The 72,089-nt window shown below is 34.7% G+C and overlaps 1 pseudogene; it reads right to left on the bottom strand.

Annotated features, from left to right (window-relative positions):
- Nucleotides 1–42,788: 42,788 nt before the first annotated feature.
- On the bottom strand, nt 42,789–52,251 carry LOC106970359 (ATP synthase subunit d, mitochondrial-like; annotated as a pseudogene).
- Between the last annotated feature and the right edge of the window lie 19,838 nt (nt 52,252–72,089).

Genomic DNA, 72,089 nt, shown 5'->3' with positions numbered 1-72,089 from the left:
TTGGGGGGTGCCTTGGTGGTTCAGTTGAGTGTCTGACTCTTTGGTTTCAGCTTAGTTACAGTCTCATGGTTCGTGAGTTCGAGCCCTGCCTTGGGTTCTGTGCTGATAGCACAGAGCCTGCTTGGAATTCTCTCTATCCCCTCTCTGTCTGTCACACTTGTGCGCCCTCTCTCTCTCTCTCTCTCGCTCTCTCTCTCTCTCTCTCTATCAAAATAAATAAATAAATATATATTAAAAAAATTTTTTTTCCTAATTGTTTTGTTAACAAGAGATAGAAATGACACAGAAAAAAAGAACAGAGTAGACATTGTATGTGTGCCAAGGGTGTTGGAGGAGACATGTGATTTACCTTCTTGGACATACAGATATAACTGGGAAACATTTGCAGAAAGATTTAGACCTGGCCATTCTAAAAGTAATGACTTATCTCCCTGCTACTTGGGCAATAGAGAAAGAGAGAGAGAGAGAGAGAGAGAGAGAGAGAGAGAGAGAGAGAGAGAATGAGATATTAAAGAACTCAAGTTATAGAATCATGTGATTAGCTGAAATTCCATCTGTACTATTTGCTGGGTGAGTGAAGTTGGGCAAGATTCTTAGCCACTTGAGCTTTGGTTTTGCTCAGCTCTAACATAGGAAATATAATAGTCCCAATTTCATAGGAATCTTGTAGAACTTAAGCAACATGAGTATGAAAATACCTTGGGCTATGGAAAGGATTTACTATTTCTAGTAATTACCATTATTATTAACATATATTTTGTGTGTTTGTTGGATGATTATGTCAATATAAACAGCAAGTAAGGAAGAGTCAGTAAGAAAATTGAAAAACTTTATTCACTTTGTACAAGTCATCCATGTGATTATTTTACTGCTCAAAATATGTATGAAATAAGGTGAATTTCAACATCAGTTTTGGTATGTGTGAATAAAAGTTAAACACATACTTTACAAACAAGGCATAAAGATGTGATTATAATATCTATTTCAAATAAGAATGAACATACCATACTCGACAGTGAAAAATTAGAGTAATCTTAATTAAAATCAGAAGCAAAACACATATGCTCTTAATTGCTGTATCTATGAAACAGTGTTCTGAAGTTTTAATTATTTCAATATCCAGGACAAAGAAATAAGACCTGAGAATTGGAAGAAAGAAGATTATTGTTTGGATATTATGTAATTGCTTGCCTGGGAAACTTAAGGAATTTGACAAGAAAACTGTTAGAAGAATTTAGGAAGGTTGCTAATTGTGCATTCATTTTCTATACATCAGAAATAACCAGTTTGAAAATGGAATTTTAAAAAGTCTGATAATTTTTCAAAATGGCAACAAAAATTAAAACTACCTGGGAACCAATGTAAAAGATGAAATATAATGGCATTAATTATAAGATTAAATATAAAGATTAAATATAAAGTCATTAATTATAAGAATTTGATATCATACAGACATGGATTTGAATCTCGAATATACCACTATAACTAACATTTATTGATACTTTCTAGAGGCAGATATTATTATAAGCACTTATGTAAATGGTTTAATCTTCTCAACAAGTCTTTGAATTAATAGAGTACTCATTTTACAAATGAGGAAAAATGAAGTACAGAAGAATTAAAAATAATATGCCTAATAAGATCATAGCTAATAAATTGTGGAGGTTAGATCCAAGGAAAAACATGGTTGCAAAGCTTATGCTTTTAGAACTCTCAGAACTCTGTCATCTTTTAGATTTATCTGTAAAATGGGAATAATTATAGCATTATTATATGGGTTGCATATATTATCTTTAGCAGACTGCCTGGTATACCTGATATATGAAGAACATAAAATGGCAACTATTAAATATATATATATGCTTAATTTTTTCTGGATAGGAAGATTTATCATGTGATAGCTCTTAATTTTATCTCCTAAGTTAAGGTGCAATACCTAGTGCAGTTCAAATTAGAAAATATATTTGATATTTATTTAGAAGTATAAATGCCTTTTGCTTCTGGCAAGGAGAGAGTAATTGCTACTGACTAGCCATTTCAATGTAAAGAACCATAAAACTGATACAATGTATGAGCCACTAGTTTTCAGGTTTTGAACTACACTCCCTGCATGCAGTCTATGAGAAAGGAGGATCTTACGTAGTGAGCACTGTAGTGACCATAGCTTTTTTTTCCTGAGGACAGTATCTTGACCATGAAACAGCAGGCTGGAACCTAAGCATATCACAGCCACCCCGCTCAACTGAGGACATAGACATGGCATCCAGGACAGTGGAGACAAGCTGGAATCTATGGAATGGGGCAGGATATTGGAAGAAGGTGTGCATGCGGAGGGAGGCCAGAAGTTTCTGTAAGGGTCTTCTGTAAGACTGGCTTGGGATGAGCTATATAATACGCTTAGGATAAAACTATCACGTGTTTATAGAGAATGAATGCTGTGGGAGTGAAAGTTGAACTGGACTTCAGATAGTTCTGGAAGACGTAGAATTCTGGCCCAACAAGCCAGGGAAAGTTAGAGATTTATGATTCACAAAGTCAGCAGCCAGTGTCTCGTCTCCATCCCTTGTCTCAGTATCCCACTATTCCCCTAGAAGAGCCTGATGTTGACAGAATAGACCTGTTAAGGGGCCTGCATATTAACTTTCCCTTGTAGTTTTGCCACCTTTATAATAAGATCCTACTTCTATCAACTGTCAGCCCTGGAATCTCATGTAAACTGTATTTTAATCTACACTAGTCCACCCCACCACCTTTATCTGTTGATTTGCCTTCTGTGTTTCAGTTGGAAACAGATGATTCTCCTTCTGATATATCATCAGAAGGTCAGTAGTAGTTGGGACATCTGGGTGGCTCAGTCAGTTAAGCATCCTTCTCTTGACTTTAGCTCAGGTCATGATCTCACTGTTTGTGAGTTAGAGGCCCGCATTGGGCTCTGCTCTGACAGTGCAGAGCCTGCTTGGGAGTCTGTCTCCTTTTCTCTCTTTGCACCTACCCTGCTTCCTCTCTATATCCCTCTCTCAAATAAATAAAAATAAACTTAAAAAAAAAAAGAAGGTCGGTAGTAACTTCAAATGCTATAGCATGATGCCTACACAATTCACTTCATTTCATCTTATCAGGTAGACATGTCATCATGTAGACATTGTCACAGGAAGAAAAAGGGTGAATACAGTATAATAAGATATTTTGAGAGAGAAAACACATTTATGTAATCTTTGTAAAAGTATATTGTTATAATTGTTCTATCTTATTAGTTGTTGTTACTGTCTTACTATGCCTAATTCATAAATTACACTTTATCACAGGTGTGTATGTATAAGAAAAAATACAGTATATATAGGGTTCAGTACTATGCACACTTTCAGTTGTTAATTGACAGTTTTGGAATGTATCCCCACAGATAAGAGGGGATAACTGTAATTTTTTTTCTGTTAAACTAATCTGTATTGACTAGGGAGTTTAGTACATTAGAGTTTATTTCAGTGATAATATATCATAGTTTATTTCTGTCATTTATGCTTTGTGTCTTATTTTCTATCTTCCTTTGGATTGAATGAGCTATTTTTTCAAATTGCATTTTTCTCTTATTCTTATCCTTCCCTTCTCTTTTTACATGGCATTTTGTTTAGCATGTTAATGCAATCTTGATTTGTTTTAATTCTACAGTAATTGATTTTGATAATAGTTGATTTCATATTGGTTCATACTGAGCTACATGTATGCCAGTATCTTTGTTCATAATTGCTTTTTGTATACCTACTTACTCCTTTCGGTGTCAGTGTTCTACCTAAATATATCTTTTAGAATTTCTTTAGTGGGATTTAACTGGTGATAGACTCCTTCAGTTTTTATTTGTCTGAAATGGCTTTGATTTTGCTTTTTAAAGAGTTGACTGGACATAAAATTCTAATGTTGGGAGTTATTTTCTCTCTTCACTTTTAAGATATTCTTCAATTATCTTATGTGTACACCTTGACTGTTGAGAAATCTATTCATTGTGTATTTCTCAATTCATTAAGAAGTTCATTTTTCTCTCTGGATTCTTTTACGATTTCCTCTTTATTTTTGTTTTTCTCATAGTGGTACTGTGTTGTTTCCTTGTGTTTGTTACTTTCAAACTTTCTTGATCGCTTGCATTTTGAAAGTAAGGATATTTATGTATTTTATTAATTATGAGGTTTCTCATTCGCTATACCTATAAATAATGATTGTTTCATTATCTAATTATATGCATGTTAGACCACCTTAATCTTTTCCTTCTCTTATTTTCCACCTCTTTTCTTTGTAATTTCTTTTTTTTTTTTAAGTTTGTTTTGAGAGAGAGAGAGAGAGAAGGCACAAGCGTGCACACATGAGCAGGGGAGGGACAGAGAGAGAGAGAGGGAGAGGGAGAGAATCCCAAACAGACTTGTGCTGTCAGCATGGAGCCACATGAGGGGCTCAGACTCAGGAACTTTGAGATCATGACCTAAGCTGAAATCAAGAGTCGACACTTAACCAACTGAGCCACTCAGGCACCCCCTTTGTAATTACTTTATGTTTATTTTCTTGTTTGTTCATTCTCTCTTCAAGTGTGTATCATTTCTTCAGTCTTTAGTAGTAGGTCTGAACAACTATTGCTCTCTCCATAATCTAAGTGTAATTAATATTTTCAGTTGTATTTTAAGCATTATTTCTTCTGAAACTTCTTATGCCTCCTCTGGATGATCATATCCTTTGTGTATACCTCTGTATAAATTTAGGTACTAACTAATGAAATAAGGAAGGAATGACTTTCTCTCCTGTCATCTCTAATTTTTATAATACCTTAGCAAAAATTTTAACCACTTAGTATTTGCTGCTTTGCTTCTTTATAAAGGGAAAGTTTAATATTAATATTCTATAAATTGTGATTAATTTGTTAAAATCTTATAATACAATGAAATGTTCTGGTTATATGTGGTTGGGTAATAGACCTATTCTAAATTCAGTAATTTAAAATAATTTATTGTTATATCTCAAAGTTCTATGTGTAGCCTTGACTTAATTGGTAAGTTCTCAGTGTCTTTCATGTGCTTGTAGCTAGTGGCTGGGGCTAGAGTCATTAAAGTCTTGATTAATCTGGACATCCATGATGGCTCACTTATTTGGCTTACATTTGATGGATAACATCAAATATTTATGTTAACCAGAGGACCTATAATGGCCTCTCTATGTGCCATAGATTCTTCACAGTATGGTTTTGGGTTCTGAGAGAAATCATCCCAAGAACAAACATTCTAGGAGAACCAAGCAGAAGCTGTAAAACTTCTTATAAAAATTACCCAGCTTAACTTCCACTGTATCTGTTTAGTCATAAAGAGTCACACTCAGGTCAGACTCAAGAGGAGTGGACTACACAAAGACACAAATATCAGAAATTGTGATTTACTGAAGTCATCTTTGGAGAACAAGTACGACTGTTTTCCCCAGATAATATCCATTCTATGTATAATGTACTCTCCTCCTCTTCCCAAGATACCCAGAAAGTGATTCCATTATAGCATTAGTTTCAAGCAGGATATAATTTAGATGATTATATCTAAATAATATTCAGATGCTAATAATGCAGTTCCTTAGAGTAGGAGGATCGGTTTCTTATTGCTGCTGTAACAAATTACTACACATTTAGTGGCTTAAAACAATATAAATTTCTTCTCTTACGGTTATGATGGCCAGAAATCTGCAGTCAAGGTTTTGGAAGGGCTGCATGCTGCCCTTTGTTTCCTTGAATTTGTTACCTTGCCTTTTCCAGCATCTAGAGACCACTTGCATTCCTTTGTTTGTGGGTTCCTTGGTCCATCTTTAAAGTCAGCAGCATAATGTCTTCTCTTTTCTCTGACTTCCAACCTTCCTCTTATAGGAACTCTTGTGATTACTTTGGGCTCAATTTGATAATTCACGATAATTTCTCCATGTCAGAATTCTTACGCTCATTTGTGAAATTGCTTTTGTCATGCGAGGTAACATATTCACAGGTTCTGGGAATTAGGGCATAGTCATCTTTGCGAGACATTATTCAGCCTAATGCAAATGGTTTCTGATATGTTATTTCTAGAATAGTATTTCTATGAATCTTAATTCGTCTCAGTGAAGAGACATACCCCAACAAACAATGGTGGTTTGGAGATAGGATGAATGCAGTAATCATTGTTATTCATGAGTGGTAGAATGAGAGCACATAGCAGATAACCTGTGCATGCAATTCTTAAATCAAGCCAGGCATGTTACTATTTTCCTTGAGTATATCTCAGTATTCTTTCCTGGAAGTTATTCTCCATGGCTCTTAGCTAGGTGTTATCTATATGTAGGCTCTTAATATTACTGTCTGGACTCCTGACTCTACTTTCTCAATCAACCTTTATTTTTTACAAGAAATTTTCAGTTTTATGGCTTCCTCAGTCTGATTCCTTTCTATAAATGGGTCAGGGCCCAAAGGATTTATTTTATTTTTAATTATCTCTGTCTATTTTAGTGTAAGCTAACATTGTTTCCTCAAATACTATGTTCTTAAAACCTTTGTGATTTTCCTATGAATATCATAGATTCACTCCTTAGACAAAAGCCATGGCTAACAAGCTCTATAAGACAGATCCTTTCCCTGCCAGAATGTGTTGGAGCAGTTCTTTTAAAATTTTTAGAAGCATTTTTTTCCTGCTTTCCTAAAAAAGTTAATTCAATATAAGTGCAGGAATCACATTTGCTAATGAGTTGTGCCACTGATTAGCAGGCTCACCTTTGCAAGGAGATTGGGGAAAATGAAGGCTGTTAAGGCTGTTATGGAAGAAGCCCATTCAGTCTTTAAAAAAAAAGCTTTATTAAAATATCACTGACATAAAGATCATATATATTTAAAGTATACAACTTGATGTTTTGATATATGCATATACTGTGAAATGATCACCAACCACATCAGGCTAATTGACACATCCATTACCTCTTCAGTTACCATTGTATGTATGTTGAGAAGATTTAAGATCTTTCCTGCTAATAAATTACAGGCATACAATATAATATTGTTAATTTTGTCATCATGCTGTACTTTAGAATTCCAGAATAGGTTAATCTTATATAACTGAAGCTTTATACCCTTTAATCAACATCACCCCATTCCCCCCCACCCTCCAGCCATGGCAGCTATCATCCTACACTCTATTTCTGATGAATTTGACTATTTTAGATTATACATATAGGTGAGATCATACAGTATGTCTCTTACTGTGTCTTGCTTATTTCCCTTAGTATAATGTCCTCTAGGTCCATCCATATTGTTGCAAATGACAAGATTTTCTTCTTTTTTAAAGCTGAATAATATTCCAATGTGTGTGTATGTGCATGTGTGTGTGTGTGTGTGTGTGTGTGTGTGTGTGTGTGTTTGTGTGTGTGTGTGTATTAGAAGCACTTGTGACTACTTGAGAGGGTCTATGGGATGGTCCTTAAATGTTTTTAAAGTCATAATAAGTTTTTTTTTTAGCCACACTGTTAAAATGGTCTTTATCCCAAGGACATTTCTTACTGAAAACACCTTTTCATTTAGAGAAGCTGAGAATATGATGTCTTTTAAAAAAAAACCCAGATGGGGCGCCTGGGTGGCTCAGTCGGTTAAGCGTCCGACTTTGGCTCAGGTCATGATCTCGCGGTCTGTGGGTTCGGGCCCCGCGACGGGCTCTGTGCTGACAGCTCAGAGCCTAGAGCCTGTTTCAGATTCTGTGTCTCCCTCTTTCTCTGACCCTTCCCTGTTCATGCTCTCTGTCTCAAAAATAAATAAATGTTAAAAAAAATTTTTAATAAAAAAAAATAAATAAAATAAAAATAAATAAAACCCCAGAAATTCCTAACTTCTTTTTATTTTTTCTAAATTTTGATTGAAAATGAAGCAATTTATTATTATCTTATTCTTCTCTATCCATGCCTTATCCTATAAAGCTATGTAAAACCAGGTGGTTCTTGGAACAAATCTTGGAACAAATCTCTAAACTGGCCAAATGTACCAGTTTATTTAGTACATTTTTTGTTTTCCTTGTTATCGTAGGCAATGGTTTTACTAAACTTTTAACTATTATATAATGTAGGTCATCTTTCCTCCAGATTCCAAGAAAAATTTTTCTCACTCTCCTTGTATCTTCTATTAATAATCTTCTTGCTGCCTAAAAGGCCTCCATTAGCCACCGATCCTAAAGCTAATGTCATATAGTTTAAGTTTTTTTCTGTTGTAGTACCCCATTCTATGGTATTACAATAGTGGAATTTCTCTTCCACTTATTTCTGCCTCATAACAAATAATCTGAAACTTAAATTGCCAAAAAAATATATTAAGAAAACAATTACCCATCATGACTGTATGGCCTGACTGCTTTAAGCTAAGTAAGCCCTTGGGTTCTCTTATACATTTGCCATTAAATAATAGTTGGAGATATGAAAGGCTTAATTAAGCTGACTGTCCCAAGGCACATCACTCACATAGCCACTATTGGTTGTTGGCTCTGATCTTATCCCAGCGATTCTTTTGGACTGTGATCTCTCTATGTCACCTGAGCTTTGCAGAGAATTATGGTTGGGATCCTAGAGGGTTCATCACAACAAATGTTCCAAGAGACCCAGTTAGAAATTGTGTCATCTCATGACCTTGCTTCACTGTGATCTGTTGGTCGAGACCAAGTCATCAGTCCATTCCAAATTATAGTGAAGAATACTATTCTAGGACATGATCACTAGCAGATGTGATCAATAGGAAGATCATATTGGGAGACTAGCTACCACATGAAAATTATTATTATCTTATGTTGTTTATTGCAAATAAGCTTTATTGAGTGAATTATAATTCTCCAAAGATAGATGTATAAATTTTGGTGTAGTTTTATTGGTTTGTTTTTAGGTTTCCAGAATAAAGAAAAGAAATTGTGTGATAATTTTTATGTGAATATTGTTGATATTTTCTTTGTTTAGAAGTTCATGTCAACATTGCCTTTTTATTTTCCATTATAGCTTTAAAAATTGTAAGAATTATTATCAATTCAAGAGTATCCTTAGAATAATATTATCAGTTTTCTTAAGTTTCCCTCAGGTAATATTTGTGGTTATATCTTATTAAATAAAAAAAAGTATGAAAAGGAAATAACATATATGAAAACATGTACATGCTTAGACACATAGTAAGAACCAATAATTTTTAGCTTAAGTATATGATCTTTTTTCCCTCTTTTAAATGTTTTAAAATCTTTTCCAATTTTACTGCAACATTCACTATTACTTCCTAAATATGTTGCAAAGATTAATAACTTAATTAACAGGCATATGGAGGGCATTTTTAAATTCTCAAAGAAATGTGCTCTAACTGATAATGATAATGGTGTAATGATTATTTTCAAAAGGAATTGATCTTTTTTGAGGTAACTGATTAATTGTGCCTAAATTTAGTCAATTATACTTAATTCTGAAAAGGTAATTCTATTCTTAATAGTATTAAGGTCTATCTTATTCATACCTTCTTAGCAATTTTTACCTTACTGTTTCTTTTTGTTTGCTTTGGTTTGTTTTGATGAATCTGGGTGGTTTGCAAATCTTACTTTTCTGAGGTCCAAACTAGCAGAGAAGTAAGTAGAGGAATAATGTAAATGGAAAGCAACATATCTGCTGTATTAGGCCACAGATTGTTTTTTATTCTTCATTTATAAGTTGAAGTTATCCACCCTATCCTGCGTGCTGTTCACCTTGCAGATGAAGGGTCTCTCACAGACCAAATGGAGGAGCAAAAGTGCTGATGTTCTGTGCCCTGACTACAGATTCTCTAAAAGAAAGAGAAAAGGCTAGACCATACGTACTCAGTTTTTACCCTAAATCAATAGTTAAGTCACTAATCTTTCCAATAATTGTAAGTCAATGAGAAGGAGGAGAGAGGTTGGAGGTTATTCTTTTCAGTCCTTACAAAATGTCCAGATATAATAGACAGAGTAGGAATACTCCAAGAAAATTATTTCCTCTACCAGAATTATTTAAAGGATTCCATTATTATCTGTTTAGATTTCCTAGATATTTAATTGTAAATAATTTATTAGTTGTTAATAAAAACCCAAAGGGAAGGCAAAAACTGTGAAAATAAAATACATATTTACATATACAAATTAATAGGCTAAAGGTTATCCATGAAAAGAAAAATTACATGTAATACATAAATTAGAATGTTTAATGCTAGTCTAAGAAAGTAAACATTTAAGAAATCCCTGAATATCGAAAATTTCTCTTTTTAGATGCAGATTGTCTTCATATTCTATAGTATAAAGAATTAAAATATCCTTGACTATAGAGTCAATTCATAATTTGAAAAAACAAAATTAGATAAATTTCTCTTATAATTGCATCCAAAGTAGTTACTTTGGGCTTCCTAAACATTTTTCCTATACAGGTATTACTTATCAGTATAACCTGCTTTTGCTGTAAGGATGTCAAAACATAAAGTGAATATATGCAGAAGAATTCTCCATCTGTTATCATTAAAACTATTTTATAACAATCTAAACCTGTTTTACATTATTTGTGTCATGATTCAAGGAAACAATTCAGCAAATAGCCAAAAACTAAGAGAATCAAAGGAAATTTCATCATCCTTGAGTACTCTTTTCCTTGAGAATGGATTTTTTTCTTCAATAATTTTTTAAATAAAAAATTCAAATATTCTGAATAAGGATTTTTTGACCATAGGCATACTTTCTTATAGATAGTGTTTCATTATTTGCTTTTCTTACTCCTTTAAATAAAAGAGTTTTATTTAAAAGTCTATGGCAGATGATCTTAATTCAGTCCTGGGTCAAAGTATACCTATTGTTTGAGCAAATTTCTGCCCAAAGCATTTGGATGCAGTATATTTCTCTACTTGGTTTATATCACAAAGTATACAGAATTTTAGACATGTGAATCTAATGGTCAGATATTAATTTTGTGAGGATTTACCAATCATTTGGATTTAGATCTTAGAATTATCTCATTTGACAAGATAAATATAATATTTTGACATCACAAATAAGGGTTTAAATCACAATATCTTTATATATTAAATGCATCTTTTAAATCATTTAGAATACTCCCTTTACTTTGTAAAACTTAAATGACTTTTCCAAAATCCATGAGTATTTGTTAAGAGAATAAGTGTTCAAAATGTTTAACTCCAGAGTATTTTTCCCACTCTGTACAATGCTCTTTTGAGAAGGCACCCAGTTTTAGGGACTTATCAAGTATTTTAAATGTTCATTGCAAGGGAAGAGGTGTGAAAATCAAGCTGAAATGCAGAATAAGCATAGAGAAGATGGATTACTCATCTATGATTTAAAAAATAGAGGCTCATCCAGCTTCTCATGAATCATGGATGTTAATAGTTTCCAAAAGATTAATGTTAGGTTTTCATTAAGAACTTCAGCATATTCTTGATTATTTGGACTTTGAAATTTAATGATATGATTGAGAAAGAAAATCAGCTAAATTTCGGTTTAAATGTCCTTTTCTCTAATTTGACCTCCATCACAAATATAAAGGCTCATGATGCTTTGAGAATCTGGAAACCTGTACCTATGAGGGCAGATTTCAATTTAAAAGGATTATGCTCCCAAATGCCAGAGCTGCCAGCAGCTATGTATGGGAAGCTGTTTTGGGACATTGTTCCTAAAATTATTGCTTCTAGCAGATGGCTTATCCACAAGTGAGGATGATTCAATACTTAAAATGATGAAAAAGATGGGACTTTTGGGGTTGAAAGACACTTACAACATCCAGCTTGTTGAACACCTTACATTGATATAAAATCTCAACAGTTAAGACACTAATGGGAAAATACTTCCTCTACCTCTTCTCAATGCTTTTTTTTTTAACAAATATATATTAAAAATCATTGAGGGTATTGTGAACCATCATTGAAATAATTTTCTAATATTTCAAATACTAGACTTTCTGTTCTCATATGGGCACTAATTTATTAATTTGAGATTGTAATATATTTCTGACAAATGCTTTCGAGATAATGGTTTGTTCTCTGCTGAATTCTGGGTAGCTTATTGAGATGGTATCATGCTAATTAAAATGCACCTAGGAAAGTATCACTGTGGTCAGGACTTCAAAGATGGTTAAGACAAATTAATATTGTTGAACCCAAGAGATATATTATAAATTCCTCTTTATGCTTCCTTTATTTCTTTCAAGGACAATTTACCCCCTGCAGACATAACTGATCTTTTAAGTTTCTTATTGTCTCCTCCTGAAGAGTAGTTTAATTCTCTGCCTAACAGCTACAGACTTATTTTTTGCTGCATTTTAATTTTTTGAACTGAAACATAACATACCCCAATTTAAAAAATTGTGTTGGGAATTAGAAGTTAAGAAGAATTTAAAAAGTGGTAAGTTGTATTTTAGGCAAGTGTGTCAGGCAAACTAAAACTATGACTCAATCATTACATTTACCAAATGAATTTAAAACATATAAATACAATTACTTATGTTAGAAATACTCATCAGAAGAAATAGTTAACTTCTTAAGAGGGCAATTCAAGGTTAACTTTACTATTCCTTGTTTTTAAATTAGAATTCGTTAATATAGGTAATAAGCATGGCTATAAAATTATGAATATATAATATTCTTGGGAAAAACTATACCTGATGACAAATAAATGTTTCTCACTCTCATGACTTGTCAAGTAGAATAGCTCATATTCCCAGATTTGAGTAGAGCCTGAAGAAAGTATATAAATGGGAAAGAAAAGATAGTAAGAATTGAGCTATAGAAGGATATGTTTGTGTAATTAATTCAAACAAGTGAGGCAGTGTGGTTATATGCTTGGTATCTGGAATCAAACTGCTTTCTCTACCCTCTCTAGTTAGATAACTGTAATCATATGTGTTAATTCCTTAAGCCTCATTTCCCCACTAGTGAAATGGAGAAAATAGTAATAACTGGTTTGCAGGATTATATGGGGATTAAGTAAAATAAATGACATAAAGGGTTTAGTTTAATTTCAGTAACTGGCACAAAGTATAGGCTTAGTAAATATTTGCTTTATTATAAATAATGAAGTCATTTTTATTGAGATATAATTGACATATAACATGTTATTAGTTTCATGTGTACAACATAATTTTTTTCATGTAATATGAGAACTTTTAAGATCTTGTTCTCAACAACTTTTAAATATACCATATAGTATTGTTAACTATAGTTACCATGATGTGTATTATGTACCCAGGACTTTATTTATTTCATAAGTAAAAGCTTGTACCTTTTAACCACCTTTACCCAGTTTGCTCACCCCGCCCCCTACTTCCTTCTTTGGCAACAGCCAACTTGTTTTCTGTATCTGTGAGCGTTCTTTTTGTTTTTTAAATTTTACGTATAAGTGAGATCATACTGTTTTTGTCTTTGTCTGGCTTACTTCACTTAGCATAATGCCCTCAAGATCCATTGATGCTGTTGTAAATGGCAGGATTTACTTTGTTTATGGCTGGATAATATCCCTTTGTATATATATGCCACATTTCTACTTATCCGTTCATCCATCTTTGGACACTTACGTTGTTTTCATGTCTTAGCTGTTTTTAATAATGCTGCAGTGAACATGGGATATAGATACCTTTTTGAGTTAGTGTTTTCATTTCCTGTGGATGAATACCCAGAGGTGGAATTGCTGGATCATATTGTGGTTCCCTGCTGTTTTTCATAGTGACTGCCCCATTTTGCATTCTTTACATGCTGTTTTCCACCCTGACTGTCCAGGCTGTTTTCCATTGTGACTGCCCCAATTTGCATTCCCACCAACAGTGCACAAGGGTTTCCTTTTCTTCATATTCTCAACAACACTTGTTATTTCCTGTCTTTTTGATAATAGACATCATAACAGGTGTGTGGTGATAATCTCATTTGGTTTTGATTTGCATTTCCCTGATGATTAGTGATTTTGAGCACCTTTTCATGTATCTACCTATTAGCCATCTCTATGCCTTTTTTGAAAAAATGTCTATTCAGATCCTTTGTCCACTTTTTAATTGGATTGTGACTTTTTTTCTTTTCTTTTCTTTTCTTTTCTTTTCTTTTCTTTTCTTTTCTTTTCTTTTCTTTTTTTTTTGCTGTTGAGTTGTATGATCATGAGTTATTTTATATTCTTACTTTTGGCCCTGATAAGTTTTCCTGAAAGATGCATCTGTTTTACTGTTCTCTCCAGAACATTAATTTTCAAGGCTTTTCCTTAAGAAAATTGAAGGTCAAAATCATGTAAATGTTAATAACTTGAAGACTGTTTTATTTTCTTTTTCATATATAATGTACTACAGATCTATAGGAGTGTAACACTATGGGACAGGGTGATTTTTGTAACAACCAGTACCTTAGCAGGTGTGCGGAGAGGAGCTAACTTAGGACTGATTATCAGAAGAGTCCGCTTGCCCGGCTGACCCTTGGCTGGCTTTTGTAACGATCTCTGATTGATAGGTTGTTCTGTGTGCCTGGCACAGTGGATTCTGTTGTCCGACTTGTCTGGGCTATATACCAACAGTGTGATCAATAGTGAGCTCTTACTTTTCTTTTAACAGTCTGAGATTTCAGTGATTGTGGCTGATCATAAAGGCAGAGTGTCTGTCTTACCGGCTCACAATAAAAAACCTTGGAGTTTTAAGGGGCCTTACTTGAGCAGGAAAACTGCATAAGTGCTGTTACATTTTGCTATTGGAATAAGGAGACTGTAGGAAGCCTGTGCATGAGTTCCTCTAGATTCCACCTGATGTGTCTTTTTCCCTTGCAGACTGCTGTAATAAACTATAGCTGCGAATACAGCTGCATTTGAGCCCTGTGAATCTTTCTAGAGAATTGCTGAAATTGTGTTTGTGAGGACCTCAGAATAGAGGTCCTCAGTTACCTGTTATAGAATATCATGCAGTCAGGGATTATGTTAGGAAAGGTTATCAGAATTTATCTAGGGCAGGATCATAAATAATAGCTGGTTTAGAGTGTGAGAAGATAGCAGTTCCTCTGGGCTTCGCCCTAAAGGAGTTAGTGATGAAGTGAAATCCAGTAAAGGCACATTTTTTTATTGTTTTCTTCTTTTGTGTTGACAGTATGATAACCCATATGCATGTGTGGCTAGTGGATACCTTACTGAACAACGCCAATCTAGAAGTTTCAGATTTTTCCTGGCAGACACGTAAGGTGACAATGCTTGTTAGTTCTTAACATGGAATGAGATGGTCCTTTATTCTGGTGGAAGACATCATATGCCTACATTTGTTTCTCAAGCTGAAAGCATCTCTCCTGTACTCAAAGGCAGCGTTCTATAAAAATCTTTAGTTAAGTACTTAAATCAGTAAATTTTTTAGCATTTCTCCCAATATATGCTTTGTTTGTTCTTTATATGCATGCATCATTGTATTAATAATATATTATACATATTAGAAAATACACTAGAAATTTTTAAAGAATAAGCTACAGTAAATATAAAGTCTAATATTATTCTCCCACTTAATAATGGTTGCTTTGAGTACCTGTGAAGTATGTGCACTTGCATTTGGAGACCTCACCCTTATTTCTAAATTCCATTCTTCCAGAACGTACTGTAGTTCATTGAAGAAATGTGTGACTGTGTTGCTGGTGCAAGGAAAATGCACCATAACCTTAGAACATGTTTTGGTACCAGAAAGTAAGAAAGTGCTCAAAGAGTGATGGAGACATATCCAAATGATAATTGGGGCAAATTGAAAATCAAAATAAAATGTTAGCCCTCAATTTTAAACACTTTAAGCAAATTAGGAAACCATGGACCCATATTTATGTAAATAAATAATGAATACCTAAATAAATTCAGTAGAAAGGAAGCTCTACCATACAGTATCTCCGCTTAAAATAATCATTCATTGATTAATGAATGTAAAATACTATAAATTAACTTTTCAGTGGAGATTTTGGCAGATACGATCTTAAGCAAGTGATAAAACTAACATCATTGATAATGAGAGGTAGAAACATCATGTAACCTGTGATGTTATGCACTGAGCAGAAAACATTCAATGTATCTTTGAATTCTAAACAAAGGAACAATTTATGTGGAAAATCAGAAAAACCCCAAATGAGAGACTTTTTTAATGAAATTACTGACCTGTATGTCAAAGTTATGAAAGACAAGGAAACAATGAGAAGCTGTTCCAGTTTACAGTAGGGTGAAGAAACATGACAACTAAATTCAACATGTGATCCTGGATGTATTAAAGACTTTACTGGGATAATTGGCAAAGTTGAGTGAGTTCTGTGAATTAAATGATAATCTAGTGCATAATGCTAATTTTGTGATTTTGATGGTTATAATTTGGTTTTGTAGGAAAAAGTTGTTATTTTTAGTGTATGCAAACTGAAGTATCAAGGAGTAATAGGATCATTTTGATTTTAATTTATTAAGCGGTAAAGTGTATTGTATATATATGTACCTGTATATATGCATACATATATTTATATAGACAGGTGTATTATATACACAAACATACAAAAAAAGCAAATAATAAAGCCAAATGCGAAATGCAGATGACGTATATACTGAGATTCTTCTCTTTTTTTTAAATATATTTTTTAGAGCAGTTTTAAGTTCACAGCAACACAGAAATTTTTCATATACCCCATGTCCACACATGCATAGCCTGCCCCCCCCACTATCAACCATCCCCCACCAAAATGGGACCTTTTTATTACAAATTGATGAAGCTACATTGACACATCATAATCGCCAAAAATCTATAGTTTACATTATGGCTCACTCTTGTTGATTCTGTAGTTTTGGACAAAGGTTTCACGACATGTATTCATTATAATGAGTTGGGTTTCTTTTACTAGTTTTGCAACATATCTGAAAGTTTTAAATCATGTCTGAGGTTTTAAAAAGTTCAAAACACTGAAGATATTATCTTAGAATTAGGAAACATGACATTTGCATCAGTAAAAACTTTTGCTTGGCCAGGAGGCCATAATAATTGGCCTCTACCTTGGTAGAGGCCTTGAGAGAAAGAGAATAGAGGGTCCAGATAAGCTACACCCAGGGTTCCCCACCCACAAGAACTGTAAGATAATAAATGTTGCCTTAAGCCACTAAATTTTTGGTTAATTTGTTATTCCACACAAGGTAACTAACATAGGTAATAGGCACTGTTATGATTCTCACTTTTGAAAGTGAGGACTCTGAAATTCGTTTCTGGAGTAACTGCTGGGATGTTCTTTGGTTTAAACACTCAGTGAGTATACTGGTACTGCCAGTTAGTTATCTGCCTGACTCATAAAGATATTTGTCTTATTGTCATCCCCCAAAATGTCTTTTGCTTATGACAAAGCCCAATAACTAAGGTTTTCAGGGATTGTATTCTGAGAATACACTGACCAAATGCTTTAGCCAAATCTGTGTAGAACCCATTTGTGTGCTAGTTGAGCATATTATACTTTCAATAAATGTTTCAAACTCAGACTTTCTAGTTGAACTCTGGAACATTTCCCAGATTTCATAGATTTTTAATAATCCCCTGGTGAAACTATACTAGTTTATATTATTTTAACTGGATCTAGAGTCCTCTGAATCCTTTATATTGTATACTTTAGGTTAGGGATTCTGATGGGAGCAGCCTTAAGTATTAAAGGTCAAAAGAGTGTGCTTAATTCTAATCTCTTTATTTACATAAATATCAATAAAATGGTCTCTCTGGAGTGTGTGTGTGTGTGTGTGTGTGTGTGTGTGTGTGTGTGTCTTTTTAACCAAATGCTTTTTATAGTTACTTTCCAATATTTTCATAGTTAAGTCTATTTAAATTTTATATAAATGTATTTTACAGAATTTATTTTTCATTATTCAACAAGCAAAAATAAGAGAATAAAGGATAAAATTGCAAGAATGTGTTCTCAGTTAAAGGTTACAGAGGCATTGAGTTATTTGTCTCCTCAACCCTTATGTAAAGTGTATGGACTCCCCAGACCTGTCCCTGGCAGATATGAGCGGCCTTACCTTAAGTCCCAGTCTGAAATACAAATTTTAACATTTTATGGGGTCATGCCAAAAGAAAGAGCAGGATACAGCTTAGTAAAATCTTTGATAATGTACTTTTTCCCTCAATCCTGCCCTTTTATTCAGTCACAAATATATTGGGCAGGGCTCTTAATAACAGAAATCCACTGTAGCTAATATGGGCAGAAAAGCAGTTTAAAGAGATGTCATGAAAGAATTCTTACGGAGATTGGGAAAGCTGGAATTTAAGGCTAATCAGCAAGAAATCATTTCCAGTTTGATTATGCTCTTGGATCTTGAAACTGGATTCAGACACCACAGCCTATACCAATAATACCCCAATACCTCCAGTGACATTTGCCTCTGGATTCTAGGTGGTATACAGATAACTGCTATACTCTTACAATGAGCAAAGAGGAAGCACCTGCCACTGTCACTGTCTCTCCAAGAATGGATGCTGTGTGACTCTCACTTCTTCACCGGCTTCCAATTAAAGCTCAGAAGCAAGTGTTTGAATCCAGGCTTCCAAAAGGGGAAAGGTTATTTGACTTCTGCATGGGAGGGGCGTTTGCCTCCTAAGTTGAAAGAGTCCTTACACATAGGACTTTTGTTAAATGCAAGTAATGTGAAACAATGGCAAATGTACATGCAACCAACCATTATCATAAATCCATTAGAGATGATAGCTAAAATGGATCATTTAAGAATGGTGAAAGTTTAAATGATTATAAAACTAAGGAAATCTCTGTAAAGGTTGTTTCTGAAGATGTTAATGCACTGCTTAAATATTTAAGAAAAAATTAGTCTGTTTCAAAGCCAATTTTCTGAGCTAAGTTCTGTTGGTTTTAAATTTGGAATGAAAAGTATGATTATTGGCCTAATAATGATTTGGAGGCTCATTTACTATCGTGGGTTACTGCTAAGCAATGTTTCAGATTCATTCATGATGGTAGGAAAAAAGTCAAAGTGAATAAAATGAGGCACGTTAACTCTTTTTCTTCCCTTACATTAGACATTCTTCAGAAATAAACGTGTTTATTAATTGATATTTTATTACCATCATAAGTTTACAGGAATCTTATTTTAGTTATTATGATACTTATATAAATACAGGTCATCTAAAGGAATGTGGTGATGAAATTATGAAATTTGGTATGTAATAACTGAAATGCTTGTGCTCTAAAACAGTTACCATTCTCACACTTTGAAAGCAATGTATGGTTTAGATTAAAAACATTTATTCGGGACCAATATAGATTATGGGACAGCATTTAAAGAAATTCTCAACTCCTGGGATCTGTGAGCTTTCTAAACTGGATGACTCAGTCAACAAGTCATGGAAATTCCCTGTAACATGGACTGTAAAGTGTGACTCAATATAACCCTGTTCTAACATATTAGACTGTCAAAATCTTCTAAAGAAAGCTGTCTTGTATTCAGTAATTTATTTGCACAATTATAGAATATTTTAAGCTTTAACTTTGTTCTCCTACCCACCTGTATGCACATGTGCGCGCGCGCACACACACACACACACACACACACACACACCAACACACAGATAGACAATTAGACACACATACTCAACTGGGACGCAGAATAGTCAAACCTGTATTTTACTATCAGTTCTCCCACATTTAATTCTTTGAAGAACCAGACTTCAAATAATAGTAAGTCCAATTACAGCTTGACTTTATAGCCAAACTCAAGTCTTGAGTAGTAGATAGGTGAGTTGTAATAACCGTTAATCAGTTTTTATAACTAGTGAATCTAGTTATAAGAAAAGCCATGTGTGGCAAAGAGGTAATGGAAGGAGGGTGGGAGTGGCAAGTAAAAGCAATAAACTTGTTCAATGGTATAATTTCCTTTTTTTATTTGGCTTTAAGAAACCAATTTGGGATCTGTTTTCACAAGTAAGTTCTTAACTCTGGCCCTATGACATTGTGATTGTAAGAAATATGTATTTAGTCATTCAGATGGCCAAAATATATTTCTCATATATATTTGGTCTTTGTTCACAGTTCCTGGCTCACAGCTCCCAAAACCATAGCAATTTTTAAGTGTGGAAAGTGTTAAAAGTGTCTTTTGTTATGTTAACAGGGTATCATTTGGAAAGCACTTAAAGATGGAGCCTGGTTGCCAAGAGAGCCAACCATGTGATTAGAAGGTTAGAATTTTAAGTCTCACCCTCTGATCTCTTGGGAGGGGAGAAGAGGTGGAAATTGAGTTTATTTGCGAAGGCTGATGATTTAATCAATGGTACTTAGGTCATAAAGCTTTTTTAAAACCTAAAAGAATGGATTTGGAGAGTTTCTGGCTTGGTGAACACATAGCTATTCAGTGAGAGAGGTGCCCTGGAGAGGGCATGGAGGCTCTGTGCCCTTTCTCCATACCTTGTCCTATGTATCTTTTCCATCTGGCTATTCCTGAGTCATACCCATTTGTAATAAACTGGTAATCTAGAAATTAAAATGTTTTTCTTAGTTGTGTGAGCCACTCCAGCAAGTTAATTGAACCCAAGGTGGAAATCCTGGGCACCTTTCATTTATAGCCACTCTTTCAGAAGTATGGGTAACAACCAGGCCTTGCAACTGGTATCTGAAGAGTGTGTGTGTATGTGTGTGTGGGTGTTGGTGTGTGGGTGTTGGTGCGTGGGTGGGTGTGTGCGCATGCACGTGTTGGAGCTGGGGTATCAGTCTTGTAGGACTGAACTCCTAACCTGTGGATTCTGATGCTATCTCTGGGTAGCTAGTGTAAGAATTGAGTCGATTTCTCCAACCCCCTGCTGGTGTCTGAGAATTATTAGTCAATGTGAGGGAATCCCCCTTTCCACATTGGAAATTGAGTCTCAGACTACCAAAAGAAGCCCTTTTAAATTTACTGTGAACATTTTAATTGTATTTGTACTGGTACTGCTTTTGCCTTTAAGGCATGTATAATCTGAAACAATATAATTGTATACTTCTAAGATATAGAAATAATAGAATAAAAACTGAATTAATAAAAAAAGTAATTAGCACATTGTACTCATTATGGCAAAAACAACATTACTCTTTCCTAACATAAAATCTTCTTTCTATGACCTGGATATTATTGTAGAGAAATGGAATATTATAGTAATTAGAACTGTCAATTTTAACAAAGAAAACCTAGATTATCAGATAACCAAAGGAACTATCTTCTTTCTATACTCTGAAAAAAATATTCTATAAACCTGATAGAATCTTCATAATTTTCAGACTTTTTTGGATCATGCTGATAAGACATTCTCTTATGAATGTATGTGATGTAAAATCAGTGGCTGTTCACCACACAGTGACAGGAAGGTTAGGGTGATTAATGTGGAATGGGGGTAGGAGGCACTGGCAGAATGTAGCATTTTCATAAATTGTATGTTCCCCAAGGAGCTGCTTATTATGGCGCCTTCAGCACCAATCCCATCATTTCTTGTGGAACATGCCATATTCCAAATTAGTGCTCCATTCCCAAGACAACTTTCCTCGAGAAGCAATCCTTTCCTGTACCGTGGATTCTTTTGACAAACTATTTCAGCAAGTGACACTTGTCCTCTACTTTCTCCTTCACGTCTTCCTCATCTGGCTCATGAATTTTCAATTCATGTTCTCGTACATTTGGGGGAAATTCTAGAACACTACCAACTGGACAAGTACTTAATTTCAACTCTGGCCATCAAATAAGTCTTTCAGGGTTTTAACACTTTTTCCACTTCTACCTTTCCTCATATTCTTATACTCAAACCTATGTTATTTCTATGCTTTTACTAAGCCCTGTGAAAATAGTAATAAAATTGATAAAGCTAATCTCAATACCTTTGTGGACAGAGATGGCATATAAATTAACATCTGAGCTGTGCTTCCATAGGCGTGGTGTTCCAGGAGCTTGGTCTGGGGAGAGCAGCAGGGAGAGTTAACTTATGGGCTGTGGTACACGTTAATAAAGGGAGGAAAAGGGATATCATCTTGTGAAGAAACCAAAATTGAATGCCAAGCAGAACAAATAACTGAGAAAAAAATCCAAATACTATCAAGGAAGTAAATGTATAATTTTGATGAGAACTCTTACCCAAGGAAAGAATAATCTGGAAGAATTCTCTGTGCCAGAAGAATTTTGTCAGAGATTCTCTTGACAGCCTCCCGTGCTTTCTGCCTTTGGTAAAAAGTACATTCTTAAGGGCAGTAAGTTTTCTTGAAATTCTACCCCTTCTTCAGAAATCCCTAATCTCAAGTAGGGTGGAGATTTTTTTTTCAGGTTTTCTTAGTGGGTGGTTTAAATATGCCTTTATATATTCCACTGTAGAGAAATTAGTTCTGACCATGGCCCTACAGGGATGGACTTTCCAACTAACAAGGGTGCAGTTGCCAAGGCATTAATGAGAGCCTCTCTCTCCACTCACTTTGTTTACCACTTTATTCAATTAAAAATAAGAGTTTATCAAATGCCAAGGGCTGTACAAGATGTTGAGGGCAAGTCAAAATAGAAATTGTCCATGTCATCATAGAGCTCACAGGTTGGACAATTTATAAGCTCACTCCCCTCCAGCCTGGGTCGGTCATCAATTTAGAACTTGAGGTGCTGGGTGGGCAGTTAGTATTCATTTTCTGCATAAGAGCAGAGTAAGGTGGGATATTCATTGGTAGAATTTCATGAAACAGAGGTTTTTCTAGAGATCTTCAGGGAACTTACAAGGATTGTGTGTTTTTTCAGATGTATGCCAAGAGTAGGAAAGGAATCCATTGTTACTATGAAAAAGGATATTTTTGATGAGGGACAGCAACAAATCAGTATAGATGGACATGGGGAGCAATCATGTTGTTGGTTAGGCATAACAACAGTTTAGTATTCATTTGACCAATATGTACCTACTACCTATTCTCTGAAAAGCATTGGAGATACAGCCTGCAAGAAGCAAATGTTTTTCTTTCTCTCATGAATCCCACATATTAACTGGAGAGACAAATTTAAAGAATGTAATTACACAATTTATTAATGAATGTAATTGCCAAGATTAAAGAGAAATTTCAGAATGTAAAGAGAGCACATCAGGAGGGTATATAACTTAGTTTAGGGCATTTGTAAATGTGTCTTTGAGTAAATTATACAAAGGGTAAGAAGTTTCTATAAAATGTGTGCAGGAAGGATACATAAATACTATCGTCACAAGGAGCAGTCTTTGTGCACTCTGGAAGAATGATTAAGTATGATGAGTGTGAGTAACTAAATTTGGAATGAGAGCTTTTGGGGAGCACGTGGTTGTCTCTGCTCTGTGGAGCAGGCAATTCTTAATCTTATGGTTGTGATTTCAGGCCCCACGTTGGATATAGAGATTACTTACATAAATAAAATTTTTATTAAAAAGGAAAAAAGAAAGGGAGCCTTTGGGAGTGAAAGGCAGAGAATGGTAGCCAAGGGTTAATTTCTGTGATTCCTAATTGACCACATTAAAGATTTCATGTTTTATCCTACTTGAGCAGGCATCTATCTAAGTTCTTGGGTCAGTGAAATGTCACAAATAGATTTGTCTCTAAAAAGTACTAGGAAGAATGTGTTGGGTTGAGGACAAGAATGAATTTAAAGAAAGCAGTGAGGAGACTACTTCAGTATCCAAGAAAGTGGTGGTATAGATATAGAATATGGTGATGGCAGGATTTGTTCTTGGGATGGATCTAAGGAGTAAGCAAGAAGGAAGAATCAAGTTTCTCTCTTATATAACTGCATAATAATTGTGCCAGTCACTGAAATAGAGGATATAAAAGTATTAATCCTTTTTGGAAGAAATAATCTATATTTTATAGAGAGAGATAGAAGTGCTTCTACAAATAGCAATGTCAAATAGGGAGATGGTTCTGAGGTTCTGCAACTCAAAGGTGAAGTCAAGGCTAAAGGCATCAATGTGTGAGTCATTGTATGTCAGAGTGTAATTGAAGTTAGGAAAGTGGATAAGCTTGCCTGGGAAAAAGTGTAGAGTGAACAGAGACTAGCACATAGGGTCAAACCTAGAAGAACTACAGCATTTTAAAGATTAGAGGAATAAAAGAGTCTACAAAGGAGGCTGAGAACTGACCAGAAGTATAGAAGGAAAAGAAAGACTATCTTGGGGTATATGTCTTTTAAGTATATCACTGGTCTTCAGGAATCACATTTATAATCAGGATACCACTATTATGAACCCTCTGTGCCTCAATTTGCTCATCTATAAAGTAGAGGGTAAGAACACTTACCTGCCTATCTCAGGGGAATTTGAAGATCAAATATGATAATGTCCAAAAATAAATTCAAAATGGATTAGAGACCTAAATATGAGACTTGAAACCATAAAACTCCTATAAGAAAATATAGGTAGTAATCTCTTTGATATAAGCCATAGAAACACTTTTGTAGTTCTGTTTCCTATGGCAAGGGAAACAAAAGCAAAATTAAACTATTGAGACTACATCAAATAAAAAACTTTTGCACAGCAAAGTAAACCATCAAGAAAACAAAAAGAACCTACTGAATGGGAGAAGATATTTGCAAATGGTATATCCAATGAGGGGTTAGTATCCAAAATACATAAAGAACTTAAGCAACTCAACACCAAAAAACACAATTCAATTAAAAATGAGAAGACATGAATAGACATTTTTTCAAAGAGACACATGAAAAGATGCTCAACATCACTACTAATCAGGAAAATGCAAATTAAAACCACAATGATATACCACCTCACACGTGTCAGAATGGCTACAATTAACAACATAAGAAACAACAGGTGTTAGCAAGGATGTGGAGAAAAAGGAACCCTTGTGCATTGTTGCTGGGAATGCAAACTAGTGCAGCCACTGTGAAAAACACTATGGAAGTTTCTCAAAAAATTAAAAATGGAATTACCATATGATCCTGTAATTCTACTACTAGGTAATATATGAAAACAAATAATAAGTTTGAATATGAAAACACTAACTTGAAAAGATATTTGTACCCTAATTTTATTGTAGCATTTACAATAGCCAAGATATGGAAGGAACCCAAGTGTCTATTCATAGATGAATGGACAAAGAAAGTGTGGTGTGTGTGTGTGTGTGTGTGTGTGTATGCGTGCACACATATGCATGAGCATACACACACATATAGAAATATTCAGCCATAAAAAATGAAATCTTGCCACTTGCAATAACATGAATGGAACTAGAAGGTATAATGCTAAGTGAAATAAGAGAAAGACAAATACCACATGATTTCATTCGTGTGGAATTTAAGAAACCGGACAAAATTAAAAAGAAACAAAAAACAGACTCTTACCTATGGAGAACAAACTGATGGTTACCAGAGGGAAGATGAGTAGGATGGGTGAAATAGGTAAAGGGGATTAAGCGTACATTTACTGTGGTGAATATTGAATAATGTGTAGATAGTTGAGTCATTTTATTGTACACCAGAAACTAATATAACACTATGTTAATTATACTTGAATAAAAAAATACATGATAATGTCTGAAAGGTCCCTGAGTACAAAAAAAAACTCTATGACAGCTTAAATTATAATTATGCATCATCATTTTCCCTCTTAAGTGTTTTATTATCTCTGTGTTCCTGAGGGTAAATGTACATGAAAATAAGACTCTGCCAAAAGCTTTTACTCAGCATGCTATCTCCTAACCTCTTTAGGTAAAGTTTTGTTCATTTTTCATCTCAGCTCAAGACTTACTTCTTTAGGAATGCTTGGCCTCAACTTCCAACATAGGCAAGACTCCATTGTTATAGAACTGAGTTCCTTTGCTTTAGAGGACTTAACTTGGATTTTTAATTAAACAGAATTTTGTGATTATCTGCTTACACTAGAATACATGCTTCATGAGAGCATGGACCATGTCTTTATTGATCTTTGCTTGATTACTATTTCTTAGAATACTCTTTGTGAAAGGTAGGTATTTAAAAATATTAGTAGAGGGGAGCCTAGGTGAGTCAGTCAGTCGAGCTTCCGACTCTTGATTTTGGCTTAGGTCATGATTCCAGGGTCATACAATTGAGCCCGTGCCTCATTGAGCATGGAGCCTGCTTAAGATTCTCTCTCTGTTTCTCTCTCTCCCTCTCTCCCTGTCCCTCTCCCCCACTTGTGCTCTTTATCTCTCTCTCTCTCTCTCAAAAAAAAATATTAGTAAAATAAACTGAATAAATGGATTAATAAATGTTTTCTTCAAAAGTCAAGAAAGAGGAATTGAAAATAGAAAAATATTTAATTTACCAACATGTAACTCATGTGTGAAATTAGGAAGACCTAGCTCAGTAAAGCATTTGTGATGCAAAAATGAAGGGCATTGGAGAACAAATAGAAAATAAAATGCAATGATAGAGAACAGACAACTTGTTCAAGAGGATTGGCTATGATAAAGATGGGGGTGTGTGCCTGGGTAGCTCAGTCAGTTAAGTGTCTGACTTTGGCTCAGGTCATGATCTCATGGCTCATGAGTTTGAGCCTGCATAAGGCCTTTTGCTACCATCACAGAGTCTGCTTCGGATCCTTGGTCTCCTTCTCTCTCTGCCCCTACCCTGCTTGCTCTCGCTCTCAAAAACAAACAAAACTTAAAAGAGAGATGGGAGAAAGCAGTGGAAGTATTCTTCCACACCTAGTGAATATACCTTATTTCATGAACACTAGATAAGTGGAATCAACATTAGAGGACTACAAAGAGCATACTTTACAACCTGAAAACAATTCAGAGACTGAAGTTAGACCTGAGTAGCATGGCATCCCACAGAGACATCATTGTTTATGGATACATGGGCAGTTGCATGTATAAAAAGGGGACCAGCACAGAAGATGAAGATGAAGTATATCATTTTTTGGAGGCTGTCTTCTTCATGTTAGGGTATCATTGTAGTGGGCCTGCCTGAACATGATTCTGTAGTACAGAAAGGAAGGTGTCCCTCAGTAAGCCTGCCATGGGAGTAGGCCTGTTGATGTCAGAAGGTGCGGGCTCAGAAGAAGGTATGTTGGTCCTTCAGGCTGTTTAGTACAGGTGAAGCAAGTACTCATATAGCACATATCCCACATCCCTGAGGATCCTGTGCAGTGCTTTGACCAGGCTGCATTAACACATGGTGGTAGTAGTACCTCATCACACTGGATGAACTGTTTCCCACGTTCATATCCCAGGTCTTAACGAACACCTCAGAGGCTCACTTTGATCATCTGAGTCAGTTTCTAACTAGATGGTATCACTGCACATTTCCCCATAAGAAGTAATTCCCAAAGGTGATGTCCCATGATACTTTAGACTCTAGGTTAAAACATCTTGAATATTTTCCTGACAGATACATAAGAAATAGACCTGTAAAAGTCCTCAAAAGGGCTGCTTCTCTCTATAGACAATAGCCAAAGTATGGAAGGAGCCCAAATGCCCATCCACGGGTGAATGGATAAAGATGTGGTGTGTATATATATATATATATATATATATATATATATACATATACATATATATATATATACTTGGTATATATATATATATGTATATGTATATATATATATACACATACACTTGGTGATCAGAAAGAATGAAATCTTGACATTTGCAACTCATGGATGGAACTAGAGGGTATTATGCTAAGTGAAATTAGTCAGAGAAAGATAAATATCATATGACTTCACTCATATGTAGAATTTAAGATACAAAACAGATGAACATAAGGGAAGGGAAGCAAAAATAATATCAAAACAGGGAGGGGACAAAACATAAGAGGCTCTTAAATATAGAGAACAAACAGGGTTACTGGAGGGGTTGTGGGAGTGGGGATGGGCTTGGCTATTTCCAGCTAGGCTAGAATGAAATTCTCATGTTTTTCTTTAGACTGCTGTTGCCTGTTGGCAGACAACTGACCTCTTCGATAAAGTCTCCAAGGCTTGGAGGAAATTTGATGGTTAGAAATTTCCTTTCCCAAAGAAAGAAGTTGGTCTTTAGCTTTCAGGAGAAGGCCCACGGGAGGCAGCCATTGGGGATGGAGTAATTTTAGGCTCAATGACCCATACTAATTGCCAGAGGCTTTGGTCATAGTATAAAGGAAATGAGAGGCATTTTTAAAGGTGAAGTTCCATCTCAGTGCTAGTTATAAGTCTCCTATAATCAAAATAAAGTCAATCTCCACGTGACCCAGTCTTCACCCAGTGTTGTAGTTTAATAAATTTCTGTATCTAAAAGTAATTTTAAAACATATAGAGATTAAATTGAGAAAACAACAAAAGAACATTATTTTCCAAATACAAAGAAGAGTTCCTAAAAATTCTATGTCCTCAACTATTTCTCTCAGAATCTGATAGCTACTTCTTTGAATCCTGTCTTCTTTTGGTAAAATTCCAGAAAATTCTCCATCTTCTTAGCTTGAGTCAAATCTCCTCTCCTTTTTCCAGTCTCCTTTTGGGCACCAGACCCATCAGTGGCTTTCCATATTTTGCAAAAACAAAAACAAAACAAACAAAAACCAAAATGAAGTTGATTTTGTGCCTCTAAAATTTCCTAATCATCACCCTGCTTCTAAACAATGGAGAAACAGAAATTGTGTAGGGATTCAGAATTCTCCTTAGTAGACAAAGAGAAGGGTGAATTCTTTATTTTCTTGTCACACAAGCTAAACCCCAGATTTCTCATTTCTTGAGCAAATGAATATATTGTGTACCTATTGACTCTAAAGTTGCACCAGCCTCATTTGAATTCAGAGCTGCTAATACTGGATATTTGACTTTGGGCAAGTCAGGTAATTTTCTCCTGTCTCAGTGGAGTTATTAATAGCTGCCACACAGGGATGTTGAGAGGATTACATGGAAAATATAGGAAACGATTCTGTTGTAAATGGCACATAGTTAGCTTGCAACAAGAGCTGGTTCCCTTGGAATAGAGTTCTCTGCTTGTGACAGTTGTAACTGGCACAGTAATAATTACTGTGAGGATTAATTTTAACCTAAGTTTGTTTCAGCATATAAGGCAAGTTCAAAAATTTGACCAAAGACATTTCACTTTTACATTTGACCTTGAATTGTATAACGCTTATGCTGTAAATAATTTTAAAATTATTAGTATTCAAATACCAGTGGGAAAAACATGGAGAGAATAGATTCCAACATGGTTTTTGGCAAATTGTTTACCATATGTGAAGTTGGATATTTTAATGAGGTGTTTTCTCTTGTTTCATCACACTTACTTGTGTTGACAACAATCCCTTGAACATGATCAATGCTAAAATCTCACTTTGGATATTAGTTAATATTCTCATGTTCTAAAATTAAAAAATACCTCTATTTCTACTGACATTCATTTGCCTTTGCTTCTTTTTGTAGTTGATTGTAAAAGAGTTACTGTCATAAATGTGTCATTACCATTAAGATTATTTGAAAACATTTTTATCAGTGTTTATCTTTGCTTCAAAGGATATAGTCAACTAATTTTCATGTCAGCCTTATCCTCAAGTAGAGTAGTTCCAGGGAACTTTTAACTGAACTTATTTATGTCTAAAAAACAACAACGTGCTGAATCAGTAACAAGAGAAGGAATCCAAAGCTTTTGGAAGTCTTTTTACTGAATTGAAAAATTTACTTTCATTGCATCAGTGTTTTATTAGAATAACTAATCAAATATATAATGCCCAAATTCTTTTATTTATCTATTTATTTATTTATCTACTTATTTCTAAAAATGTTTTATTATTATTATTTTTTTCTTGAGAAAGAGCATGAGCAAGGGAGGGGAAGAGAGAGAGAGGGAGAAAGAGAATCCTAAGCAGGCTCCATTCTCAGTGTAGAGTCCGATGCAGTGCTCTGTCTCACAACTGTGAGATCATGGCCTGAGCCGAAATAGAGTCGGATGCTTACCTGACTGAGCCACCCAAGCACCCCAGGAAATTCTTTTAAATCAACGTGTTTGTGTTTTTCTTAAAAAATCATAGTTTGTGTCAAGGTAATTCTAAATTACATTGGATAACCAATTGGGATCAGATGGTTTGAATCAGTTTTAGTGTATGTTTCATTCACAAGAACCAATAGCATTCTTCTACTCAGGAATTTAGGGAATGAAGTCATTTGTTTATTAAAACAAAAATAGCAAAAAAATTTCTCAGAGTAAATACAAACCAAACATAAAACAATTTGGAATTGAAAGTGGAAAGTCACTAATAACTTCTTCTTTCCTTCCTTCCTTCCTTACTGCCTGCATTCTTTTCTCTCTTTTTTTCTGTCTTCCTTCTTTTCCTTACTTCCTCCTTCCTTCTTTCCTTCCTTCCTTCCTTCCTTCCTTCCTTCCTTCCTTCCTTCCTTCCTTCCTTCCTTCCTTCCTTCCTTTTTCTTTCTGTCTTTCTTTGTTCTTTCTTTCCCTTTATCCCTTCCTTCCTCCTTCCTTCCTTCCTTCCTTCCTTCCTTCCTTCCTTCCTTCCTTCCTTCCTTCCTTCCTTTTCCTGCTTTAATATCTTCCTTCAACTCATGTGAGAGACCCTATCCACAGGGATTTGAGATGGGGAGGTGAGCGGAGAGAGGAAATACATGTAGGCATCTCTTTGCAAATTGTTCTCAATGGTAGCTTCAGGAGGGGCAGACATGGGCCAAGAAGATTATATTAGAATGTACTAGAATATGTTTGTAGGCTACAAGGAAGAAAGAAAAATTAATATTTGTTGATTCACCTAGATTAAACACTTGTCTGACATTTGACATTTAACTGAGGGCAGTATTTCCCTTTGACTGCAGAACTACATGGTAATCTACCCTGCACAAACTCCTGTCCTGCCCATAGGTGAAGGAGTGAGAGGAGAGAAAACAGGGGAAATTAGAGTAGCACCTGCAGAACAGTCTGGTGCCTGAATTAGGTATAACTGTTAGTCCTAAAGGGATATACCATCATGTAGCCTGTGTCAGGACTGCTTTCCTTTTTATGGGTGAATAATATTCCATTTTCTGGATGGACCACATTTAAAAATTTTTATTGATGCAAAGCTTTTTAAAAATTTTAAATTGAAGTTAATATACAGTGTAGTATTGGTTTTATTTGGGAATGTGTGACTACATAGATCAATTTCAGAAGAATTGACTTGTTAAAAATATTGAGTCTTTAATCCATTACCACAAAATATCTCTTCATTTATTTATGTTGTCTTTGTTTTTTTCCACTTTTTTGAGGTTTTCTGCATATAGATTCTGCATATATTTTGTTAGATTTATACTTAAGTATTTTATTTTTTGAATTGTTATAATGTACATATATTATATTACACAACATATTGTATACTAGATTGTATACTATAATAATATACAATATAATATAACCATAATTTGCACCTTTGATATGCTTGCTTTTTTACACAGATTTCTGGGAAGCTTTTTTTGGTGAGAGGAATAAATTCTGTAGAATTTTCTTTATAGCCAATTGTATTGTCTCTGAGACAGTTTTTTCTTTTTCAATCTATTTATCTTTTATTTCTTTTTTTGTCTTCTTATATTATTCTTTTACTTGTATTATTGTCTTTTTACTTCCAGCACAATGTTGAATATGAATGGAGAGAAAGAACATTCTTTTGTTCCTGATCCTAGAAGTAATGTGTTCAGCTTCTCATGATTTAGTATGGTGTTAGCTGTAGGTTTTATGTAGATGTTCTTTATCAAATTGAAGAATTTTTCTTGATTCCTAGTTTTATGTGGGTTTTTACCATGAGTGGATATTGGATTTTATTAAATGCTTTTCTGAATCAGTTAATATGATCGTAGGATTTTTCTGTTTATGTTAATTATATTGATTAATTCTCAAATGTGAGTTAGCCTTGCACTCTTGGAATAAGTTTCACTTGGTTATGGTGTATGACACTTTTTATACATTTATGCATTCAAGTTGATGATATTTTTGAGGTTTTTTGTGTCTTTGTTCATGAGAGACATTGGTTTATAGCGTTCCTTTCTTGTAAAGTCTTTATTTGTTTTGATGTTGGGGCACTGATATCTCAGAGAAAGAGTTGGGAAGTATCTCCTCTGCATCTTTTTTCTGGAAGAGATGTTAGAGAATTGGTGCCATTTTTTCCTTAAATGTTTGTTAGAATTTACCAATGAAATGATCTGGGTCTGGTGATTTATTGGTTTGGAAGCCTATTGCTTATGATTCAACTTCTTTCATAGATATAGAATCATTCAAGTTTTTGTGTGAATTTTGGTAGTTTGTGTCTTTCAAGGAATTAGTCCATTTTATTTAAATTATCATATTTGTGGCCATAGAACTGTTCATATTATTCCTTTATCATTTTAATCCATGGAATCAGCAGTCATGAGTCCCTTTCAACTCCCATATTAATAATTGTGTTTTCTTTCTTTTTTGTATGGTTAGCCTGGATAGAAGTTTATAAATTTTATGGCTGTTTTCAAAGAACTACCTTTTAGTTTTATGTATTTTTTCTATTGTTTTCTTGTTCTGAATTTTATGCTTAGTGCTCTAACTGCATTTTTTCCTTTTTCTTGCTTTAGAATTAAACTGATAATCTTTTTATAGTCTTTTAAAGTTGAAGCTGAAGTTAATTGATTTTAGATATTTCTTTTATATCATAAGTGGTAAATGTTACTCATTTCCCTTTAGACACTGCACTGTTTTCACAGCATGACAGTAACTTCGATAAGTTGTATTTTTATTTTCATTTAGTTCAAAATATGTTTTAATTCCTCTTGAGACTCTTATTTAACCCATGTGTTATTTAGAAATGTTCCATTTGATTTCCAAATACTTGGTGATTTTCTAGCTAAGTTTCTGTTATTGACTTCTAGTTTAATCTCATTGTAGTTGGAGAACATACTTTGTAGTATTTATATACCTTTAAATTTGTTAAGGATGTTTTATGGCCCAGAATGTGGCCTCTTTTGGTTGGTGTTCCATATCAACTTGAGAAGAATGAATATTCAGCTGTTAATGAAGAGAGTATTCTAAAATTATCAATTAGACCAAGATGATTGATATTGCTGTTCGAGTCTACTCTCTCATTGATTTTCTACCTACTTGAACTATCAGTTACTAAAGAGGAAGATGTTTTAATATCCAGCTATAATAGAGGGTTTGCCTATTTCTCTTTTCATTTCTATTTGTTTTTGCCTCACATATTTTGATGCTCTAGCACTAGGTCATACCCTCTTTGGATTGTTTTGCCTTCTTGGAGAATTAACCCCTTCATCATTGTGTAATGTTCCTCTTTATCACTGGTAATTCTCTTTGTTCTGAGTTTGTCTTGTTGGAAACTAATATTATTCTTCCAGCTTTCTTTTGATGAGTCTTAGTATAATTAGTCTTATCCCTTCCTTTGCATTTATCCTATCAGACTCTTTATATTTGAAATGATTTTGTTTTAGACAAAAATAAGTTGTGTTTTGTTTTTTATCCAGTCTGAAAATTTTTATTTTTAATTGCTATATTTAGGACATTTTATTTTATTTTATTTTAAGATTTTATTTTTTTAAGTAACCTCTATACCCAACATGGGCTCGAATTCACAACTCTGATATCAAGAGTGGTACATTCCACCAACTGAGCCAGCCAGGTGCTCCTTAGAGTATTTTAATTTAAAGTGATTATTGATATGTTTGGATTAATATATTTTTTTAACATTTATTTATTTTTGAGGCAGAGAGAGAGCATGAACAGGGGAGGGTCAGAAAAAGAGGGAGACACAGAATCTGAAACATGCTCCAGGCTCTGAGCTGTCAGAACATAGCCTGACGCGGGGCTCGAACTCACAGACCACGAGATCATGACCTGAGCTGAAGTCGGACGCTTAACTGACTGAGCCACCCAGGCACCCCATGTTTGGATTAGTATTAACCATGTTTGTAAATATTTTTTATTTCTTGTCAGAGATTTCTTTTTCAGACTTCTTTCATTTTAATTAAGCATATTACACAGTTTCATTTTATGTATCCTCCTAAAATATCAAGGATACATTTTTACAAATATGTTATTGGTTACCTCAGAGTTTACAATACACTTTTTGACTAACGTAAGTCTACCTTCAAATAACACTGTTCTCCTTCTCTTGTAGTGCAAGTATCTTAAGTCCAAGCATTCCCAATCTCTTGCTCCTGCTCCTTATACCATTGGTGTCATTTTACTTTGCTTATGTGTATGCTATCACCCAATGCCTTGTTGCTATTATTACTTTAAATACAATTAACTTCTAGATCAATTAAGAAGAAGAAAAGGCCCCTACCTTACAACACTCACAGAAATTAGCTGAAAATGGATTAAAGATTAAGTTAAGATCTGAAACTGTGAAACTCCTACAAGAAAACATAGAAGGAGGGAAAGCTCCTTGTCATTGGCCATCAGCAAGTCAGACTATATGTAACTAAAAAGTTTCTGCACAACAAAAGAGAAAAGGAAGCCTACAAAATGGGAGAAAATATTCTCAAAACATAAATGTGATAAGAGGTTAATATGCAAAATATATAAGGAACCCATATACGTCAATAGCCAAAAGACAAATAATACAGTTAAAAATGTGCAAAGGGGCAACTGGGTGGCTCAGTTGGTTGTGTCTGACTCTTGATTTCAGCTCAGGTCATGATCTCACAGTTTCTGGGTTCGAACCCTGCATCAGGCCCTGTGCTGATGGTGTGGAACCTGCTTGGTATTTTCTTTATTCCCTTTTCTCTCTGCCCCTTGTGTTCTCTCTCTGTCTCTGTCTCTCTCAGAAACAAATATATATTAAAAAGAAGAAAATAAAAACAAAAATGGGCAAGGGATCTAAATAGACTTTCCCAGAGAACATATACAAATGGTCAGTGGTACATGAAAAGGTGCTCAGTATAGCTAATGATCAGGGAAATGCAAATTGAAACCACAATAAGATATCATCTCACACCTGTTAGAATGGCCATCAGTGCTGATGAGGATGTGGAGAAAAAATAATGCTGTGTGCTGTTCATGGAAATGTAAATTTGTATAGCCACTATGGAAATCAGTATGGAGGTTTCTCAAAATATTATAAATATCATATGATTCAGGATTCCACTTCTGGGTATTATCTGAGGGAAATGAAATCGCTATCTTGAAGAGATATCTATACCCCTAGTTCACTGCAGTATTGTTATAATAGCCAAGACATAGAAACAGGTGTTCATCAGTGGATTAATAGATGAAAAAAATGTGATACATATACATGTGTGCGCGCGCGCGCGCGCACACACACACACACACACACACACACACACACACACACAATGGATGATTATTCCACCATTAAAAAGAAATCCTGCCAGGGGCGCCTGGGTGGTTCAGTCGGTTAAGCGTGTGACTTCAGCTCAGGTCATGATCTCATGGTTCATGAGTTCGAGCCCCTCGTCGGGCTCTGTGCTGACAGCTCAGAGCCTGGAGCCTGCTTCGGATTCTGTGTGTGTGTCTCTCTCTCTGTCCTTCCCCTGTTCACACTCTGTCTCTCTCTCTCTCAAAAGTGAATAAACTTTAATAAAAAAAAAAAAAGAAAAGAAATCCTGCCACTTATGACAACATGGATCAAGCTTGAGGGCATTAAGTTAATTAAAAGAAATCAGACAAATACTGTGTGATCTTACTTATATGTGGAATCTAATAAAACCAAACATGTAGAAACAGAGAGTAAGTTAGTGCTGGCCAGGATCAGGCAGATGGGGGAAATGGGTGAGAGAAGTCAAAGGATACAAACTGCTAGTTATAAGATAAGTAAGTTGCGGGATAATGTACAAAATAATGGCTATAGTTAACAATACTATATGATACACTTGAAAAGTTGCTAAGAGTGTAGATCTCAGAAGTTCTCACCACATACAAACACACAAAAATGGTAACTATTAGGTGGTGGATGTGTTAACTAACCTTATTATGGCAATCCTTTCATAGTATTCTAATATCAAATCATCCCATTATACACCTTAAACCAATCCAATGGTACATGTCAATTATATCCCAATAAAGCTGTAGAAAAAGAAATAAGAAAAATATTTTATTTTATTTTCATTTATTCCTTTCCCACTGTTCTTTTTTTTTCTTTACATATATCTGTGTTTCTGACTTAATTTTACTTCTCTCTGAATTAACTTCTTTGGGTAGATTTTACAGGGCAGGTCAGCTAGTGATAAATTAATTCTCTGCTTTTTTTTTTTTTTTTTTTTGTCTGAGAATCTATTTTCCTTCACTTTGGGGATAATTTTGCTAAGTGCAGATTTATAAACTGATTTTTTTCCTTTTAACACTTAAAATATTTTGCTTCACTGTCCTCATGCTTGTACGTTTTCAGAGAAGTCTGCTGTAATTCTTCAAGTTATTTTCCTGTAGGTAATCCCTCCACCCCTACTTCTTTTAATGTGGCCCCATAGCCTTTGGTGTTCTGTTGTTTGAATAGGATATACCTCATGTTTTGCTTTTGGTGGGTATTTTTGCTGTTTCTCTGCTGGGTGTTCTCTGGTTTTCCTGTATCTGTGGTTTGATGAGCATCATTAATTTTAGAAAGCTCTTAGCCATTGCTGATTCAAATATTTCTTCTCTGTATATTCTGTCTTCTCTTTCTGGTTTTCCAAATGTTTATATATTAGGTCTTTTGAAATTGCCCTCGAAGTTCTTGGATTTTTTTTTTCAGGATTTTTTTTTCTATATTTCCATTTCACTTTTGGAAATTTTTATTGCTATGTATTTAAGCTCACTAATTCTTTCCTTAGCCAATTCAAGTTTATTGATGAACCCATTAAAGATTTCTTTATTTCTGTATCATGTTTAAAAAAAATTTGGTTTCAGCATTTTCTTTTGATTCTAAATTCAAATTCTCATGCCTCTGCTTACAAAATCCATCTGTTATTGTATATGTATCTGTTTTTTTCCATTAGAGCCTTTTAACACATTTATTATAATTACTTTATATTCCTTGTTGGTAATTCCCACATTTTGTCATATCTGAATCTGGCCATGATGTTTGCTTTTTTTCCCCATGGTCCATGTTTTTTCTCTTAGTGTGTTTTTCATTTTTTTGGTTTAAATTTGGACTTGTTGTTTTGGGTAATAGGAACTGAGATAAATGAGTCTCTAGTGTGAGGATTTATGTTAATACGGGTCGGTGTTACACTGTATTTTAATTTTGTTGTTGTTGTAGTTGCAAGATATTCTAAATTCCTCTAGTGTCCTTGGTTTTGTCTCTTCATAACTTTGGGCATTTTTAAGTTCTCCTTTCCAGAGAGCATTTGCATTTTGCAGGTTTTTCAGCTATAATCCACTCTGATTTACTATAGTCTCCTGGTATGGTGATAAGGCATAGCGGGGAAGAAGTATTTAATAATCTTCTTATTAAATCTCAGCCTTTTAGTGAGCCCATGTCTCTGGTCTGTGACTTTCACATGTCTTTCCTTGTATAAAGTTTCCAAGTAATGATACCCGGCTTGAGAAGCCCCCTCTCCCCCCCATCACCTTTTTCATACAATGCTTATATAGGTAGTTATACTGCCTCTACACAATCCAGTTCATGTCACATAAAGCAATAAATAATAATAGGGAGCACTTTTATAATTTTTACTCTGTCAGGGACTAGTCTTAGCCCCTTATATATTTTAACCTAATTGTTCCCCATAAATAAATTATGAAGGGTTACTATAATTATCTGCATTTTGCAGTTGAGGAAACCAAGAGACATGTTAAATGATTTGCCCAGGGTCAGTCGCTAATAAGTGGCAGATCAGGAGTTTGTCATTGAGAAGACTACATCTTGAGTAATTGGAGACTTGGATGGATGGATGGATGGATGTTGGATGTTGGATAAATGAGCCTTTGTTTTGCCAGATAAAAGCATGATTTTAGCTTGTTAGTTATTACTTTCTTTTGCTCTCATGAAAGGGCATAAAAAGCATAGCGTTTTTACAACCACTTAGTATATTTTTTACCAGTTATTTCTGTGGTTGCTACCTGACAGCAAGTCAATACTTGTTACTTGTGAATGTTTTCATTTCTTTAGTGATCCCCAAATTTATATTCCTTCTGCACCAATTATTGAAGTGTAATCGAGTCTTCACCAGTAAATGAATTAGGTAGGTGAATCTGTAAATGTTTCTGATGAAATTAGGTTTCATTTTCTGTGGAGTCTGGTGGAAAAAATTAGGCATTTAATTCAATGAGTTATGAGGACACAGTCTGAGCTTCATTGATTTATTTACCATTATTCCTTTAGTGTGGACTTTGGAAATGTAGTTATAACTATTATATTTCCAATAAAATAGGAAACTGAATTTTCACTACTGGAATGTTGGCATATATTTGGGTTAGTTTCTTTTTAAATGTTCCCTATATTTTATATTTAAAATTGATTAAAATAACCTGTTTTATACATTTATCAACATGATCAAATATATCCTATGCTTTAGGCCAGAAGTTTGGGACGTTTGGCTGGCAAACATTTCATCCTGTTCATACCATATTGGCCAACATTATATAAAGCCTAACATTCACTGGAATTTTAGCAAGTGAAAAGAACCAGGATACAAAAGGTATCTTCTGTAAGCTTAATCTGTAAATTTACCAGATATATTTATTTTCTTTAAGCTCCTGAATAAAGCTTGGATATGAGAATTATGATCCTTTAAAAATGTATTTTTATGAAGATAGTCAATTTGGTCAAACAGTTGGGCCCACTGGTCAGCTAACATGAAGAAACATTTTTAGGTAAATATGATGGAATGTAATATAACAGGGAATCTACTCTATGCCTCAAACATATAGAATACATAGCTGGATAAATTAAATGCATAGCTAAACTGGAAATCAAGAATGGAAGAAGCCACAGGCATTTGAAAAGAATCAGAAAAGCAAAGAACACTGAATAGACACCTAGCCAAGATGTCCATAGGGAAAACTAAGGAATATGGGGCTCTACTCCTGATATATACTAATAATCCTGACTCCTGATTCGAAAAGTATAGGAAGCAGGAGTTGAGTTGCCATGAGAAGGCCAGGAACCACACAGGCATATATTGTGAATTGTATCCCAGGAAAATTCCACCCCGGTTGCCACAGGAAAATAGCAAAGGAATTTTCTGTCTGCCATCTGTCTGAATAATATCCTCCCAATTTCATCCTTGTAAACCTTTGTTCTACTTGAAAGGTGAATAAAGGGGACCTTCTCCTGCCACAAGGCCTTTGAATCTATTGTTTCCTCTGCTTTGGATGTTCTTCCAGGGAGCCATGTGTCTCATCACTTTTCTTTGATCGGGTCATTGGTCAAAGATCATTTTGCCAGAATGGCCTTTCCTAAACTGCCTGTCCCCTTTACCTTTCTTTAGATTTCACCATAACACTTATCATCTAAAAGATGACAAGTTGATTTGTTTACTACCAATCTTTGTCTAGTAGAATTAAATGCTATGCTTACAGGGACATGTTTAACCTCTTACTACATAGAAAATCATCTGGCATGCAGAAGATGCTCAGTAGTGGTTGTTATTAAGAATGTGAGGAAGGAAAGGGAAGGGAAGGAAAGGGAAGAAAGGAAAGGAATACAAACAGGTAAAGTAAATAAAAGTTTGCCTCTCTAAAAATAAAGGAGACATAGTTTGGGATTTATTGCTCACTGAGTTACCAAGCTGTTCTCATTTTTTAAAAAGTTGCAAATATTATGAAGTCATCAGTGATATTGTGTGAGGAAACAGATGTGCATTTGATATTACAAAGAATTAAGACTCAATGTGTTTAAAATGCCAATTTAATAATCATCAGTGCATTACTACCCTCTAATCAAAGATCTAGTTTATGGCAGGAACCATTCTTCTCGATCCTGCTTGAGTTTAAGAAATTTGTCCTCAAGATTGTGCTACTACAGAAGTAGCAAAGAATTTATACCCACATTTCTTTCTCAGTTCATAATCTCTCTTCATGTTTCCTGTATTCTACTCATCTTCACCAATAGATACAATTCTTATAAACTTTATTATATGTCTGATGTCAAGTGGATTTTAAGATCAAAGGCAAATGTGACCCAATGGCCATGTCCAGTCAGTAGAACTCTCCATGGGACAAATGTCTCCATATGGGACAAATACCAAATTTTGAAATCCTTTAGTGCCTTTTCATGATTTTGGTGTATAACTTTATGCCATTCAGGTTAGAAATGCTGACTTCCTATCTAAAAACTTTAATTTCCACAATATAAGATGTAAACCTTCATCTGAGTCTTGAAAGGTGTATAATACTGTGCCTTCTTTGGATCGATCCTGAAGGGAAATATAAAAATCATGACTTTTATCATGTTACCTACTGATTTTTAAGCACTATCCATAAGAATTGCCCTTGGTTATGAATATTTGAAATCTATAGGGCAAACATGAATGACAGTAAAGAGAAAACAGGGTCAAAATGGGCAAAGATTTGTCAGACTGAAGGAGAAGATGTTTTAAGAAAGGTGAAGAAGAAGTTTCTTTGAGAGACCTACAAATGAAATCTAGCATTCTTAAACATTTTATTTATTAACTTGGTTCAGTATCATGAATATTGGATTTGATTCTTTGAGAGGGCCTCTCTTTACATTCCTGTCTTGAATCCAGAAGATGAGCTTAAAGTATAGTGTGGTTACTTACACATCATTATAGGCTTCATATTGTTTTAATGATTCATTCTTTCAGTAAGCATTTATTGTTCATGACTACATGCATAAGCATTTAAGCTGCGGTTGAAATCTATCCCGTTTAATAAATTGATTCAGTATACTACTATTGTGATCCACGTTTATCAGCTTGGGGTCAGAACATCTGGGTAGGCAGAGTTAACAACTGGGAAAGTTAAGACATTCCTCTTCCTTTGCTCTTCATAATAATTCATAGGAGAAATAATGTAGTCATCTCAGTAACTTTTGTTTGTGTGTGGAAGTGGGAGTTGGGGAATGGTGGATAATAGTGACCATACCCAGATCATCCTCCAGTGTGAAAGAAGCAGGAACAAACTGAAAGGAAGGCAGAAAGAAGCTCTGTTTCTTTAACCTCCCAGAAGAGTGTGTGATTGGCTAAAAATTTAATTCATTGGCTTACTATAATTACAATTCAAACCAATCTATAAAAACTGGCCACATTTTAATGATGGAGCTCTAAAATTATTCTTCTTTAAGAAGACATCATACCTATAACACATGTTAAAATGCTTCTTTGTTATTATCTTAGCCAAAAGTCACACTTGGACACATTTTCTTCCTTTATATTGAGCAACATATGATGGAATGAACCCTTTAAAAGATTCCTTCTGGGCATAATTTAAGACAGAGTTTGTAGGACATGTGGGTGGCTCAGTAAGTTGAGTGTCTTGTCTCTTGATTTCTGCCCAGGTCATGATCCCAGGATCATAGGATCGAGTCCCGGGTTAGTCTCCACACTAAGTGTGAAGCCAACTTGGGATTCTCTCTCTTTCACCCTCTGCCCGTCTCCTCTGCTCATGCTGGATGCAGATTGTCCATGACTAGCATGGTGATTCAACAGTGTTATTAGGGGCCTGTCCTACTCCTGAGTTTAATTTTCTTCATGTTTAGTGTATGGCTTCCATTTCTGAGGTTTTTCTATGGCCCAATGTAGCTTCTGATGCTCTAGGCAACATATTTATGTCCTGAGCAGCATAAAGGATAAAGATGGAAAGAGAACATGTCAGATACCTCAAGGGGGATACCTCAGGGGAGTCCACATTCTCAGCATCCCCACTCACATACCAGTAGTATGTAAGAAATTAGTAACGTGGACATACCTAGTGGGAGGCTAAGAAATTGATCTTGGCTAAAGATCGCTCCTGAACAAACGGTAGGATTCTTTTCTGAAAGAAGAGGTAAATGGATACCTGGTATGCAACTAGAGGGTCTGTCACGGAAAGTGGGATGACCACAAGGTATCACATGTGTGCAGGGCTTGCAGTAGCTGGCAGAACATTGAGAGGTCCTTATGTAAATCAGGACCAAAAAGGTCATGATTCTTTTATGTCAGACATCAGGAATTCTGTATGAGAAAGGTATACCATTAATAAATAGGGAGGCAGTGGGCTATCATTAAAATCCAATTGGGGATTAAAACAGACTTCTTTTCTTCATTGATGATTTTATATTCTTCATCCTTGAGGAAAATATAATTTCTTTCTTTTTTAAAAAATGTTCATTCACTTTAGAGAGACAAAGTGCACGCACGTGCAAGTGGGGAAGGGTCAGAGAGAGGTGAGGACAGAGGATCTGAAGCAGGCTCTGTGCTGAGAGTAGAGAGCCCGATGTGAGGCTTGAACTCACAAAGAACACGAGATCATAACCTGAGCCGGACTCAGACACTTAGTCTGCTGAGTCACACAGGTTCCCCAGAAAAATATAATTTTTACATGGTTAAGAACTGAAGACTTTTAGAAGATTGGCCAGTAAAGATTGAGAATAAAAAGAAGTTTAGCTACAGAGTTTTTAAAAAAATGCTCATTTCTGGGGCGCCTGGGTGGCTCAGTCGGTTGAGCGTCCGACTTCAGCTCAGATCACGATCTCGCAGTCCGTGGGTTCGAGTCCCGCGTCGGGCTCTGGGCTGATGGCCCAGAGCATGGAGCCTGCTTCCGATTCTGTGCCTCCCTCTCTCTCTGCCCCTGCCCCGTTCATGCTCTGTCTCTCTCTGTCTCATAAATAAATAAATGTTAAAAAAATTTAAAAAAATACTCATTTCTTCTATTTCTTTGATACAGTGGTCAATGAGTCAATGATATGTCCTGTCAAATCTAGTTATTTAATTCTCATGACAGTGAGTTTCTGTTTGTTTGTTTCTTTGTTTGTTTATTTATTGTGTCCAGAGTTTATAATACAAGGACCAGAGCTTTCTCCCCAACTCAGGTTTATAATTTTTTCAATTGGCTTGTGAGGTCAGTAGGGATACTTTTTTTTTTTTTTTGTCTAATTTGGTTTCTGGGAAGACTTTATTCAGGTCCTCAATGCTCATCTGTTCACATGGAATTATGTTCTTCATCTTCTCCAGCTCTTTTTCATATTCCTCATTCCTGGCCTTTGAGGGAGACAAAAACTCAGCACATCTTTTCACATCTTCTTTTTCTTCAGCATCTACCTGGACAGTATATTTACCTCTGGGCATTAAACTTCTCAAAGTCATCTACCAAGCCAGACGTCACCACATTGACCTTGTAGTAAGCCCAGTAAAGGGCTTATAGCAGGTGGATTCTAGGGGAGAGTAGCCAACCTGGATGGAGGTGAGGGTCTCATTCCAGGATTTCAGGGAGTTAGCAATGGCCTTTTGGTTTCCAGTTATGGTCTCCCCAAAAGCTACCCAGTCAATGACTTTTAGAGCAAGTTTTTGCCCAGCTATCTTGAGATCTTTCACCTACCCTGGCAGCCCCATGAGTTTCTTATTTTAAGGAGCAATAGTTAAAAATGTGACTCATATCATTTGAGGAACTTAATCCTGGATTTAATAATGCTGGTTGCTGAGCCTGCTCTAGAGATTCGGAGACAGTTTAGCTGTGATGTGGTCTAGGACTTTCTAGTTAGCAAAACCTCAAGGTGGCTCCATCCTGTCTAGAAAGTTTTCTGTTCTTGGTTATTGGATTTTTTGGAGGGAGAGAGAATAGGTCATTGTGGTAGAGAGTAGGCACAGAAGAGTAGAAAGCAATATTGGAAAATTTTCATCAGAGAGATACTGTAATTAGTTTTCCTCAAAGGAGCATGAACCCAGTAATAGCCTGAACAACTTCAAACCACAAACCTTAGTAAACACCTGTTACTTAATTATAAATTTTTACTACTTAAGCTTTCTTTTTGCCTCACTTTCCTCATTTATTAAAAAGCTTATTCAGTTGCATGAGTTTTAAAATATTTTGTATCAGTGAAGTGGTAAAAAGTAAAAGTTACCCATTAAAATAAAAGTATTTGGAATTGGCTGATTTTCTTGTCTTACATACTTATTTGATTTTTCTTATTATTTGCCAACCAGTGTTTTCTAATTTTGGACTTACTGAAGAAAGTCAATAATTTTCTGTGACTTACTGATGGATCTTTTGTAATTATGACATATTCAGTCACTGTGAACAATCATTAATTTAATGTTCTCATCATTCCTTATCTAGCCTTTTCTACATATTTGATTATTGTTTCCCCTGAGCTCCTCCCCATAGCATATAACATATCCTCAATGGAATGTAAGCCACATGAAGGTGGCATTTTATATCCATGCAATGCCTTTCTCTTACATATTATAATATCTTGTCATTTTGGAAAATAAAGTAAAAAATGTATCTTAAATGTAGCTGAATTTCAGGGCACCTGGGTGGCCCAGTCAGTTGAGCATCAGACTTCAGCTCAGGTCATGATCTCACGAGGCTTGTGGGTTAGAGTCCCACATCTGGCTCACAGCTGTCAGCCAGGAGCCTGCTTTGGATCCTCTGTCCCTTTCTCTCTCTGCCCCTCCCCCACGCATTCTCTCTCTCTCTCTCTCTCTCTCTCTCTCTCTCTCTCTCTCTCTCACACACACACACACTTTCTCTCTCTCTCTCTCAATGATAATAAACATTAAAAATATTTAAAAATGTAATTGAATATTATTTTGGCAGTAAGCTAAGTAATAATTTTTAGCTATTCTTCACAGTGGCCTTATAGGCTGGCTGCTATTTATTTAAGGTTATCTTTCCCCTAGAGAGGATATTACAAAGGGAAGGGCAGATTCTTAAGTTAAAATTGTGTTTCCTGATCAAAAGCACAGGATTTATATGTTGCTTTACTAAAATTATTGTTGTTGCTTTTTATTTCACTCCCAGGTTATTTGGTAAATAGAAACTAAACTTTCTTGTCAATTTATACTTACCATAATTTCAGAAGCTGTTGAGGTTGAAAGCATGAGCTATATTCCTCTGAATCCAGCAATATGAATTTTTAGTAGAAAAAGAGTAAACAAATTCAAAGAACACATGAACTGTTATTAAAGGTTCCTGTTATCATAGAATTAAAAGTTGTTAGTTGTAGAGTAGCAGTGTGGGTTATTTTTAAAAACAACTTTACTCTTAATCAAATAAATCCATAATTATAGAATTAATAAATTTATGTTTATAAAATAAGTTGCCTCAGCTTATTGATCAGCTTACAGAATCATTTTAGAATGTTCACAGGGAAACAATTAGCTTTCCCTTCCCAAAATATATATTCCTTTCTCTCAAAATGTCTTGAGAAGAACATTCCAACTTCTAAAATTTCCATAATTGCTCTTGTCTGTATCTTCTATTTTACTTTTTTCTAATGACTATATGATTTAGAGAAACTTCATTTCTATAATTCTTAAAATTTCATCAAAACACTTTCCTGAGCTATTCAGGTAAAACAAAAATATATATTTTCTGACTAATTCAAACAATTATTCTAATATTCACTTCATTTTGTGTATACCTACCCTTTTCCTATACATTTTAGACTAAATTTGTTTGATTCTACTCCCTGCTAGTTACAGTTGAGTCTTGAACAAAAGGAGTTTGGACTATGTGGGTCCACTTACATGCAGATGTTTTACAGTACCTACTGTATGTGTATTTTGTTGATGATTTTCTTAACAAGACTTTTTTTTCAAGCTTCCTTCATTCTAAGAATACAGTATATAATACATACAACATACCAAGTATGTGTTAATTGTCTGCTTATGTTATCTTTAAGGCTTCTTGTCAGCAGTAGGCTACTAGTAGTTAAGTTTTGAGGGAGTCAAAAATGATATGTGAATTTTTGACTGCATGGCCCCTAATTGCCCCTAATCATTGCCCCTAATCCCATGTTGTTCTAGGATCAATTGTATTTTCAACTTTTACAACATTAGCCAAGATTTAAGAAAGTGTAGGAAGAAAGAATGTACCTAATCAGTAACCTGAAAGTATAGCTAATGAATATGATCACTACATAAATAGCTGTCAAAACATGGATATTTTTTAAAATGAACGGAGGTGCTAACCAGGCCAGACACAAGGATAACTGTTCAAAATAACTGAGGCTGTCCTGGGAAAACTGAGGCAAATGTTCATACTGGTGATAAATAATTCACCACAAGAACTAGCTAAAATTCCCCATATTCTGTAAATTTATTGCAACATGCACTAGCTAAGATTTCCCATATTCTGATGCATATATTTTTACTTTTGGGGAGGAAACTTTTGACATTTTCATTCAACTGCACTTAGTTCTGGGATGGGAGTGAGGTGCTGAGGCTCAGCACTGAAGGAAACACATCCGACCATGTTGGTTCTCAAAGCATGCATATCAAGCTTTCCTGTTAAATAGAGGTATTACCATTTTATGGTATCTCCAATGTTTTAGGATGTAGTACAGATAAACTGTAATTAAGCTGTCATATTTAGGTACAACTGTGTAGTAAAACTGCTTTTAAAAACAACATAATTTAAAGGAAAATCTATGCTTTCAAATGCCTAGTGCTTTTTTAACTTTTAGAGCTTATCTTAGGAGAACTAGTAAAGTGTAGGAGCATCTTTAAAGAGCAAACAAGTATTAGATGAATGAAGTCATTAACCTGTGGAAATCTCTTTGAAAGACAGAATGTTTAGCATAGCAAGTGGTTAAACAGTGATCGAAATGTAAAAGACAGAAACTAGAAAAAAACAATAACATTATTACAGTTAAGGTTGCTTAAAATCAGTTTAAAGTGATTTAGAATATCTATTCCTTCTCTTCCTCAGAATAACTTCATATAATATTCTGCACGGTTCCTGATTTGTACTCTGAATTGGCAGGAACAATCATTTCCAGATAGATCTGTGTTTACCAGTGGTAATGAACACATCTATTCAAATTCTCCTTCTAAGTGGAGAATTCACCTGGGTGGCTCAGTTAAGCATCTGACTCTTGGTTTCGGCTCAGGTTGTGATCTCATAGTTCTTGAGTTCAAACTCTGCAGTGGGCTCTGTGCTGACATGCAGAGCCTGCTTGGGATTCTCTCTCCCTCTCTCTGCCCCTCCCCCCCTCACACCCCCCCCCAAATAAAAAAATAAACATTAAAAGAAATTCTCCTTCCATATTTGATTAGAAATACTAGTGTTGCCTCAGTAATAGAAGTTTATTCTAAAAAAATTACCAGTTGTTGAACTGAGTAGTACCCACAGCAATACCATGTTTTGTTGTGGAGACGTCCGTTTTGGTACTAGATCCTTTACTGCTTGACAGTGATTACTTATGTAAATAACTTTTCCTCTTTGGACTTAACCATGTGTGTGAACAGGTTGGAATTAGCCTCAAATGTCTTCTACCTTGAATGTTTGGTGAGTGTTTTTTTTTTTTTTAACATTTATTTATTTTTGAGAGAGGGAGAGAGACAGAGTGCGAGCAGGGGAGGGGCAGAGGGAGAGGGTGACACAGAATCCAAAGCCGGCTTCAGGCTCTCAGCTGTCAGCATGGAGCCTGATGCGGGGCTCGAACTCACGAACCGTGATATCATGACCTAAGCCAAGTTGGACACTCAACTGACTGAGCCACCCAGGTGCCACTTGGTGAGTGTTTTACTTTAATATTATAATAGAATTTCTCAACTTCTTTCTCTCATTATTGTATATTTTCCATGTTCCTTCTATTGTAGGGTTTTCTAATTTTCCTTTCCTTTCCTTTGGAGAGAAGCTTCTGAAGGAATAGGTTCATGCATTTTTCCACATTTATAACTCTGATTCACTAATACCTCAACTTTTTGATATGGCTTTTCTCTTACCATTTAACAGATTAATTATTATTTTTTAGGTCACCAAAGACATTTGTGTGACTAACCCAAGATGAGCATAGGAATTCTTATCTCATGTAACATCTCTGCAGGATGTGACCTTTTGAGGCACTTTTGCCATTTTGAAGTTCTCTCCATCATGGTATTTCATGACATTTCTTTTTACTTTTTTTTCCTTAACTTCTCTAGCCACTCTGTTTTTTTTTCCTTTCTTTACCCTCTTCTTTAATATTGGTATTCCACGAACCCTTGTTCAACTTTTCTTTAATTCTACTTAAACCTATAAAAATTTATCCATATCCATAAGTTCAATTTCCACTTATTATGTACATAAATCTCTCTCATTAGACCAAATCTTTTTTAGGTTCTGTTTTACTACATACCTAACATTCATCTGAATATCCAACAGATACCTCAGGTTCAACAACTGTAAAAAAATAAACAAAACCAGTTTAGCATTCTAATACAAATGTATTCCTCCCAGAGTATCCCTTATCACTACATATACTAGTTGCCCAAGTCTCGACCTTTTATCAGTTTTATCTACTTAAAAAGTTATCAAACTCTTCTTTCCTCTTCATATTCATTGCAAATGACTGTGGGTTAGCCTTATTATTTTTTGCATTTATGTATTAATAATACAATAGCCTACTGGCTAGTCTCTTGTTCTTCACCCCCAACCACTGTCTAAAATTTTGGCATAGATACAGCTTTCTGAAACAGTGAATTTGTTCTAGTTCTTGTCTGCTTGGAACCCTTCAATGTGTTTTCATGGCTCTTAAGATAAAGCCAGAGTTACTTGGGGCAGTGGATTCAGCAGCCGACTTCAGCTCAAGTCATGATCTCATGGTTCATGAGTTTGAGCCCTGCATCAGGCTCTGTGCTGATTGATGGCTCAGCACATCTGTGGATTCTGTGTCTCCTTCTCTGTCCCTCCCCTGCTCATGCTCTGTCTTTTTCTCTCTCAAAAATAAACATTAAAAAAATTTTTTTAGAAAAAAAAGATAAAGCCAGAATTACTTAACATGGAATAAGAAACCTTCCTGAGTTGGCTCCTGTCCATCTAGTCTCATTATCCTGCTATATAGCACTCTATAATTATTTATATATTTATTTCTTCCCTTGAATTATGTGTCCCTTGATGGTGAGGACTGTGAAATATCTCATGAGCTCAAACTCATGGAAGTGTGTCCCACATTTGAAATATGTTCAGATGGTATTATTTAATTAAAAGATTATCAAGTTTAATAAAAGTAAAATAGGATTAATATGTTCTCAAAGTTATACAGAGTTAATACCTACATCGAAGAATTAGAAACCTAAATTCTAATCTTCAATCTCTTATTAATTAGTTGTGTAACTTTCACCAAGTCACATAACTTTCCTGGTCCTCAGTTTCTTACCTGTAAAGTGATTTTGTAGTGTTAAATGATTTCTTAAGCCTCTTCTAGTTCTGACTTTCTGTACAACCTGGTACTGTTCCATGGTCATAATTTAATGAGACACATTAACTTTTCTGGCCTCTAAGGAACAATTTCCTTAACACTCAAATATAGTGTTTCACCCTAGTTTTTGTCCTATATCTAAGTATGTTTTGCCCAAGGGAAAACAGGCTCAGAGTGCTGTGATGGTGGAGAACAGTTTCTCATTTCCATTGGTTTTATATAAAGGGGAGAAAATGGTGTCATAACTCCAGTGGATTTATTTCCTGCTAACTTTAAAAGCTACGAAATGCTTGAAAATATATCCTCAATGTCACTGATTAGAACGTCCTGTGGAGACAAATTAATTTTCTCTAAATGACATTTGAAAACTTGCTAAGGGCAAAGAACAGGAGAATATGGCTATCCGATGAGTCATTTCATAATTTCAGGATGAAGTTGACTACCTTGTATGATAAGTTTTTGTGGAGCAAACAGGACAAGGTGAGTTTTACCCAGCTATGAGCAAAGTACCTATTACTAATTTAGAAAAGGGAGGGATAACAGTCTGGAAAATTATAGGCACATTTAAATAACTAAATGTGCTATAAAGATATATGCCAAGATTTTGGTGACAAGACTTAGAAGAGTTATGGGTAAATTAATACACAGGGACCAAGTTGGATTTATGAGGCATGAAATAATTACAGACAGTATGAAGAAGAGTTTTATGTTAATGCAAATTGATAGTGATACTGAGACTCTGGTGTTTGCAAATTCTGTTAATATCCTGGAAGTGTGTAATAGAATGGAATAGAAATAGCTAAGCTAATATTAAATCATGTAAGTTTATAAGTCTTGTTTTTTTGAAGAAGATATTATTGTAGCAAAAAAGGTTGTATATTTATGGTGCTAAATACCCAACATAGAAAATGTAGATAATGGAATGCTACCTAATTGGAAAGACATAGGTATATGATTGAGGTAACGGTTCTTTTTTTTTTTTTTTTTCTTCTTCTTCTTCTTCTTGTAGACTGGTTACATGTTTAAAGTCATTTTTAAGTAGCTCCTACTTGTTTTACTCTTTTTCTTATTTTAACTTTTGTGATTAAAGAATGGCTTAAGTCACCAGTATGACACATTTTAAATAATACATTCTCAGTCATGGGGATTTGAACTAATTTAGGAGTTGCAAATTTAAAATGCTGATGATAGTGTATTCTTACCAAGTCTACAGAATATTTGAGTGAGATGCATGTAATCCTTTTGACTGAAAATATTAACATTTAAAATTTCACAGAACTAAAAACAATGTTTCAAACATGTCCATTACCAGTAGAGTAGTAGTTTAGACACTCAGAAGAGCTCTCCTGCAAAACAACTAAATCTTGCATTACAAACACATTGCTGAGTTTCAAGAAATAAAGGAAATCTTCAGGGGCCCAAGCAAGCAAAGAGCAAAGCTGTAAGTTGAAACCTTACCAGGAAGCACTGAAGAATAAGTAACAGGAAAGCTGAGTTGGTCCAAGGTATAAATAAATACCCAGGCTAACCCTGTGATTAAATGCTGTTATGAGGATGTATCATAGTGTGCAGGAGCCTAACCAGGAGGGTTAAAGAAGCCCCAAGTAGGTACCAGAACCTGTTGGATAACAGCAGAAGCAAACAAATCCTTTTTTGTTTGAAGTATCATACTTTTAGGGCCTTATGATTCCCACAGACTAAGGTCAAGAAAAGAAATGCTTATAATCAGAGACCACAAAACACAGAAGGAAAGAAGACCCAAGGGTAAGTATCAGCGTAAAGAAGAAATATTTCAGATGTTTTTTAAAAAGTTTTTGTTTTTAAAGGGCACTTAAGGGGTGGCTCAGTCAATTGAGTGTCTGACTCTTGATTTTGACTCAGGTCATGATCCCAGGGTCATGGGATTGAGCCCCATGTCAGGCTTTGTGGTGAGTGTGGAGCCTGCTTAGGATTCTTTCTCTCTCTCTCTTTCTCTCTCTTCTCTCTCTCTCTCTCTCTCTCTCTCTCTCTCTCTCTCTCTCTCTCTCGGTGCCTGGGTGGCTCAGTCAGTTAAGCGTTCAACTTCAGCTCAGGTCATGAGCTCACGGTTCGTGGGTTCAAGCCCCACATCGGGCTCTGTGCTGACAGCCCAGAGTCTGGACCCTGCTTTGAATTCTGTGTCTCCCTCTCTCTCTGCCCCTTCCCCTGCTCATTCTCATTCTCTCTCTCTCTCTCTCTCTCTCTCTCTCACACACACACACACACACACACACACATACACATACACAAATAAATAAACATTAAAAAAAAAGATTCTCTCCTTTTCTCCATCTACCCCTCTCCCCATTTGTGGTCTCTCTCTGTGTGTCTGTCTTTAAAATTAAAAAAAAAATAACGTTTTTTTAAAGTATAATTGATATTCTTAAACAAGGAGAGAAAATGGAATTGTATAAAATGCTCAGTTAAAACCGCAAAAGGCAGAAAAACTGTGGAAGATAAAAGTAAGAAAATGGGCAAGAAGAAAAAAAAGTAACAAATATGGTATATATCAATCCACCTCTATCAGTAATCATTTTAAACATCAATAGTCTATGCACCAATTAAAAACAGAGATAGTCATGCTGATCAAAGAATAGTATCCCAGTATATATTGTCTCTAAGAATCTCAATTTTATTAAAAGGACATCTTTGAATAATAATAGTAAAGGGATGCTGAAAGATATACAACACTAACACTGATCAGAAGAGTGAACATCTATATTAATTTCAGCCAGAACAGACTATAGAGCAAGGAAATGTATCAGTGATAAAGAGGGAATTGCATAATTATAAAGAAGTTAGTGCTCCAAGAAGACATGATGATCCTTAATAAATACATGTCTAATAATAGAACATCAAAATATGTGAAACAAAAACTGATAGAACTACACAGGGAAGTAGATGAATCTACTACTGTAATTGAAGACTTCAATGCTCCATCAGGAGTGGACAGATCCAGCCGCAGAAAATTAGTATGGACATAGTTGAACTCAACAGTGCCATCAGTTAACTGGATATAATTGACATCTATTGAGAATTCATCAAACAACAGCAGAATACACATTCTGTCCATGCTCACATGGGACATTTACCAAGATAGACTATGTTCTGGGCCATAGATCACGCCTTAAAAATTTTAAAGGACTGAAAGTTCTAAGCTTCTAATCCTAGCTTAGTCTTTTAGTGACTGGCCCTCATTCAGGACTATTGCCTCACCAACCATTGCCTCATAAGAACAAAAGACACTCCTATCACCCAGGAAATTCCAATGGAATTTATTGTATAATGCCACCTCTACATATATCCATTTTCCAAATGTGTGTATTATTGGTGAGATTTCTAGTCAGTTCCATTTGTCTGACCTTGTGCTAGTTTATCATTCTGTCTAACTTATCATAGCCATTTAATTGTTAATGAGGTAAGTTCTTATCAATCCCCTACCTGTGCTTCTTCTCAGGAAGTATCCTATATATTCTGGAATCGTTTTTTAGGCCTAGTTATTCTAACTCAACAATCTACTTTCAACCACATTGCCATCATCACTTGATATTACATTTGACAATTAACAAATACGTATTTGGCATCCACCATATGATATACATGAGCTACGTTTGGGGATGTAGCACTGCACTATGCTGTTAAGGCTCCTAAACGACAGTAGCTTATGGACTTACTCTGGATTTCCTTTACCATGCTCAAAGCTAGCAAGCAAGCATGTTCTCTTTTAAAGGAATGTGAAATTCAAAGTTGAAGAAAATATGACCATCCTCCCCCTGATTTTAAGAGATGAAAAATAAAACTAAAGCTAAGGAGTTCACGCCTAAGCATAACTGACTTCCAGCCAATTCCTAATACCTATTTAAAATCCAGCAGGTCTGCACATCTGTATACTTTATTCCACATTGGTGAAAGTCTGGAAAGTTGGTGAAAGTTTGTTAAAGTAAAATTAGAAAATCTAACCTTCAAAGTAAGTAGAGAAGGTGTTTCCTTGATGTGATGCATGTGCTTGTAAGAAGGAGCTGGTCTTCTAAATAGTCACTATTCTGAGTTCATGGCTACATTATAATCATTACAGAAATTAAATATTTAGGTACCAAGATTATCAACTGCTCTAATGCAGCTAGTACTTGCACTATTTGTGATGGTAGGGAGTATTTTAATTAAGAAAAGTCAGACTTCTGAGGATTAAATCATCTGTCACTTACCTTCCAAAATGGCAACTAGCCAACTGAGAACAAACTTTCCTAAATAAAAGGGATAAAAAAGATGTCTAGGGAATTCTTCTTTCTGAAGCCAGGAAGCAAATGGAAGACCATGGGGGAGGCAGAGGAACAGCAGAAAGAAGTGACAAACCAGAAAGCTCACATTTTCCCTTCACCTATCTCATTCCTGCTGTTTACACTTAGGATGTGATTTTATGGAGTACTCTGTTCTCGAAGAATTTTACCAATCCGGACAACACTGGACCCAGAGAGAGTGCTGAAACCAGAGGCCACATAAAACTGGAAGAGTGCAGATGGGATGGCAGAAGCTTATCAAGAGACAGAAGCTTGTTTAGAAAATGTTTTTAGAAGACAGTATGTTACCATATAGCAACAAAAGGTACTAAGTTCCAATTGAGCAAAGTATTAAAGAGCATAAAGTGCTATATAATTCTGTCTGTATTCAAAGCCAGTGAAAATGAAGTCAGGGAAGTTATGGGAATTAATTTAAGTTGAAGTGGGGTAAGGCAGCAGTTTATATGATGGCAATTGCTGGTGCCTGTGCTAGAGCAACTTTTTGAAATCTCAAGTTTCTTTCCCATTTGTATGTAGGGATAGGCCTGTCAGAAGACCTGGCTCCAAAAGCCCATTGCCTCACCAAACTCTACATATATTGTGGATGCATCATACTTTTCAAAACCCCTGAAGAGAAGAGAACAAAGGAGCAAAGAGAAGCCACTTTAGTACACTTCTGGTTGATAATAAATTTTGCTTTTAATGCTAAGTCTTGTTAGACTTACACAGAATGAACATCTATTAGATTTCTTTTTAAGATCCCTTCTCTAAGCTCCTAAGTATATACAAAAGGTCCTAGATGGAAATTTTTGTTCGACTAGTTCTAAAAAATGTAGGTTTCTTTCCTTTTGTTCTTTTTCCTTTTCTTTCCTTTTCTCTTCCTTCTTCCTCTCTTCCCTTTCCCTCCCCTCTCCTTTCCTCTCCTTCTGTCTTTTTTTTTTTTTTTTTGCTTCTTTTATCTATCAGATTTAGAGCACAAGTGAATCACAAAAGGAGGCAAAGAACCCAGATGGGACAAATGATGCCTAGCAATAGGCCACATGTTTGAGTCTGTAATATGTTTTCACTCTCTCTTCTAAATTTTGAATATAATCCCAGTTAAAAAATAAAAAAGTTTCACAGCTTGCATACCTGACTCCTTATTCTCTCTTCTATTTATTATTTCTAAATGGCTCATCTTTGAGGTGATTTTAAAGGGGTAGTGTTATAGAACTTAGGTTTCCTTATTTATGGAAGAATTAATCAAGTGTGTTTAACATTATAAGTGCCTAGAAAGTCAACTTTGACCACTCTGATTACATTGTTAAGGTAATACTGAATTTCTTATTTAAATACTGATTATTATTTTCCACATGATTGTATCAAATAAAAGCAATTACTATTGCATTTTGATTACATTTATTGCCAAATAAATGAATGCCTTGAATTTTTAAGTCAGGTGCTCTGTTCATTGAACTGTTTACAGAACAGAATGGTAGTTAATGTATATGGCATTTCCCCAAACTAATTCCATTTGCCACAGAACAATTAAAATATACAGAATACAGCCTCACTTTTACTAATTCATCTGGTTTCTGTAATAAATTGTGTGTACTAGTGTTGGCTAAACTAATGAAAGTATGTTTTGCTTGTGAAAAAATAATTCAGTACCATATGTTCATTATTTATATGATGGGTGTAAATTATTCAAAATGCTTCTCTTTATTATAAATTTTTTTAAAGTTTTCACATATTTCAGATAACTAGTATTTTTTTAAAAAAACAGTTGTTCATATAATATTTTAGTGTATAGTTCAATGTATATAGCTGCTTTCATTCAGCCTTGAAAATAAGATTTTTTAAATGAATCACTTATTCTCATAGAAATTTATGTTGTATATATAACTTCTGAGCTAAAATAATATGCAATTGCCACAAAAAGGCAAATTAATTACAGCATAAAAGGTCATTTTTAAGTTTTCTGACAGTGTAGAACATTAGAAGGACAAAAATCAATGGCACGTTGTTCTATGCTGGAAAACATCTTGATTTAATCAAGACACTGTAGGCTTTTATGATTCAAAATAATTGTACTTTCTATGAAATCAGACATTCAGATTTGTAAGCTACTGTTTTAATAAGAAATGAATCAAAGATTAGAGAAACATTGCATTTACTTTCTTATTTTCTCTTACAAACAAATGTCACTTTCCAACACAAAGGCATTTCTTTCTATTTACTCTTTAAAGTTATATTTATACAATTGATGTATATTTTCAACATTAATGAAATAGCTCTCAAAATGTATAACCACATAGAAGTATAACAATTATAAATTCAAGGATAACTTATCCTTGAAATTCAGGTTTTTATCATCTTTCATTGAATGGAAATTTGAAATGGTCTCTCTGGGGAATTATTTTCATTAGTACTCTCATCACCAATTCCCCCCAAATGCCCTTATTTAAAGATGAGTCATTGCCTTATTTCAAAAATACATTTTTTCTCTTTGCTTTTCTTTCTATCCTGAAAGCAAATGAATTTTAGGATTCAAAACATCATTGGCTAAACACTTTAACACTATTAACTGTGTGCTCATAAGTGAAAATCATGAGTAAATTTTATAAGAGGTAATGTATTTTATACATGTATTATACTGAAAGACTATGGAAATTGGTGCCAATAAACATGAGTTTGAATTCTAATTTTCCCACATTACAGCATTTTGAGAATAGCAAATCATTCTCAGCATCTTTTTTTTTAATTTGTAAGAAGACAATAATCTGATTTAAAAAATCATATTTTTGTGGGTGCTGGGGTGGCTTAGTCGGTTAAGCATCTGACTCTTGATTTCAGCTCAAGTCATGACCTCATGATTTGTGAGATCGAGCCCTGTGTCGGGCTTTGAGCTGACACTGTGGGGCCTGCTTAGGATTCTCTCTACTTCTCTCTCTCTACCCCTTCCCCGCTTGTTCCCTGTGTCTCCCAAAATAAATAAATAAACTTAAAAAAATTAAAAATCATATTTTTGTAAGGAACAAGTAAAACTCTTTAGATGAACATATTGATGAACCATAAAATACCATAAATATCTCTGTTATTATGTGAAACCAAAGATAAAGCAGTCATTGAGAATGTAAATATGTAAAACCAAAGGTAAAGCAGTCCTTGGGAATGTAAAAACAATATGGAGGTTCCTCAGAATATTAAAGATAGAGCTGTATGATCCAGCAGTTCCACTCCTAGGCATATATCTGAAGGAAGTGAAGTCACTATTGTAAAGAAATGTCAGCAACCCCATTTTCACTGTAGCATTATTTGTAATAGCCAAAATCTAAAAACAGGTTAACCTAACTATCTACTGATGGATGGGTAAACACACACACACACACACACACACACACACACACACACACACACAGGAATATTCTTTAGCCATAAGAAGAAAGAAATCCTGCCATTTGCAATGCCATGATTGGATTTAGAAGGCATTATACTAAGTGAAATAAGTCAGAAAGAGTAAGATACTGTATCTCATTTGCAAGTAGAATCTGAAAAAAAAAATCCCATATTAGTAGAAACAGAACAGAGCACTGGTTGCTAGAAGTGGGGGATATGGTAGGGAGGCAAGATAAAGAAGGCCTGATTATTTAGACATTGGAAAAATTATTTTACTCTGAGAGCTAAGTCATAAAATCAACATAGCATACATAACTAAGCACAGTCATCAAAAATGCAGAATGGCTAACGGACATGATAGGAATTAAAATAATATAATAGAACATTTCAAAAATAAAATCATGGTTAAAAGCCAACTTATTCATAAAGGGTGTTGGTAGCAAAAGACACTTAGGAAATTCAATTATCAACTCTACAAACTCTCATTTGACTCCAGCTTGATGGCTTACCATGACCTTTAAATTCAATTAGTATGTAATTAAAATTCATTCTACTTTCATTTAATATAGCATGGGAGGCCAGTTTTCTCCTTCAGATCTCCAGGGATTTGGGGGGAAAAGATCTATTTCAAATATTTGTCTACAATTCAGTTCTTACATCAAACTCCATTTTGTCTCCTGCTGAGCTATCATTCTTCTTTATCCCTTTCCCACAGAACCACCCAAATGAGAATGAGTGCATAACAATATAAAATTGTGACCGAGGTTCCAAGGGTGGTATGTGGGTAACATTTGTAGCACAGCACAGAACAATATAGAACTTGAAAGTCATTCAGCAGCCATATCTAATCACTGAGTAATTTCAAAATTCACCTCTCCTTGAAGAGCCTCACCTTTGTAGGTTTCTTATTCCCATTCATTCTGGTTGTCTCTCCCTAAATCAAAAATCTCCCCTCTCTCTACAATGGAGAACAATTCAGTACCCTCCAAATTAACTGCATGTCTTCTTTGCGTAGTCAGAGTTTATTAGACTAATTATTAAACAAAGAACCAAGGAGCAGTTGTAGAATCTCACACTTAACTGTGTTAGTTTCCTAGCGCTGCCTTAACGAGGTACCAAAACTTAAAAGTCATGAGGCTTAAAACAACAGATATGTATTCTCAGTTCTGGAGGCTTGACGCTAAAAACTAAGATGCTGACAAGGTTTATTCCTCCCAAGGAATTTCTGAGGCAGAATTGTCCTTTGCGCCTCTCCTGGCTTCTGATGGTTGCTAGCAATCCTTGGTGTTCCTTGGCTATGGATGTATCATCTATCACTCCAGTCTTTGCCTTAGTCTTCACAGTGGCTTTCTTCTCCGCTGTGTCTGTTTTTAAATTTCCCTCTTATAAGGACCTCAGTCATTGGATTCAAGCCAGCCTTAATCCATTATGACCCCACTTTAAATTGATTGTATCTATAAAGACTCGGTTTCAAAAGAAGGTCATCCTCACAGGTTTGGGAGTTTGGATTTCAATATTTTTTATTGAGAGACGCAATTAAATGCATAACGTGGAGCAAATGGCTTATGTAGGAAACTTAAAACCAGATTTTTCTCTATTGTCGACCAGCCCCAAGATTTGGCATAGCTGCTAGTCTCTAATAAGAAACATCCCACTTTGTTGGGTGCTCAATATTTTTGTGTTTTGTAGGGTGGCAAAATAAGTCACCCAAAAATATGGTATTTTTGTATAAGACTTATTTTGAGCAGAAAGCAGTTGAGAAGAAGCAGATACAAGAAAAAGCTGTCTGCTGTCCCCTATTTGCCTGAAAGCAGGACATAAATTTATAAAGGTGCCCTCTTCTCCTCTGTACCGGGAAGGACAAAAGTTAATCACTGGAGACAACTTAAGACTTTTATCAACTTAGCGACAGCACCAGAGGAATTTATATAATAAACTTTATTAACTAGCCTTGTCTGTCATTAATTTCCCATATATTTGCCTTCCCACAATTTGCCAGCCTTGGAAATCCTTTTTGTTTGTCCTGTCACTTCTCTAAAAAAATATTGTTCCTTTGTTAAGATGCTACCTAAGCCCAAGTTCTAACCAAACCTCTGTTACTCACCTTGTGTACTCTTCATGTGTTATATGCGCAATGCATGTTAGTAAATACTTGTTTTTCTTTTGTTAATCTGTCTTAGGCCCATCTAATTTATAGATCCCCAGCTGGAGAACCTAAGATGGTTAGAGAAAGAGATTTTTCTTCCCCTCTAACTCCTATAAATATATTTTAACTTTCTTATGGGATCAAATAAATTACTTGGGAATAGATTGATCCATTTCAGGTCTGTCTTTTAAGATTTGTTAGGTGGGAACACAGCAATGCTCAATTTAGGACTAATTATTCCTCCACAACAGAGGCAAGGCTCTTCTGAGTACTCTACCCAATGCCTGAATCATGAGGTTTTCCAGTTGGCTTGGTGGGAATGGGCACTATTTCCAGTTCTATGTGAATTCCAGCACCTTTGTTTCTAGGCTTCTGGGTGGTTCTTTCCCTGACTTTGGGTAGTTTCCTCACAGACACGTATTGATCAGTGCTGAGAGGGCTCATCTGCAGGTTTATAGATTTCTCTCTTTGGGCAGCTTTCTTTTCATCAGTGGTCTGCCCTGTGAACTCTACTTACTTTGCTCTACCAGTCTCTCACCTTTATCTTCTCCGATTAGGGGATCTGCTGAGCTCTGGTTGGGTCCTCCCCCACGTACTGCAATCTTGTGTGACTTTACATCCTCCTGTGTGTGAGCATTAGACTGCTTCCAATATCTTGCTGTAAACAGTGCTGCAGTGAATAACCTTGTGCTTATTTTCATATTGTTAGAGGTTAATTTAACAATAAGATTTCTAGAAGTACAATTACTGAGTGAAAAAGTAAGTGTACGTGAAGATTTTTTTGTGTATTGCCAAAATATTTCCCTGGAAAGATTGTATCACTATCCATTCCCATTAGCTACGAACCATTGTGCCTGTTTCCCTAATCCCCATGAACCAAAAATATTGCCATGTTTTTAAATTCTTGTCAGTCTGATAGTTGAGAAATGGTATTTTAATATCATTTTCAGTATCGTTTCTCTAGTTATCATTGAGTTTGAACATCTTTTCATCTGTTTGAGGACCATTTTTATGTCTTTTTTTTTTGGTGAATTTTCTGTTGACAATTGTGTGTGTATATATGTATTTTAACCTATTAACTACAAGAATTTGCTACATTCCAGGTTCAGATAACTCAAAAACAACCTTAGTTTGACATATTCTGGAAAAGTTTTAAATCTTGAAGATTTAAAAAATCTTATAAAGATCCTATAAAGAAAATGAGGTCATAAACACTCATGCTTAATAAAATAAGGTACCATATTTAGTACTTTTGATATTGGCTAAGGCCATGAGTTCTGGGTTTGTGAGATTGAGCCCCACATCAAGTTCTGCTGATACCACAGAGTCTGCTTGGGATTCTCTCTTTTCCTCTGTCTTTGCCCCTCCCTGGATCATGTACACACTCTCGCTCTGTCTCAAAATAAATGACATTTAAAAAAAAGTTACCATCTCCCCTTTATAAATTCTCACTCTTTTGGTTATATATTTTGTTTGGTTTGAATGTGAATTTGATATACTGAGAAGTGAGAGTTCAATCAGCTATCAAAGTTGAGATATTTAGGCAGGGAATCTACAAAAAAGGAATTCAAAGGAAAATACTAAGTTAAAATATGAAATTAAGCATAATTAGTCTATAAATAGCAAGGCTCAATGAGGTCATATATAGCTTATAGATGGCCTTTAATCATCATTTGTTAATTAATTCATTAATTAGTAGGGGACATTCCAGATAGAAAAGGACTTAGAACCAAGACTTAGTTCTAAGGACTAAGAAACTGCAGAATTCAGAGGTTAGGTAGGGAAAGAGAAGGCCAAATAGAAAAGTAAGAAGTGATGAGCCAGAAAGAGCAATATTATGAGAGGAGAATTGTCAGAAAGCTAAGTGGGGAAGGCATTTCTAGAATTGAATCATAAACTATAGAATTCTTCTAAGATGTCAAATAAAACAAAGATATACTATAACACTTCCTAATGAGCATTGATTGCTTCATCTGCCTGCTTTAGGCACCAAAACTTCATGTGCAGTAGTTAGCTAGATCTAACAGTCTAAATTTGAGTTTCTAACTAGAAGAGCTTTTCTAACCATTATATAACCTCAAATTACTGCTATAATATGAAAAGGTAAATAGATTGTCTGAAAAATCTTTCTCTACAACATCACTAATCAAACTTCAGAGCAGTAACTTCAGGGCAGTGGGGAGATTTAATCTTCCATGAAATGCAGTGCTAAATAAAGAAACCTAGTGACCATTTGCAAATAGAGACATTCATCAAGTATAGATGGGATGAATGTCAGGAAGTTGAGCACTCGTTTGGTACATACACACTATATAATTAAAAAAGAAATTAACTGCTACTGGAAATGTCATATTTGAGAAAATGGTTTTAAAATTCTACAGACAAAGTCAGATTTAGGAGAAGAAACAAAAAGTTATTTTAAGTATTTTTAGAATGTATTATATGTAAATTTTTTGGAGAACTTGTATGTGTATGACAGAGAGTATGTTTTCATAGTCATATTTTTATACTGGAGTATTTATTCATATTCAGAAGTGTTAGATAATTGATATAAGCCTAATGTCTCTGATAGCAATAGAAATTTGAAAACAAATTTGAAACAGTAGAGAAATTACTTTATTTGGACAGGTTCTTGATAATTCAGGGAGAATTATGGACTCAGCATTTCCAAAGCCAAGATTGTTCATAAATTATCTTTGTGTGTTTATTTTTTTGTTTAGTACAACAAAACAAAAAACCCCACAAACCTATGTTTTGGAGTAAGTTTAAAAAGTTCCATCACTTTTTGTTAATGAACCTATTATCTCTCTGCATAAATTGGCAAAATTTTTATCAGATTGAATCCTGATTAAAAAAAAAATACTGGACACCTGGGTGGCTCGGTCGGTTAAGCCTCCCAACTCTTTGTCTCAGTTCGGGTCATAATTTCACAGTTCCTGGGATGAGTCCCACCAGGTCTGTTTCTGCTCTGACAGTGTGGAGCCAGCTTGGAATTCTCTCTCTGAGTGCAAGTGCATTCTCTTCCACAAAATAACCTTAAGAAAAAATTTTTAAAAAAGTACTTCCTTTGCAAGAATTGAGCTTCAGTGGGCTAAATTTTTAAGATAGACATTAAAACTCCTTTTTCACTATAGAAAGTATATTAAAGAATTCAAATTTCATGTTTAATTATTATCCTAATAGTACAGTCTTGGAACAAATGAGGCCAAGTCTGTTAATAATTTAAAAATAAACTTTTTTTAATGTTTATTTTTGAGAGAGAGAGAGGCAGAGTGTGAGCAGGGGAGGGGCAGAGAGAGAGGGAGACACAGATCATAATTTAAAATATGATTTAAAAAATTGGCGGTATAGTTTAGTTCTTATGGATGGTAAAACTTGAGTGATTATATTTGACCTTTTTAATCAAGTCAAGCATTCAACTTTGTTTATTTTTTGTTAATATCATTTTCATTAGTGACCTTTGCACTTGATTTAAGTTTAATTTTCTTCCAGTCTTATAAAACTTAATCGTAGATATGGAAACAAAAAGCTTAGTCAGTATTTTCCAATGTGTTTACAATTATTTTTATCAATAGCCAATAATCTGCAGTCTGTTTGTATGTTATTAGATACTGCCATGTTGTTTTTCAACTTTGTGTGTACGTCTATACATTATCAGCAGTTTGTGAGAGTGATCTTTACTTTATATCTTTAACAAAAATTTGCATTGTTAAACTTTATTTATTGTTTTTTTTAGTTTTCTAGGAAATACATACACACACATATTTTTCTATTGAGTTGCCCATACTTTTCTTAATTGCTTATGAAAAGTATGTAATTTGGGTAGAAATAGTTTTTCTTTATGTTATACATATTTCTCATATTTGAGGGTCTATTGTTGAGAAGTTCTTAATTTTAGTGTAATCAAATTTTTCAGCTTTTTAAATTATATATACATTTTGGGGATTTCTTTGAGAGATATTTTACTATTTCTAGATAAATAAGATGTGCCTGATATTTTTTTAAGGTTGTATTCTTCACATTTTTTATTTTCAAGAATGTGGAATAGAGTTTTGCATACAAAAAGGGTTATCGTTTAGTGGTTGTTTTCTCAGTTCATTGCATTGGTCAGAGGTTTTGTAATGTATAAAATATCCATTTCAAAACTTTGTGAGGTTAATTTTTAATGAAGTTTCTATGTGTGTTTATTCTGTAATTATTGACAGTACAATTCTGTGTATGTTCATTAAATGGTGCCGTATTGTTAGTAATTTGTAAGTGATGTGTTGAAATAACCCATTGTGATCATGGGTCCATCAATTTCTGTTTTCTACATATTAAGGTAAGATGTTTAGTTAAATGCATTTAAATTTAGAATTTTAATTTCTTTTCCTAAAATTGTGTTTCTTTGAGAGAGGGAGAGAGTGTGCAAGCAGGTGAGGGGCAAAGGGAGAGGGAGAGAGAGAATCCCAAGGGGACTCCATGCTCAGCACAGAGCCCAACATGGGGCTCAGTCTCATGAACCTTGAGTTCATGACCTAAGCCAAAATCAAGTCAAAGAGTCAAACACTTATCCAACTGAGCCAAGTGCCCCAAGAATTTTAATATCTTCTAAGTCAATTAAAACTTTTGTTTCTGTAGTCACCATTTTTATCTCTGATAATTCTTCTGACCTTAAAATCTTTTTTGTTTTATACTAATGACAGTTGGTCAGCATTTTATAGTTGCCATTTTTCTGTATGTGTTTCCAGACCATCCCTTGCAGTCTTTCTATGTTCTTATGTTTGGAATAAACATCTTATAATCAGAAAAAGTTGGAGTGGATTTTTAATCTAACTCAACAATCTCTGTCTTTCAGTTGAATTATTTTACTAGCATTTAAGATAGTTGTGAATATATTTGAATATATTTCTACAGTCTTATTTTATATTTTTTGTCATCTTCCTTTTTTCTGTCTTTTTCTCCTTTCGTACTTACTTTTTCAACAATCATTTTTTTCCCATTTAGGTTTTCTCCTTTGTACTAGACACGAAATTTTTCATTCTATTTATATTCTTAACTAGCTATACTTGAAATCCAACTGTGAATTTTATTATTTGTACGGTTAATCAGTGTCTAATTGCCTTCTGAAGAATTCAATGAACTTAGTGTGTTTTCATTTTGACCATGTGTGCACACACACACATCATCCCAGTTTACATGGACTTAATGACCAGCTATTTAGTTCTTTTAAGTTTATTTTTAATTTAAAAATATGTCTAATATATTGACTTAGTATTTCCATAACCAGTAAATAATATATATCTAACCCTATATTAATTTTCCTTTTTCTATACAATGTTCTTCTAAAGATAATTAAGTTTTAAGTTTCATTGTTAGCTCCATTTTGCATGGAAAGAAACCTTTGTGTCACCAGTTTTTACTGGTGTTGAGGACTCTTAGCTGTGATAATACCATAGGTCCTAGCCATGTGTGGTTTTAAAATTTAAATTAGGTAGAGCATGTGACCCTTGATCTCTGGGTTGTGAGTTTGAGCCCCACATGGGGCATAGAGCCTACTTAATAAAGGAAAAAGGGGAAAAAAGGTGAATTAAACAAAATTAAACATTTAAATCCTTAACTGTGCTAGGCATATTTTTTATTATTTATTTATTTTTTAAATTTACATCCAAGTTAGTTAGCATATAGTGCAATAATGAGTCCAGGAATAGATTCCAATGATTCAACCCCTACATATAACACCGAGTGCTCATTCCAGCAAGTGTCCTCCTTAATGCCCCTTGCTGACTTAGCCCATGCCTCCACCCACAACCCTCCAGCAATCCTCAGTTTGTTCTCTATATTTAAGAGTATCTTATGTTTTGCCCCCTCCCTATTTTTATATTATTTTTGCTTCCCTTCCCTTATTTTCATCTTTTTTTAATCTTACATTCCACATGAGTGATGTCATATGATATTTGTCTTTCTCTCACTAATTTCGCTTAGCAAAATACTCTCTAGTGCCATCCACATTGTTGCAAATGGCAAGATTTCATTCTTTTTGATTGCCGAATAATACTTCATTGTATGTGTATATATATATATATACATGTATGTATATGTATATGTATATGTATATGTATATGTATATGTATATGTATATATACATATACCACATCTTCTTTATCCATGCATCTGTCGACAGACATTTGGGCTTTTTCCATACCTTGGCTATTGTTGACAGCACTGCCATAAACATTGGGGTGCATGTGCCCCTTCAAAACAGCACACCTGTATCCTTTTAGATAAATACCAAGTATGCACTAGGCATATTTTAAGTGCTCAGTAGCCTCATATGGCTAGTGGCTATTGTATTGGTAGCACAGCTATAAGACACTTATGGAAAGTCCTATTGGATGGCACTGCTGGAAGGCCTAGGTGGGTCTCACTTCTCATTATTCAAGAATAGTTTCTTTTTTCCCAAATGGCCCTTTAACTAGAGCTTTGAGAGTTGAGCGTCTTAATTTTCAGTGCTCTAGTTTTCCGATTTGGATATTTGTCCCTTTCTTAGTATTTGCTGTTTTCAATTTGCTACCTCTATCTAAGTAGGTTCTTTGGGATTTCCCCTGATTTTTTACAAACTTAGACATACATCTTAAAAATGCTTATTGTAATTTATTCAGTATCTGTGAGTTATGAGAGGGCAGCAGACCACTATGATACTGGAATAAAAGACAAAATTAGCTTATTTTTATTATTTCTGTGTATATTCATACATGTTTTCTTTTTCTGTGAACTGTCCAGTGTATTGCTCTTTACAAATTATCAATTAATTTCTGAATTTTTTATGGACTTGAAGGAAACAGCCCCTTTGGTACCAGATGTTCTTTGGTGATGTTGCTTTTTTTCTTGTTTTTGCTTTGTTTCTTTTTGATGTTTGGTTTTGACTCTGTAATAGTATATATTGCCAAAGAGGCTACTTCATTTTAATTTACATAACTTTTTATGGCTTCTCTTGTTTCATATGAAATTTAGGCAGGTCTTTTCCACACTGAAGATATACATTCTTCTTGTACTGTTGCAGTTTATTTTTAATATTTACATCTTGAACCCATCAGGAATTACTTCTCGTGTAACCTTGAGATGGTAGTGTTATATATCCTCAAGATGTATGAGTTTTTGCAACACTATTCATTTAACAATGCATTGTTATAACTGATAATAAAAAAATCGTAGAAGTTATGCAAAAGTCCTGTGTGTGTATGTGTGTGTGTGTGTGTGTGTGTGCGCGCGCGCGCCCGCGCGCGTGCATGTGTATAGTAATGAATGTCTAATTTAGGGCTATTTATTTTCTCCATCCTTATGGTTTGTCTAATATTGCATGAGTAACAGAATAATAGGATTTCCAGAAGTTTACAGTTGTTGATATTCCTTTGTTATTTTTAATGTCTGTGTAGAAACTTTAGAATTCACTTGTTTAAAAAAATTACATTGTGGCTTTTATTGGTAACAGATAATGCTTTAAATATTAATTTAGAAAATTTAACATTTTTCTTACTGAGCGTTTCTAGCCAGGAACAGCGTATTGCCTTTTAATTGATTCAAATTTTATTTTTATGTCCCACAAGAGAGTTTTAAAATTTACTTCATATGAATCTTTAACATTACTTATTAAATATGTTTCTGTAGGTTTAATCCTTTCTTGTTTCTATTGTAAATGAAAGTTTTCAAACTGGTTTTGTTTTTGATAGAGGAAGGCAATTTAAATTTCAACCTCTAAGACAATGCCCTTATTTTTAAAAATATTTTTCAGTTGATTTACTTAGTTTTCCAGGCACACAATATTGTTTTGGTAAATAATGATGATTTTGCTTGTTTCTTACCTTATTTCTCTCTTTTGTCAAGTCATGTACGCTCTTATATCGAAAACAGTGTTAAACAACAGTGGTCATAGTGTATATCCTTGCACTATTTATAAATTTAACAAGAACACTGATTTGCATGCAAAAATCTGTCTCCACATTAAAACTATAAATTTTAGATTTATGTCTAAATACGTGTTTAAACTTACATCTATTATCTGTATTTTCTAATGTCTAATAAATATCCAGGATTTTAAACTTGTTATGTACTATTTACATCAGATGTGGATGTAAAATTTTAATCAAATACCTTTTTACCATTTAAGAAGTGATGATAAATATTTTACATTTGTATTGTTATACAAATTATATTAGTAGATTCCTTCTCTTTTTTTAAGTTTGTTTATTTAATTTGAGAGAAAGTGAGCAGGGAAAGGGCAGAGAGAGTGGAAGAGAGAGAATCCCAAGTAGACTGTGCTGTCAGTGCAGAACCAGATGTGGCACTCCCATCTCACGACTATGAGATCATGGCCTGAACCGAAGTCAAGAGTTGGATGCTTAACCAAGTGAGCAACGCAGGTGCCCAACAATATCAGTAGATTCCTTCAATATTTAAAATTTTCTTTTTAGAAATATTTTTTAACGTTTATTTCTTTTTTAGAGAGAGATAGAATGCTCGTGGGGGAGGGGTGGAGTGAGAGGGAGACACAGAATCCAAAGCAGGCTCCAGGCTCTGAGCTGTCAGCACAGAGCCTGACATGGGGTTCAAACCCATGAACCATGAGATCATGACCTGCGCCAAAGTTGGATGTTTGACTGAGCCACCTAGGTACCCCCTTCAATGTTGAACTATACTTGGGGGAGCCAGGGTGGCTCAGTCGGTTGAGCGTGTGACCTCAGCTTAGGTTATGATCTTGCCCTTCTGGAGTTTAAGCCCCACATTGGGCTCTGTGCTAACAGCTCAGAGCCTGGAGTCTGGTTTGGATTCTGTGTTTCCCTCTCTCTCTCTCTGCCCCTCCCCCACTCATGCTCTGTCTCTCTCTCTCAAAAATAAATAAAAATTTAAAAAAATTTAATAAATACTGACTTATACCTGAATCCAGTAGACTCTAATTAATAAAATATTGTTCTTATTATTTATATTAATATGCATTAATATATGATTATACTCCTATATTCTGTCTGCTAATACTTAATTTATGATTTGTGCCAGTAGTGAAAATGTATTATTTTCTTCGTCTTTCACTTTTATTTAGATTTGCTAAAGATGCTCTTGAACAATTTAAATAGTATAAATTTTATGTTGCTTAAATAATTGGTAGAATTCCATGAATTTTCTGAGGAATCTATAATTAGTGCTTTATCTTGAATGGGTTTATGTGTTCAGAGGTGTGGGAGGTGAAAGGTTGTTTGTTGACAAGTTCCTCTATTTCTTCTGTGGTAATCTGTATGTTTCAATTTATGCTATCTTGAGTGAGTTATCTTCTATTATTTTGTCTACATATGCAAATTAATTTTCATTGTTTATTTATAATTCTTTACTATCATCTTTGAAAATTTACATCTTCTGGGGCGCCTGGGTGGCTCAGTTGGTTAAGCGGCCAACTTCGGCTCAGGTCGTGATCTCGCAGTCCTTGAGTTCGAGCCCCACATCAGGCTCTGTGCTGACAGCTCGGGGCCTGGAGCCTGTTTCAGATACTGTGTCTTCTTCTCTCTGACCCTCCCCCATTCATGCTCTGTCTCTCTCTGTCTCAAAAATAAATAAACGTTAAAAAAAATTAAAAAAAAATTTACATCTTTGCATCTTTAACCTTTTTTAAAAGATTAAAAATTTATCTGGTTTATTCTTTATTTTAACTATGGATGCATTTCTCAGAAATTAAACTAAATTCAACTTTTTAGTTCAATATGGGCTATTTATTACTTTTTCAATATAGTCTCCCTTCTTTATTGCTCTTTAACTTTTTAGGTTAGATATTTATTGTATTTATTTTTTGCTTAGTAATGTAAATCATTAAACTATTCAATATTTCTCTAAAGACTACTTTACATGTGTTAAATAGACTATTGAATGTAATATTTCCATTAGTGCTCATTTCTAGGCAGTCTGTTTTGGTTTTAAACCAAAAACTATTTGAGAGATTTTTTTTTATATATTTTAAAGTCTTGACAAGATTAAAAGAGTTCTCTGCTCTCTTTTTTTAGATTTATAATGTCTTGGACATTCAACTAATATATTCTGGTGTCTCATTTCATTCTGATAATAAACCTGAGAAGTAGACATTTTCCATATTTTGAACAATGCAAAGGGATCCTACAGTATTCGTCATGGAAAAATAAGACTGAAATCTAAAATTAAGTCTTGTCAAGATGTTGGGTATTTCTTTTTTCATGTACATATTAAAAGAATTAATGTCTTTATTTATTGAGTAAATGAAAGAATGTGATTAAATGAGACATAGGAGTCTGCTGTACCACAATAGTAGGATCAGTCACCCTTTTGGTGGGATGTGCAGCTTGAAAGCATTAAGAGATGTTAGTGGAAATGGTGGAATTTTGAGACAAGTTCAACAGGGCACCCTGCTGCAGTATTAGATAAAGATTTCAGATTTTTTGGCCCCAAGTTACAATGCCATCTTGCCATAAAACTGTGACACTTGCTAGTAACCATTTTTTTAAGTTTATTTATTAGAGAGAGAGAGAGAGAGAGAGAGAGAGCAAGCAAATGAGGGAGGGTCAAATAAAGAGAGAGAGAGAGAATCCGAAGCAGGCTCCGTGTTGTCAGCTTAGAGCCCGAAGTGGGGTTCGATTCCATGAACTGTGAGATCATGACCTGCGCCCAAATCAAGAGTTGGAAGCTTAACTGACTGAGCCACCCAGGTGCCCCACCATTTTGTTTTTTATTTTCCTGGTTAAATGTCTTACAACATGATAGGATGGAATATGAAAACTGGATACTAAATAATACTTTCACAATATGTTGTCTTAATGATCTATTGCAGATAAGTATCATTTAGGGATTCTCTTATTTACAGGATGAGTAATAAAAGCTCCAAAATTACAAATATAATTTCATTTCTAATGAGGAATCCCATCTCTCTTTTAAGCTTTGGTTATTTCCTTGAGAATGCACAGAAGAACTCTATGATACTTATCTTGCAAATCAAAACCTGAATCTCTAGCAAGCATTTTATAGTACTGTAGCTTAAATGCTGTGACTAGAAGGTTCTGTGGTATCTAATTTACACCTCCCTTTCTCCCAAGAGAAGGTGAAGACCTGAAAGTCAAGCTGTTCTTTTTGACCTAGAATGTAGGGAGAAAATCTAGACCTTTCTGATGGCAATCACCATCACACAAAACTCTATTGTAATGCCCTGGAAACGTTGCAAATAATTCCAGGTGGGTGATAGGGCTTAGATATACTTGTGCTTCCATAGAACACCTCTAACCTTGGTGATATGTTACAATAAAAATAAGTCTGCTTCAGCAGAACATTCTGGGAATAACAACACAGATTGTCCCAGCAAGAGAAATGTGTTAATTATTTTATTTCATTTAAGTCAATAAGTGGCTTGTCTCTTAAATGACTATTAGCCCAGAACTAAGGTATCCTGCTTATAAAAATTTGGTTGACAAAGCTTGTCAGTGTCTGCAATTCCGTTTATTTTATGTACATATGAGAAAAAATGTAAAAACCCCATTTGAAACAGCATCTGTCCTCCTTTGAAAGCAGAGATCATCCAGTTTTTGTAGCAGATTTGTCTTTTTTAAGGCAGCAAAATTACCCTATTTGTTTTTACCACAACCTATAAATGTCAAATATTCTCAGTGAAAATGATAAACACATAATTTAACTGTCACATATATGCTCATAAAGCAGGAATGTGTTTTTGGTGAAACTTGGAGATGGGGTTTAACTTGGATTACACTATTGTAAAGTTATGAATATATATGGAATATGTATTTATTGATCTTCAAAACAGTATTATTTGTTATTTACTTATTAACATATTTTAGAAATAATCACTTATGCTCACTATTTCCTAGTAAAAGGCTTCTTTATTACTTTGAAATAAGTTACATATGTTTATTTGGGATTATGTTATTGGAAATAGGTCCACAGTCAAGCGTATGCCATGACACTGAATGTAAGCAATGACTTAAAATTAGATGTGCTACTTTACTGGGTGTGGAGTTGAGTCAGAGTACAATACTAATAGAAATCTAGTCCATAAAAAACGCTATTAGAGGCTTGGGGATGATTATATGGTTATTTATCTATAAACATTGGATTTTTGGAAATAAATGATGAATTTCTACTACTGCCATACATTCCCATATATTCCTATTTTCCAAAGTACTGATAGGTCATATATATTTATTTTTGATGTTAAATAGAGAATATCTGACATATATTAAGAATTTACTGATATTTGTAGACTTATGTCAGTCTTTTCCTTTTTCAAAATGGCACACATCTCCTAAAATCCTTATGAATTGCTGACGTTATATGATTTTGTTGAATGGATTGGCTTACTCCTCTATAATAATGTAATCATATGAGGTGGGAGGAGGAAACTAAGTTAAACTAAACTTTGTACTTTTTCTAGTAGAGGAATAATTATAAATCTATAGAAAATCATAGTCATCCTGTCACCAGAGTACTAGCTGTTGTACACACATGAGTAAAACAGGCCATGAATGTAAAGGCACTGCCTACATCATTTTCTTGTTTTAAAACACTTCTTTCCAACCTATTTCCTGCAATTCAGAACCCAGACTAGAAATCAGTTAGTCATCCTTAACACCTCCTTCTCATGCACTCTCTCACATGTAGTCTATTAGCAGTGGTGTTGACTTCACTTCCTAAATACTCAGGACTCCATCATTTCTCCCTGCCACCATTCTACTCCTCGTGCGAGCTGACATCTCAGTTCTCTGCATCTCTTCAGTACAAGTGAAAAGTGCTACTTCCCAGGTCAGTCTGCTTCCACTTGTTCCCTTCTCAATTTATTTTCTATTATGTCCATGTCACTCTCATGTTTTCAACCCTCAGTTGTGATACGAATGTCAAGCTAAAGTCCATGTTAAAGCCTAAGAGCCTGAATGACCTCACCTATATCTAACTCCCCAACCTTAACCGCATCTTGCACTATTCTCTTGTCCTTTCTGTTCTCCCTTCTTACAATAATCCATAGTTACTGTCATGTAATTTTCTACCCAAGGGTCTCTGTACATGTTGTCCTCATTGCCTGGAGCATAATTTCTTCCCTTCTCCTCCACTTCCTAA

This window comes from Acinonyx jubatus, chromosome A2, assembly GCF_027475565.1.
Source record: "Acinonyx jubatus isolate Ajub_Pintada_27869175 chromosome A2, VMU_Ajub_asm_v1.0, whole genome shotgun sequence".
In the NCBI taxonomy this organism is placed as follows: Eukaryota; Metazoa; Chordata; class Mammalia; order Carnivora; family Felidae; genus Acinonyx; species Acinonyx jubatus.
This window is presented reverse-complemented; position numbering and strand designations above follow the sequence as displayed.